The following is a 72,089-nucleotide window of genomic DNA, read 5'->3' as shown; positions in this document are numbered from 1 at the left end:
AATACTACCTTCCTTAAAAGGAAGTGTGTAGATAGTTTTGAGAACTTACATATTATTGACCTATTCTTAGGATAGATCATCAATATCAAATCAGTGGGGATCTCACACCTCCAAGGATCAGCTGTTTGTAGCTCCCATTGCAGCATGGTCTACAGCATCATGTATGATTCCATCCACTGTGTAGTTCCCTATTTTGGGTGCTTCACTACACAGAGCACTCCATCGATGTACACTATGTAATCGAATAACCTGCACCAGTTCCTTCAGCTTTTTTTTTAAAAAAAATTGGAAATTATACAAATTTTTTTCTTTTACTATAGACAATGGCCTGAAATCTATATTTTTATTTTTTTTATATAAAATTAGGACTTTGATTACCCTAAAATACAGCCATTGAACTCAAATTTGAGGAATATGAATACATATGCAATAAGCTCCCCCTAGTGGTGACTATAAGCCTTGGTCCAGAAGAGAAGGCAAATGCGATGTATCATCAATTGTTTGGGTGGGTTATTCATTCAGGGGTTTTTTTAATTGTACCTCCTAATAAATTTAGCCCACATTACTTCAGGGGTATTTGGCTTCCAGACTGGCAAATGAAACACCAATCTTGATAAATTCACCCTCTCACGTACTTATATACTTTGACGATGATGCCCATAGTATGAATTCTGATTCCATTTTTTGACTCAGTGTTGAATGGAAAATTAAAGAAGTGAAAGTACTGGAAGCGATTAAATCTTGTGAAACATTTTCTTTGGAATTGTCCTTCGCTTTTATAATTTTCAACAGAATATTTATTTTTTGGCTGTGTATTGTGATTTTTATTGTATTCTGAACTACTCCTTGCATTTATTGATTTAGGTGTTTATGTTTTCAATGTCTGTAAACATAATTTAGTAGAATAAAATGAGATGTGGTTTCTTCCTTAGTATACCATGCTACAAAACTAACCCTGAATAGAATAGGGACAAGCCACGTCTGCTGATCTGTAGTGTAGAACCATTTGCTGTTGGGCAGGATTTGTACACGTGGCTCTATCATGTGCATGTGACCTTAGGGAAATTTTCATTTTATAAATGGGTTTTTCTTAAATTATTAAATGATTAAGACTTTATCAGTCTGTATTTATTCATAACTTTGAGGAAACAAGGTACTTTCCAAAGAGGTGCTTCTTTATTGTAGCAAAGCATCAACAAAAACAGAACTTTGTTTCTCTTATATGTTCTGTAGAGGATTATGTTTATCGGAACGTATTAATCAAAACTGCAATATAGTAAAACTGTTATAAAGATTGTGGGTATCAATATTCCATCATGAAAATGTCATGTACATAGGCATCTTCCAACAATTCTATGCATAGCCATTTGATCATGAGCATTACAGCCTTAATTGAGATAAATAGAATACAAAAAAAAAAGCCACAGATATGTAGTGGCATAACGCTAATAGTCCATAACTGTGGTGAAGGGACTATGGAGGCTATGATTATGTGTAAGGCCATCATACAGTGTAAAGGGGCTTTAGCAACGATCATTCAATGTGTGTGGCTGTGGGAGCTATAATATAATGTGGGGAAACTGTGGGGGTATTATACTGTGTGTAAGAGACTGTGGGGACTGTCAAGGAATTATACTGTGTGAGTGTTGTGGGGGAATCATACTAAGTGGGCAGGCAGTGGGGACTATCATACTGTGTGGAGAGCATTGGAGGCCATCATATTGTGTATGAGGCTGTGAGGGCCATCATACTATGTGGTGGAGCTGCGGCAGAATCATACAGTGTGTGGGGAGGGAACTGTGGGGGCCATAATACTGTGTGATGGGGAATCTTACTGTGTTAACTGGTGTTGAGGCCACCATACTGTGTAAGAGATAAGGGGACATCATATAGTACTGTTTAAGTGACTGTGGGGTTTATCATACTGTGTAGTGGGCTGTGGGGACCATCATATTGTATAGGGTTTTTTTGGGGCCATGCTAGAGTATGGGGGAGGGGGAACATTATATTGTGTCTGGAGGCTGGGGAGCCATGTTACAGTGTGGAGGTGCATCATACTGTGTTGGGGCCATTATACTTTGTGGGGTCCAATGAAGGTCATGATATTATGTTGGAGGGCTGTGGGAGCTATCATACACTGTGTGGGAATTGTGCGGGCATCATATTGTGTGGTGGGGACTGTGGGGACCATCATACAGTATGAGGGTCTTCATAATGTGTGGGGGGATAACATACTGTGTGGGAGTTGTGAGGGCCTCATACTGTGTGAAGGGCTTTGACAGCCATCATACTGTGTAGGAGACATCATATTTGGGAGAGATTATACTGTGTGGAGAGTAGTAAAGAAATTTTACTGTGAGGGTATGCTACATTCTATGTGTGGGGGGGGATCATACTATGTGGGTGCTCTGGAGCCATCATACTGTGTGGTGGGGTTTATACTGTATGTGAGGGGGCTACAGGCCATCATACCATGTGTAGGTCTGTGGGGATAATGTATGTGTGTGAGAGGGCATAATACTGTCTGATGGGGACTGTAGAGGCATTAGTACTATGGAGGAGCAGCATATTGTGTGTGGGAGCAATGCAGGGCATGGTACAGTGTGGTTGGCTATTGTGGGGGGCATCATACTGCGTGGGGCGGGACTGTGGAGGCTATCATGATTTGTGGGGCCATCATACCGAGTAAGGGGCTGTGGTAACCATCATACTTGTGTAAGGGGGTTAAGGGGCCATCATATAGTGTGTGGCGACATAATACTGTGAGGGGTGGCTCTCAGGGACATCATACTGTGCCGGTGGCTGTGGGGTTCATCATACTGTGTAGGCGGGATTGTGGGGGCCATTATACTGCATCTTAGGCTCTAGCGCCAACATAGAGTGTGAGAACATCATATTTTGTTGGAAGGCTGTGGGGACCATCATTCTGTGTGAGGGACTGTGGATGCAACATACTTTATTGGTGGTCACTGTGGGGACCTCATGATGTGTGTGGGGAAACAGTTGGGAAATCATTCTATAGAGGGCCACTAAGGGGGCCTCAAGTTTGTGTGGGGGACATTGTGGAGGGCCATTATACTGTGGAGACATACTATGTAGTGGCATCATACTGTGTTGGGACACTGTGGGGACATCATATTGTTTTGGGTATACTGTAGCAGCCTCATACTGTGTTAGGGAAACTGTGGGGTCATCTTACGCCATCATACTATGTGGTGGGGCTGTGAGGGCATCATAATGTGTGGTGTGGGACTATAAGGAGCTTCATACTGTCTGGGGGGCTGTATAAGCTATTATACTGTATAAGGAGGCTATGGGGCCATCACATAGTGTGACAGGACATAATACCGTGAGGGTCGGCTGTGTGGGCCATCATACCATGTGGGGATTTTCATACTGTGTGGGCGGGATTGTGGGGACATCATACTGTGTGGGGGAGCGTTGGGGGCATAGAATCATAGAATATTAGAGTTGGAAGGGACCTCCAGGGTCATCATGTCTAACCCACCGCTCAATGCAGGATTCACTAAACCTTCTCACACAGATATCTAACATGGCAGCCTGTCCCACTCAGTGATCACCCACACTGTCAAAAAGTTTTTTCTTTTTTCTACATCTAATTTGTATATTCATTCTTTCAGTTTCATTCCATTGCTTCTTGTGTTTCCATATGCAAACGGGAATAAGGATGATCCCTCTATACTGTGACATCCTTTCAGATATTTGTAGAAGGCTATTAAGTCCCCTCTCAGCCTTCTTTTTTGCAAGCTAAACATTCCCAGATCCTTTAACCATTCCTCATAGTTGCCTTTGGATAGGACGAGTCGGTGTTTGTTCAGTAGAGCTTTCAGTAACATTACCATCTACCCCACATACACCTCAAACACCAAGCTTATTCCCCCTTCCACCACGACCTTTTTCCCACTCATGTTGGATGTACCCTTCCCCTCTTTTAACCAGCTGTTTCACAACCCTAGGCTCAGACCTGTCATTCACCTGTCACTAAATTAACAATCACACAATTGGCACAAAGTATTTAGATGCTGAAATGTGGACTGGTGTCTGGACCACACAATTAGTACAAAGAACCACCTCTGAGGACTGTACTGTGTGTGATTTTAAGGTGGAGGAAGAGGAGGAGAGGTCATTTGATGCAGTGCTTGCCATCCACTGGAGCACATGCTCTTTCTGGCCCTCATCTACAAGGTGTACTGCTGTGTGGCTGCCAAAGAAAGGGAGTCGAGTAGCCCGTCCAGTAACAAAAGTTGTCAGTTGTCTTTGGATAGGACAATTATCACCTACCCCACATACACCTTAAATACTAAGCCTATTCCCCCTTCCACCAGGACCTAATTTTTTCCCACTCATGTTGGATGTACCCTTCCGCTCTTTTAACCAGCTGTTTCACAACCCTAGGCTCAGACCTGTCAGTCACCTGTCACTAAATTAACAAACAGTATTTACTTGCTGAGATAGTGTGGCTGGACCACACAATTAGCACAAAAGATTTAGACACAGAGTGATGCAACCATGACAAGCACTGCATCCTCAGCCATAATTCTGGCTGTGGCCAGCAGCAGTCGCAGGTCTGCAGTTCGCAGAGGCAGCAAGGGTTGCCTAGCCTGGGCCTTTTTTGAGACCGCAAAGGATGAGCCAACTCACTTTATCTGCCAACTTTGTAAAAAGTGACTCTGTAGAGGAAAAAATTCCAATAATTTGACTACTACATGCATTAACCAGCACATGCGCGATCAACATGCGTTAGTCTGGGAATCTCACTGCGCTAAAATGCAGACTATTAGTCCTCTCCAACCACCAGTCGCCCCATCAACCGCATCTGCTTCTTCCTCCTCCGTTACCATGGCAAGTGTTCTCACGCAGGTCTCCGGCCGCAGAACCTACACTTGTTTACCTGCAACAGTCGGGGTGAGTGAGAGCCCATTAGCTGTTATGGAAGTGGACATACCTGCTGTTTTTGACCGATCTCAGACACTCAGAACACCATATCTTTCTCAATCCACCATAACATCTCTGACTGCACCTTAGTCACAGTCCAGCAGTTTGTCGTGTTCACCCTACTCCACCCTCTGTCAGCATAGCAGACAGCCCTCAGTCCCTCAGTTGTGGTCATGTAAAAAATTGTTTCCTCCTACACATGCCAAAGCTAAGAGCTTGAATTTCACCATCTCCAATCAGCTGGCCACAGAAATGCTGCCTCTCTGCCTGGTGGATACATACGGTTTCCGAAAGCTGATGGCCATCGTAGTCCCCCAGTACCAGTTGCCCATTCGCCATTACTTCTGTAAGAAAGCTGTGCCTGCACTACACCAGCATATCGCAGACAACATCACCCATTCCTTTAAAAAAAATCTATGTCTGACTGGGTGCATTTCACCACTGACACCTGGACAAATAAGCATGACCAGGGGCATTACATCTCGCTGACTGGGCACTGGGTGACTCTGGTGGTTGTAGGGGCAGGGGGGAAAGGAGCTGCTCCCAAGTCTTAGAATTCCCAAAGCTTGCGGGACAAACCTCTATATCTAACACTTCTTCCACTGCTTCTGCCTCCCCCACCGCCTCCACCTGTGCCCTCAACCTCTCCCCTTAATGAAACACATGTTCCAACAGTGCAGAGAGAATTCCCCCCACCTCCATACTGCACAGCCAGGGCTCACAGCAATCAGGCAGTGTTTAAATTAATATGCCTTGGATATTGCAGTCACACAACTCAAGAGTTGTGGACAGCTATCCAGGTCGAGTTTGAGCAATGGCTGTCTCCACTGAACCTGGAGCCAGGGAAAGCCGTGTGTGATAACGGTGCAAACCTGGTGGGGGCTCTACGTCAGGGCAACCTCACACATGTGCCTTGCATGGATCATGTCCTCAACCTGTTGGTACAGCAATTTCTCCAGCACTATTCCGGCCTGGATGAGCTTCTGCAGAACGCACGGTCGCTGTGTGCTCACTTCCGCCGTTCACACCTCGCGGCCAACATGGTGGAATTCCACTCTGCACATGTTGCAGTGACTGTGGCAGCAGCAACTAGCCCTGCTGCAATATGTCATTTTGCATAGCCTGGGCCAATGCAGTATGGATGTGGTGCAAATCACGCTTGCTCAGTGGGCACAGATGAAGGACCTCTGCACAGTTTCGAAATAGCTACTAAGATGGTTAGCGCTGACGATACCATCATCAGCATCACTATTCCAGTCATCTACATGCTGGAGCACACATTGAATAGTCTGCGGGTGTAGGTGGTGGTCCCAGAGGAAGCAGAGGAGGATGCGGAAGGGATAACAATATCTGTAAGCTACAGACTGTCGTAGCACAGGCTGGTGCCATGGAAGGGTGGATTACAGCGATCAAGGGGGGCTCATGGTACCAGACAAACTGATAGTGAAGGTGCAGGAGCCAAGGAAAAAATAGAGGAGGACTAGGAGGAAGAGGTGATGGGAGCACAACAGTCAGGAGATGAAGAGGATAATGATTCCCTCTCTGTTGTCTGTGGTTGGCGGGAGGGGACAGAGGAAGCAAACTTGAGTGTTATCCCACCACCAACACACCATGGACTTGGACCTCAATCTAAGCACCAGACACATGAGCGCCTTCTGGCTGCACTATCTGCAACATGATGCCTGTATTGTTAGGATTAGAAATACTGGGTTGTCATTCTGTTAGATACACGGTACAAGAGTAAATTTTGCCAGATGCTTTCCACCTGGAAAGGGACACGTGCATACTGGAGTATCGAAACACGCTTGTAGACAATCTTAAGAGTTGTTTTCCCCAAGACAGCAGTGAGGCACACATCGCAGTTCTAGACTTCCAACCCCGGGAACGTTGAGTCATCAACGCAAAAACATTACCAGCAGTAGCAGTGTAAGTGGCAGAAGCAATTTCTGTGAGTTGTTTCAAACATTTTTAGACCAGCCCGTGCATCAGCAGAACAGAGGACAAGTATGACACCTAGTGAATGACTGGAGAGGATGGTGCAGGAGTATCTCAAGCTCAATATCAATGCCATAAAGGGGTTTGGCCGTGTTTGCATTTTGGTCTTCAAAAATGGAAGGGTGGCCTGAGCTTGCCTGTCACGCCTTGGAGGTTTTGGCATGCCCTGCAGCAAGTATTCTCTCAGAATGCGTCTTCAGTGATCCTGGTGGTGTCCTGATGAATAAGTGCATCCGGCTGTGCCCTGAAAGTATAGACCGCCTAACTTTCATCAAGATGAACCAGTCATGGATCTCCAATGACTTTTCCACCCTAGTCGCAGACTGGGTAGACTAGGCGACAGGCCTGGAGTCAGCACCTGGCGCACCCGGGCAAGTGCCGGGGCCCTGAGCAGGCGGGGGGGGGGACCACTCACCGTCGGGCAACCCGCCGTGCTATGGGACCCGTGAGCAATACTTACCTCTCCCCGTGCCTCCGCAGCAGGTCCGGTCTCTTTTGCGGCTGCTGCACTGTGACTTCTCAGGTCAGAGGGTGTGGTGAAGTCTTCCTGAGCCGTCACAGCACAGAGTGGGGAGACGCCAGTGACGCAGGAATCCAAAGCAGCGGCAGCAGGTGAGAAGTGAGGTGAGTGTTTGATTTATTTTTTTATGTATGGAGGCATGAGGCATTATATGGGAGGGGGAAACAAGTGATATCCTGCATGGGGCATTATATGGTGGGGGGAGAGGTGATATCCTGCATGGGGGGAGAGGTGACATCATGCATGGAGCATTATATTGGGGGGGAGAGAGGTGACATGCTGCATGGGGCATTATATGGGGGGTGGGAGGGGGGAGAGGTGACATCCTTCATGGCACATTATATGGGGGGGGAGTGACATCCTGCATGGGGCATTATATGGGGAGAAGTGACATCCTGCCTGGGGCATTATATGGAGGGGGAAGTGACATCCTGCATGGGGCATTATGTGGGGGCCAGTATCCTGTATGGAGCGTTATATGGGGACCAGTATCCTGCATGGAGCGTTACATGGGGTCCATTATTCCGTATGGAGCAATATATGGGGCCCATAATACTGCATGGAGGACTATGTGGTGCCCATAATACTGTATGGAGGACTCTACTGTCCGGTCTGCACTGTGCGCTGCGAGGATTCGCTGGTTTCTGAGCTTTTGTAGAATTTACAATAGATATCCCTCATGTAATGTAAGAAGTGAAATCTTCGGCATTGTATTATATATATATATATATATATACAGTACAGACCAAAAGTTTGGACACACCTTCTCATTTAAAGATTTTTCTGTATTTTCATGACTATGAAAATTGATCATTCACACTGAAGGCATCAAAACTATGAATTAACACATGTGGAATTATATACTTAACAAAAAAGTGTGAAATAACTAAAAATATGTCTTATATTCTAGGTTCTTCAAAGTAGCCACCTTTTGCTTGATGACTGCTTTGCACACTCTTGGCATTCTCTTGATGAGCTTCAAGAGGTAGTCACCGGAAATGGTTTTTACTTCACAGGTGTGCCCTGTCAGGTTTAATAAGTGGGATTTCTTGCCTTACAAATGGGGTTGGGACCATCAGTTGTGTTGTGCAGAACTCTGGTGGATACACAGCTGATAATCCTACAAAATAGGCTGTTAAAATTTGTATTATGGCAAGAAAAAAGCAGCTAAGTAAAGAAAAACGAGTGGCCATCATTAATTTAAGAAATGAAGGTCAGTCAGTCCGAAAAAATTGGGAAAACTTTGAAAGTGTCCCCAAGTGCAGTTGCAAAAACCATCAATCGCTGCAAAGAAACTGGCTCACATGAGGACCGCCCCAGGAAAGCAAGACCAAGAGTCATCTCTGCTTCTGAGGATAAGTTTATCTGAGTCAGCAGCCTCAGAAATCGCAGGTTAACAGCAGCTCAGATTAGAGACCAGGTCAATGCCACACAGAGTTCTATCAGCAGACACATCTCTACAACAACTGTTAAGAGGAGACTTTGTGCAGCAGGCCTTCATGGTAAAATAGCTGCTAGGAAACCACTGCTAAGGACAGGGAACAAGCAGAAGAGACTTGTTTGGGCTAAAGAACACAAGGAATGGACATTAGACAAGTGGAAATCTGTGCTTTGGTCTGATGAGTCCAAATTTGAGATCTTTGGTTCCAACCACCGTGTCTTTGTGCGACGCAGAAAAGGTGAACGGATGGACTCTACATGCCTGGTTCCCACCGTGAAGCATGGAGGAGGAGGTGTGATGGTGTGGAGGTGCTTTGCTGGTGACACTGTTGGGGATCTATTCAAAATTGAAGGCATACTGAACCAGCATGGCTACCACAGCATCTTGCAGCGGCATGCTATTCCATCCAGTTTGCGTTTAGTTGGACCATCATTTATTTTTCAACAGGACAATGACCCCAAACACACCTCCAGGCTGTGTAAGGGCTATTTGACCAAGAAGGAGAGTGATGGGGTGCTACGCCATATGACCTGGCCTCCACAGTCACCAGACCTGAACCCAATCGAGATGGTTTGGGGTGAACTGGACCGTAGAGTGAAGGCAAAAGGGCCAACAAGTGCTAAGCATCTCTGGGAACTCCTTCAAGATTGTTGGAAGACCATTTCCGGTGACTACCTCTTGAAGCTCATCAAGAGAATGCCAAGAGTGTGCAAAGCAGTCATCAAAGCAAAAGGTGGCTACTTTGAAGAACCTATAATATAACACATATTTTCAGTTGTTTCACACTTTTCTGTTAAGTATATAATTCCACATGTGTTAATTCATAGTTTTGATGCCTTCAGTGTGAATGTACAATTTTCAAAGTCATGAAAATGCAGAAAAATCTTTAAATGAGAAGGTGTGTCCAAACTTTTGGTCTGTACTGTATGTGAGGGGAGATACGTTTCATTGCGGCTACTAGCTTCAGTGAACTAAACCTACAAATTTTCCTCCAGCATGTTATGTGTTGGGGGTTAAACCACCATTTTAAAAGGGAGTGTTTTTTTGTGAATGACTTTGAGAAGGGGGGAGGTCATTCACCATGTCTCCACCTTAGGATGTGGCTGGGCAAATTAAATGCTCAGTCCCTTTTGCTGATTATGGTGTTATCGCCACTAACCATCTTGGTTGATTCCTCAAAGTTTTGTAGAACCTCACATATGTCAGATATCCATGCCCACTCGTTGGTTGTTGTGCGCAGGCTGACCGGGATACCAACAGTCATGTTGTAGCTGGTCTTCAACTACTGCTTTCTGCTTCTCACAAAGCCTAGCCAACATTTGTAATATGGAGTTCCAGCACGTGGTCACGTCGCACACTAGGTGGTGAGCTGGCACTTGCAAGCGCTGCTGCAGCACTGCTAGACCGGCAGCAGCTGTAGCTGACTTGCAGAAATGGGCACAGACACAGCGTACCTTCCACAAGTAGCTCAGGCAAATCTGGGTAGATTTTCAGACACTGCTGAACCATTAAGATGAGCACGTGGGTAAGGCATGGTATGAGTGCGAGCTTACCAAGCTTCAGAGCCACCCTCAGGTTACGGCCATTATCACACATGACCATGCCTGGTTGTAGGTTCAGCGGCGAGAGCCACAGATCGGTCTGGTGTGTTATACTTTTCCCCAACTCTGCTGCGGTGTGCTGTTTGTCACCTAAACAAATTAATTTCAGCAGACTTTGTTGCCACGTATTGCTTCCAGCTTGCGACTGGACGACGTGCTCCAAGATGACAATTCAGAGATGGAAGATGAGAAGGAGGAGGGGGTTCAGGAATAGGTGTGGGAGTTGGAGGAAACTCTGATGGAACTAGGGCCCATAATCCTCGGTGTCGGTAGCACATATTCTGTCCCACGGTGTGATTCAGTCCCAGCCTCCACAAGGTTCACCCAGTGTGCTGTCAGGGAAATGTAGCGTCCCTGGCCACAAAAACTCTTGTCCACGTGTCAGTCATTAAGTGAATTTTCCCAGTACCTGCATTAGTCAGGGCATGGGTGATGTTATGGGACACGTACTTGTGTAAGGCGGGGACAGCACACCGGGAAAAATAGTGGTGGTTGGGGACCGAGTACCGAGAGACCGCCGCCGCCATGAGATTGCGGAAAGCCTCAGGGTCCTCAAGCCTAAACTACTAAATTTTCAGGGCAAGCAATCTGGAAATGAAGATGGTAGATACGGCCTCGTGAAGGAGAAGAGCCTGTAAGGAGATCTATAGGGCAATTGTACGGCCTATGTGGTGGAAGCGTTTCCGTCTCCTTTTTATTGAAAAGTCCAATAAGCGGGAGGCAAGCCAGGTAAATTTGATGGAGTAACCGGAGGTCACGCAGGACGAATGGGGACAAGACATCTCTCTTGACAGGATTGGTCCCAACGGAGTACTTCTCCGGATCTCCAATCCAAGACAGGCTTGTGTTTTCGTAGCCATGGCAAGCCCAGGAGCAGAGGATGGGACAAACCTGATAGTACATAAAGAGGGATCCTCTCTTTGTGCAACGTTCCCACCCGAAGTTCCACAGGTTCAGAAACCAAAAGGACGGTCTCAGATAGAAGTTCCCCATCTACAGACAACACCACCAATGGATCCTGTAGACTTTGGATGGGAATCTGATACCGCTCCACAACGGCCCGTTGAATTAAATTTCCGGCAGAGCCAGAGTCCAGATAGGCCAATTCAACACAATAAATGTTGCCACAGGAAACAGATACCAACAGAGTCAGTGGTGGAGAGGAATAGTGCTCGCCCAGGGTAGCCTCTCCAACAGACCCTGGACTTTCCCATTGTTTTAGGACAGGAGTGGATTAAATGTTCCAAACTGCCACAATAGAAACACCTTCCCTCGGCACCATGGGCCTCCTGGCAATGCTGGGCCATCTTCACCCAGTCGATTTGATTGGATTAAGGGGAGCGTGTCGAAGCAGAAATCCATGGCATGATCGGCCTTTGGAAGGTAGGAGACGAGGGCATAGATCTTCTCTCACGAGTTACTTATTTGGAGCGCTCCTGAAACCTGATGTCAATCCAGATGTCTAGGGACGCCAGGTCATCCAAAGAGGTAGGAATATCACGACCGGCCTCTCATCCTTAATTATCCCGCAAAGCCCCTCCCAGAAGGTGGCCACCATAGCCTCATTGTTCCAGGTGAGTTCATCAGACAGGGTACAGATTCTCAGACGGTGTACTGGCCCACTGTGAGATTTCCCTGGTGCAATCTGAGGAGTGAGGATGCTGCGGAGGAAACGCTGCCAGGCTCATCAAAGACCTTGCAAAAGGTTTCTAAAAAAGTCTGGAGGTTGAAGACAAGGGGATCCCCTCTTTCCCATAGTAGATTGAGCCACGCCAGAATATTGAGAGCCAGCGGATTCCATGGCCTGAGAAAACTGTAACGTTCATGGTAGTGAAACCACTGTGCCATGGCCCAAAGAGAACCTGGAGGGGCGTGACTAGGCGAACACCTGTCTCTTTGCTGGAGTCCCTGATGGTGGGGTTAAATTGGCTCCAGAGGGACGCCAGGTGCTACTCCAAGACAGACCTCGGACACACGTCAGCTGACCCTCAAAGAGGCAGGTAGATGGAAAGGGCAAGAATGGATGGACTTGACAAGTATAGGCAGGCACGGCAGGCATACAGTCAGGCACGGCAGGCATACTGAAAGACAGGGTAGGTGTGGACAGTTATGGCTGAGATGCAGACTGGCACGGCAGGTACAGGCAGGTATGGCTGGTATACAGACTGGCACGGCAGGTGCAGGCTGGTACGGCTCATATGCAGACTGGAATGGCAGCTGCAGGCAGGTACAGCTGGTATACAGACTGGCACGGCAGGTGCAGGCAGGTACGTCTGGTATGCAGACTTGCACTGGAGGTACAGGCAGGTACAGCTGGTAAACAGACTGGCACGGCAGATGCAGGCAGGTACGGCTGGTATACAGATTGACACGGCAGATGCAGGCAGGTACAGCTGGTAAAGAGACTGATACAGCCGCTGGAGGCAGGTACGGATGGTATACAGACAGGCTCGGCAGGCGCAGGCAGGTGCAACTGGTACGCAGACTGGCACAGCAGGTGCTGGCAGGTATGCTGGAAGGCACAAGCAGGGACAGGCAGGAATGAGCTAGAGCAAGCTGGTACTGTTAGGTACAGGCAGGCGCTAGTGGGAATTAGCAGGTACTGGCAGGTACACACAGGCAGGGGACCTGAAACTAGCAAGCGTGCAGACTAACTGACAAAACACATTGCTCAGGCACCTCCCAACAGGTGGAGGTGCCTTAAATAATAAGTGTCTCCAAGACATTAGTTGGAACACTTTGGGACAGTGCGCTCCCTAAGCATAGTGCCCGGGGATCTGTGAGCCGTGCACAGACCCCGGGCAGTAGCAGGAGGAGGAGGAAGTGCAGGACGGAACCCGCGGAGGTGAGTGAGTCGCGTCCCAGGCGGTGGAGGGAGGAATGGGAAGCGTGCAGGGACGCTGACGCTACATCCTTAATGACAATATGCCTGTTTACTGACCTGAGATATAAGAGCGTCACATCCCCCAAAGGGGGAAAATGCCGCAGCTGTCAGCTGTACACTATAGCTGACAACCTGCTGCATCACTCACCTGGTGTTGGCACCAACCATGGCTGTTTAACCCCTAGATGCTGCTGTCAATAGTGTCAGCGGCATTTAGATAGTTAACAGAGCGCGGAGGCTCCCTCTTTAACCCCTTCGATCCCCTGAGATCGCGATTGTGTTGTCCTGGTGGTTGCCATTGCAAGTAATGATCTTAGAGTCTGCCAGCTACAGTGACTTCTTCAGAGGTTAGCAATATTTTAGTGGCAAAAAGGTAATTTTGCTTTCCTGTCATTCCACTTTGCCACATAAGTTACATGTCACATTTGGAAAATTTGGCTTAGTTACTAAGGGGTTAATAAAATAAAGACTAGGGAATTGTTTACCAACACTTGGGTCCTATGTACATTGCTACAAGGTCAGGGAGGTTACATTGTATATATGTCTGGAACCCCTTTAAGCCATAGTGTTACCAGGTATAAGAAAAGCACAGGTGGCAAAGGATATACAGGAATTAGGAAGCAAGTCACAAAGCCGGCCTGAAAACAAAGGGAGTCAGGAGTGCTCTAAAGTTTATGCTTGCTTGAGAAAATTCTATCCAACTGCCAGTGACATCATCAATGCATGCCAGTTGTCATAGCGACATTAAGTGGTCTAAAAGGCAGTACTGTGGAGTCAGTAAGCCAAGGCACGAAATCAGTAGGAGCTGATCTGCAGTATCCAAAAGCAGCCACAAAAAAGAACGGTGGAGGGGTGGTGTTCAGCTCCATACACTGTTTACATTAGGTCTCTGCTGGCGCTGCAAACAGCTGAGCTGTGGTAGTACCAGGTGTTGAAGTCCCACTGATCTGATTGACTAAAGTGGTGGAAAACCCCTTTAGCATTTCTAAACTTTTTAAAATGCCTATAAAAATTATTAATTAAATGATTAATTAATTTTACAATGTTAACAATGGATATTAATTTTTGGAGTTGTAACATTTTTACCGACTACAATTCCACCCAAAACTCGCCATGACTTCACGGTCCTGCCAAAAGGAGAAGCTCTTGGATAGGAGTGAAAGTTACAAAAAGAAAACGATTACATAGTATTTTTATTAAGTAAAATTAAATATTTTTCCTATATCTTTTTATTTTCTAATTGTAGATTTTTTTTTCTTTTACAGTGATAGCCATCCTGCCTGAGTTTGTGTTAACAGCACTTAGACATATGCTTTATAGTAGTCGCATGGACCATAGAAAGCAATAGACAGGTCCTGACTCATTGATGTCTACAATGGCTCATGCACATGATTGTATTATCAGTCTGAGTCCGATTCAACAAAACATCGGATCACACCCGCACCAATGTTGTGATATGCCCAAGTTTAATTCTGTATTCGGATCACACTCGGCCATGCAAGTCAATGAGTGCGTGGAAAACATCAGACTGCACTCAGGGTTTGATCAGAGTGTCAGTTGCATAATTGGCCCGAGTCTCTGGAATGAGAGAATCTATGGTTTGTGCCACTGCCCTTAGAGAGATTTCTGGTCATGCTCTGATTTGGGCAAAAATTATACAGGAAGGGGGAAGTCACTATCATCTATTATAAATGGTGGCTCCTGTGTTATCTTCTGTATACAAAAGTATGATCTCTGACATTTTTTCTGTGATGATAATGAGTTGACTACTGAAAAGTTAACAAGGAGGAATTATGAGCCTAATATTAGGCTATGAGTGGCAAGTATGAAAATTGCAAAGTTTCTGGATTTTTTGTAATAAAGAGTATGTTAGAGTAAAGAAGGAGTATATGTCTTCTGACCTACCAAAGTCTCTTAGGGTGTGGTAATGCTCACGAGAACTCACTGAAACTGCTCAGGGGTGTGACTCAGCTGGGCAGATGCAGGGAGTGTCTTTACTTATTACACAGCTAGGTATTCTGCTATTTACCATCATGTAAGAAATGCCTACTTTTATGCATGGAATGCTCCAAATTCTTAACAGTATAAATAAACGTGATCTTCATTCCTTGAGTGGAGTATCTTGGAAATCACACATCTGTGCATTTTCTTGGTCCTCACCGGCCGTAAAATGAATCCCAGAAACTTTTAAATTAGAGTTAGAACTGCTCCAATAAGTGGTTTGGAAAACAAGAAAAAAATATCAAAGTAAGAAAAAATAAATATAACATGAAATCTTGACAGGTCATTCTCTGATGACACATTCCATTTAAACAGGAATATGAAAACCATCCAATGAACCTTAACCAGTAGAGCCACTAATTCTTGTCATGTCATGCATAAAATAGGCTTACAGGGTATTGATCAAACTGTAATATATCTGGCAAAGTACAGAGTGAAGATTTAATATATTTACCTGTGACTTAAAATAAAGTGGCCTTAACACATGGCTATGCAGAATGGAGATGATTTTTGGAAGCCTATTCACTGAAGTTGCTATGTTGATGCATTTGTTTCACAGTTCAATAAACCACAACCCGGGCAAAGCACAAATGTCTTTGTATGCGTGGCACTTTCTGAGCAAACATTGGCAGGGCCCTGACATCCATCCATCAATGACATATTTTGAGACTGCGCTTTTTATATCTCAGTGAGACACAACACCGAGATGTATTTCACTTATTGTGTTGCCATAAAGACAGCAATTAAATTTTCCTCGGAACTTGACAGTAAGTATAGTTTTATTTCTCAATTTTTACAAATAAAACCAGTATAAAGAATAAATAGATGTGACTGAAATTGCCTCTAGGATAGATATAGGATAGATACAACCAATCTTTATTGTTACAAACCTGCACTCAGAGCTGAGAGATTGCTGCCCCTCATATAAAGATTGTAATATGGGTAACCAATTATATTTAGTTATGCCAATAATTACTTTTGTATTTGAAAATGTGCTTTTTTAATAATTCAAAGGTCTTTGATTGAAGCTATAGCTCATGTAATTGAACTATTATGTAGTACTTTATATTATAATTGAAATACCAAGTGCTGATTTCAAGGACCAGGACTTGGATTTTTTTTTACTTAAGTTATGTTTATATAAACTTATACATACAAATAGGCAAATGTAAATGAGAGTAGTTTCCAAATTAAAACTGACAGCCTCTTAGGGACTGAACCAAAATTAAAGTATATTGCAGATTTGTAATTCTATATGTTAAACATGTTAAAATTTAGCAAACATTTTAAAACGTTTTTAAAGCTATGGTGTCCTCTAGACAAATGTAGTCCATATACAGTGGAGTGGAAGATCCTGGTCAGGACCCTTCTCTATAACTCACAGTGGAAAGTTACTAAGCAAGAGCAGTCTTTGCTCTGGTGGATGCAGACTGCATTAGCCGTATGATCAAATGATGTTTCCCTGAGCGATAACAGTTGTCCATCAGGGATTTCATGAACAATATCCATGGCAAACTGCTGGTAGTCGGGACGGGACAGACAGTTGTTTGTAAACTGCCAGGCACAATGGTTTCATAGTCTATAAGGCTGAAGGTAAACACAAATCCATAGAGTTCAACTGATTGCCAAACATGTTGATATATATACTTCCAGCATATACAATTTCTGCTGCCGACCAAGTTATTTTGCAGGTATTTTCATGTACTTCAAACAGCTGCCTTTAAAGAGTGTTTACAGGGGACATTTTGGCACAATTAGGTTTGGCATTTGCACCTTAAAGGGAATCTGTCCCCCCCTGCGACTTACCTGACTTACTAATATGGGCATACAGGTGATAGAAATGTAGAATCATAGAATCATAGAATGGTAGAGTTGGAGGGGACCTTCTGGGTCATCTGGTCCAACCCCCTGCTCAAAGCAGGATTCACTAAATCATCTCAGACAGATATCTGTCCAGCCTCTGTTTGAAGACGTCCATTGAAGGGGAACTCACCACCTCTCGCGGCAGCCTGTTCCACTCATTGATCACCCTAACTGTCAAAAAGTTTTTTCTAATATCTAATCTGTGTCTCCTCCCATTCAGTTTCATCCCATTGCTTCTAGTCTTTCCTTGTGCAAATGAGAATAAAGATGATCCTTCTACAATGTGACAGCCCTTGAGATATTTGTAGACAGCTATTAAGTCTCCTCTCAGTCTTCTTTTTTTGCAAGCTAAACATTCCCAAATCCTGTAACCGTTCCTCATAAGACATGGTATGCAGACCGGTCACCATTCTGGTCGCTCTTCTCTGAACTTGCTCCAGTTTTTCAATGTCTTTTTTAAAATGTGGTGCCCAAAACTGGACACAGTAGTCCAGATGAGGTCTGACCAGAGGAGTAAAGTCCGATAATGTCGTCACGTGATGACTTCACTTGTAAATCTATTCCTACCTGTATGCCTCATATTAGAGGTCTTGTTGGTGTGAAATTTTGGTTTCTTCATACAAGTTTCTGATGGCTTGCCGGCCCTGGGCCCAGAAGAAATCCCTGCCTCCTGTGTATATTATAATGTTTCCCCCCTCCCCTGCACATCACAGTGCCCTGTGACATGCATTTGCGGTGGCCAAATCCCGCACTTCACTTTTTACAGAAGGAGCACTTTTTCCTCCTATATTTGGTCATTGTACTGCAGGGATCTTGTCCGTAGGCGCCGGCGAGTCACTGTGACTTCCTGGCACCTCTGCGAAAGATCCCTGCTCTACAATGAATATAAACGGGAGGAAGAAGTGCACCTTGCGCAAAAAGTGAAGTGCGCAGGTGCAGGATTTGGCCGCCACAACTACACGTCACAAGGCACTGTGATGTGCAGGGGAGGAGGGAAACATTATAACTCACACAGGAGGCGGGAATTTCGTCGGGGCACCGAGACTGGAACACATCAGAAACCTGAATGAATAAAAATAAATTTCACAGCAACAAGACCTCTAATATGAGGCATACAGGTATGAATAGATTTACATTTCTATCACCTGTATGCCCATATTAGGAGGTCAGATAAGTCCCAGGGGGTGACAGATTCCCTTTAAGTATGTCAGTGACTGATATGTGCACATTCTGGCCTAGGAACCTTCAGTGTTGACATGGCAAATAGGGATTCATCATATACTTTGGATAGCATGTTGGAAAAAGAACAGGAAACGCTTTGTTCAACTACTGAAGATGAAGATGGTACAGTTCAAAGTGGAAAAGATGAAGTGGTGGAAGAGTGGCCTGTTTTAGAACCTCATGTTCTACATCTACAAAAGTGAGTAAATGTAAAACTCACAAACCTTGTCAATGTACCATACCGAAAAAGCTGATTTTGAAGTAAAAGCTGTGTTAACCCCCCCACACACACACCCCGAGGGTGGTTTGCACGTTAATGACCAGGCCAATTTTTACAATTCTGACCACTGTCACTTTATGAGGTTATAACTCTGGAACGCTTCAACAGATCCCACTGATTCTGAGACTGTTTTTTTTGTGACGTATTGTACTTCATGATAGTGGTAAAATTTCTTCAATATGACTTGTGTTTATTTGTGAAATAATCATAAATTTGGCAAAAAAATTCGCAATTTTCAAAATTTGAATTTTCATGCCCTTAAATCAGAGAGATATGTCACACAAAAGAGTAAATAAATAACATTTCCCACATGTCTACTTTACATCAGCACAATTTTGGAACCAAAATTTTATTTTGTTAGGAAGTTAGAAGGGTTAAAAGTTGACCAGCGATTTCTCATTTTTCCAACAAAATTTACAAAACCATTATCTTAGGGACCACATCACATTTGAAGTGACTTTGATGGGCCTTTATGACAGAAAATACCCAAAAGTGACACCATTATAAAAACTGCACCTCTCAAGGTGCTAAAAACCACATTCAAGAAGTTTATTAACCCTTCAAGTGCTTCACAGGAATTTTTGGAATGTGGAAGAAAAAAATGAACATTTAACTTTTTTCACAAAAATGTTACTTTAGACCCCAATTTTTTATTTTCGCAAGGGTATCAGGAAAAAATGGACCCAAACATTTGTTGTGCAATTCCTCCTGAATATGCCGATACCCCATATGTGAGGGAAAACCACTGTTTGGGCGCACGGCAGGGTTTGGAAGGGAAGGAGTGCCATTTGACTTTTTGAATGTAAAATTTGCTTGAATAATTAGTGGACGCCATGTTGCATTTGGGGAGCCCCAGATGTGCCTAAACAGTGAAACCCCCCCCCCAAGTGACCCCATTTTAGAAACTACACCCCTCAAGGATGTTATCTAGGGGTATAGTGAACATTTTGAACCCAGAGGTATGACACAGAATTTGATAACATTAGGCCATTGAATAAGTTGTCATTAGTCTTGAGCGCAAGTGCTTGCTGCTTGAGTTTGCATCAGGTTCTCGGGTATGCTCCAAGTATCACGGGTGACATGCTCGAGTGCCCGCCCCGCCTCTTTCACGGTTATTAGACACCCAAATAAAAACATGCGGTGATTGCTAGTGCATGGCAGGCAATCCCCGCGAGGTTTTTTTGGCTGTATAACAGCTGCAAAACATATGGGGCAGAGATTCAAGCATGTCACTTGAGCACCCACGATACTCGGTGCATACCCGAGCTCCCGATGCAAACTCAAGTAACGAGCACTTGTGCTCAACACTAGTCGCCATATCGTCATTTTTTTTTTTACTTTTGAAAAAATCCCAACCCAACACAATCTTATCCCCAACCCTAACCCTAGCCCAACCCTAACCCTAGCACAACCCTAACACAACCCTAACCCCAGCCCTAGTCCAACCCTAACTCTAGCAAAACCCTAAATCGAGCCCAACCCTAACCCTAGCACAACCCTATCACAACCCTAACCCTAGCACAACCCTAGCACAAGCCTAACCCTAGCACAAGCCTAACCCTAGCACAAGCCTAACCCTAGCACAAGCCTAACCCTAGCACAACCCTAACCCTAGCACAACCCTAACACTAGCTCAACCCTAACCGTAACCCTAGCACAACCATAACCCTAGTCTAACCCTAGCCCTAACCCTAGAGTTTTCTTTACGCCGTTCCTCGTGCGGTATAAGTGATTAGACGACTTTATTCTTTGGGTAGGTGCGATTACAGCGATATCAGATTCATATCAGGTTTTTATGATTGACAGCTATCACACACTAAAAAAAACATTCTTTTTGCAAAGATTAGCTTTTGCATCGCCACATTTTGAGAGCTATAATTTTTTCATATTTCGGCCTACAGAGTCATGTGATAGCTTGTTTTTTGTGGGACAAGATGACGTTTTTATTAGTACCATTTTCAGGCACGTGACATTTTTTGATCACTTTCTATTCCAATTTTTGGGAGGCAGAATAAACAAAAAACAGCAATTCTGGAATTTTTTTTTAATTTATTTTTATGCTTTATTCTTCGGGTCAATACGTTTACAGCGGTACCACATTTATATCTTTTTTATGTTTTGGTGCTTTTAAACAATAAAAATTATTTTATAGAAAAAATTATTTTTTTATATCGCTTTATTCTGAGAGCTATAGCTTTTTTATTTTTTGGCTGATGGAGCTGTACGGCAGCCTGATCACGTTTTATTCCATTTTTTGTTTGGCAGTATGATGATTAAGCATTGTTTTTTGCTTAGTTTTTTATTTCTTTTTTTACCATGTTCGCTAAAGGGGTTAACTAGTGGGACAGTTTTATAGGTCAGGTCGTTCCGGACGCGGCGATACCAAATATGTGTACTTTTATTGCTTTTGTTTTTTTTTCATAATAATATTTATGTATGGGTACAGTATACTGTATATATTTTTTGGGGGGATTATTTTTTCATTTTTTTAAAATATTTTTACAATTTTTTTTTTTCACGTTCTGAATTTTTTTTTACTTTTACACTTTGTCCCACTATGGGACTTTCACTTTTTAACCCAGATCGCTTGCATAGCATAGACATGCTGCAGCGGCATCTCTATGCTATGCAGGCTGCAGCGTTGCACACACAAGTTAGTTAGACCGTACACTGAGCACGATCTAGCTAATTTCCTGCTGTCTGGTGACCCAGATGTCGTCATGACGACATCGGGTCGCCATGACAACCACCGGGACCCGGCACAGATATCGCGGGATGCCGGAGAAGAGGTAAGTAAGCAGACCTTACCTCCCCTTGCTCCGGGAATGCTGCGATCGACTTTGATCGCAGCATTTTGGGGGTTAATGTGCTGGAAGCGGTGCAGGACTGCTCCTGGCACATAGCACTGGGTGTCAGCTGTGACAATCAGCTGACACCCAGCGGCGATCCCCCCGCACCGCTTGTGTGCGGGCGCGATCCCGTGATGCATAATAGTGCGTACCTGGTCTAATAGGCCCAGGCCAGTGCGATGTACTATTGCTGATCACATCAGAAAGGGGTTAACATTATAACTGTTTGGGCCCGATTCATCAAAGCTTTCAAGCAAGAATTCTGAAGTAAAAGCTTTGAAAAGTCACAAAATTTAGGCGCAACTTGGAGTTGCACCTAAATTTTGCTAGTTTTGGTATTTTTGCTCCAGTGTCTCCCAGCTCTGCCGAAATGGAATTCATGACGAGCTGTAGCATTCCCTATGCCAGACTGGAGTAAGATTTCTGACGGAGGCACACACCATTTGTCAGACGCAGCAGATTCAGGAAGAGGCAGCAGCACTCCCCCTCATTACGACCAGCGTGAACAATTCTGGTTTCAATGAATCAGGCCCTATAAGTGTTATCTCTGAGGATGTAATGATCTGAGCACCACATGTTAATGCAAATAGTCATTCAAATACATGACTACATTTTGAACATTTTCTTTCAATACTACTTATTTCTTGATGCCTTCTGCAAAATAGAATCATCAATTAATAGTGAATTCGATTTTTGTAGTGGTTATATATCCGTCCAAGCTAATGTGATTTATAAGATGCCTTGTCTAAGTTTTTTCCCATCCTAACACTTCGTCATTTTAAAAGCCAATTAATGGCAATAGAATTTATAGTTCCATAAAAGTTTATGTCGGTATCACAGCCGTTAGATGAGGAACAATCTATTCTTATTATTTCCCTGACATTGATGCTACTTTCGTTGTAACTGCCAGTGATCCAGATCAAATGAAAGATCTTTCTCCTGCTTAACCTCGTAATTATTTAACTCTTGCTCCTTGATTATGTGTATTTTATGGATACAGACTACTATACGGTTTCTCACCCGATTTACTACTGCTAATACTACAACTCTTCTACTGCAATATAGTTTATCAGTATAATTTTTGGAAGATCACTTTGGGGATTAGTGACATCGCAGTGAAAATCAAACATTATTATGGCTACATCTAAACTTTATTTCAATTACAAACAAGACTTGCTCGTCAGAAAGATGACATGAAAACGGTATTCAATGAGGAATCCCATATGGGAGGAGATATCCCGGGAGATGGTTTAGGAATGGATGATCTCCTAAAGAAATTTAGGGGCATGCAAATTAAACATATGCAAGCAATCTGGACAAAATCTAGTCTTGAACAGTATTTAGAACAAGGACTAATCTCAAGAGGCTTACGGGTCTCCATTTTTCCTTCATATGACCTTAGTAGACCCAATATAAAAGAGAAATGGGAGGTCACCCTAACTGAGTGCTCAAGGAAATTAATGAGGATTTTGGCTGAGGATGAAACATATGTGATAGAAAAATTAGAGAGAGAACTTGAAGATGTAACCCCCAAGATAGAGGCAATAGAGGGTAAATCAGGATTTGAAGAGGGCCTTAAACAAACTCTTCAATATATTGATAAAGTAGAGGTCAAAATTAAAACACAAAAAAGGAGAAAATATCTGAGAGATAAGTTGGATAATTCTAAGGGTCAGATTTATAGTTGGAATAAAAATCTGTCACAACAGATTAAAAAGCCCCCTACTAGAAGACAGGAAGGATATAGACAAGATTTTTCCGGAACTGATGCGGAGAGCAGCAATGTCTCGGAATCTGACTCCGAACAGCCTTCCTAGAGAGAGAGGCGAACTGATGTTGAGGACAATAACATCAATCCCTCATTTCCTTTTTTACGGAACAGAGGCCGATGGGAATTCAGGGGGTCGAACAAACACAGGGGCAGAAAGAAATGATAAGGCAAGATGCAAATGAGACTCATTCATTGAGGATCATCAATCTCTCCCAACATGTAATGACTGGTGCCCAGACTAATATTCTCAAAAAGGGTTTCAATTTTTTTTTTTACAACACGTTTAAATAAATTCAATGTTATTAAAGACTTGCATCTGTTTGGACGGAAGCTTATCTTTAGAAAGATTTTTTCAGGACAGAATAAATACTGATTTAAACAAAATAAAGGAGACCTCTTGAATCCATCAAGTCAAGAATCCCGAGCAATGCAAATTTTAGAAGAACTGAATGATGACATCCCGGAAGAGGGGATAGATACGGGTGATAAAAGTAGGATGAAATAGAGAAAGAAAATTTTGAAACCTAAGTCAACTAATATGCCCCCCCCCTACATACTAGCCCTGCTGTTAAGACATTTGTTGATATGGTCACGAAAGATGTTTTACCCCTACCTGAGAAAATAATGAGACCACACACTGAATAAGAGGAAAGGCAGACCATCAATATCATGAAGCAGTGGGATGATGTAATTTTTAAATCTAGTGACAAGTGGGGCAATATTGTGATTTGGCCAAAGGAGAAATACTTAGCAGAATCAAAGAAGCAACTTATCAATAGGGAGTGCTACAGACCCCTCTAGAGTGATCCCACAACTCAATTTTTGGATGAATATAAAGAGCTTGTCCTTCAGGGATTTGAGAGAGGAGCCATAACCAAGAGAGAAAAAGATTTTTTGATGATCAAAAGTCCGAGGGTGGCGACCTTATACATGCTCCCGAAGGTCCATAAGAATTTTGAGAATCCACCTGGGAAACCAATTGTCTCTGGTATAGGAAATCTTACGGAAAAGGCCAATCAGTGGCTAGACCAAGAATTAAGAGGATATGTTTATGATCTCCCTCCTATACCAGAGACACTATGCAGGTGTTAAAGGAGTTACAAGGATACAAACTAGACCAGCAGGAATTACTTGTGACCTGTGATGTAGAAAGTCTCAACACCAGCATAGATCAGGAGAGGGGTTGTAAGGCGGTAGAATTTTTTCTTAATAAAAATGACATTTACAGTCTGCCACATAAGGAATTTATCCTAAATCTCCTCAAATTAATTTTAAAGAGGAATTATTTCCTCTTTGACGGCCGCTTCTACCTTCAAACGTGTGGGACAGCGATGGGGGCGGCCATCGCGCCCACCTTTGCAAATTTATATTCGGGATGGTGGGAGGAGGAGATAGTTTTTGCTGAGGACATGTCATCATTTATTGATTGCATTGTAACGTGGAAACGTTACATAGATGACGTGCTATTGATTTGGAAAGGCACTTAGAAAGATCTCGTGGATTTCATTGACACTGTTAACAATAACCATCTTAATTTGATGCTAACCCTCTGCTATAATAGGGACTGTATACCATTTTTGGATATCATAATATTTAGGGATGCAGAGAATATGATACAGACGGACTTATATCGGAAGGATACAGCGACTAATAGCATTCTTGACGCTGAAAGTGCCCATTCTATCACAACAATTAGGGCCATCCCTAAAGTAGAATTTCTACAATTACATCGGAATTGCTCCACGTTTGAGAGTTTCAAGGTGAGAGCACAGGAGCTCAAATTGAGACTCCCGGAGAGACACTATTCTGAAAGGACAATCAAAAGAGCCTATAACATAGCTATGAGGACTGACAGAAATGAATTATTAGTCCCCAAAAAACGGGACAAGAATTTGAGTGACAAAATCAGATACATTACGGACTATCATGAGGACTGGCAGGAGATGCTGACTATTTTAAATAGACACTGGGATGTTCTCAGATCGTACAGTGATCTTGAAAAATGTCTAACATCACAAGCCTCGTCCGGCTATAGGAAGACAATATCGATGTCCAATCTCCTGGTGTCCAGTCACTTTAAACGTACGGAAACATCACTAGTAACAAAAGATCCCGGATTTTTTCCTCGCAAAATGTGTAGGGCATGTCAGATTTTGATTCCAAAAAAATCATTTACTGAAGCCTTTGGAGAAATCTTCTGCCTTTATCAACATCTCAATTGCAATTCGATGGGGGTTGTATACTGTCTGGAATGCACATGTGCATTAAGATATGTAGGGAAGACAATGCGGGATTTAAAAACCCGCATAAGAGAGCACATCAGAAGTATTATTAATTTTGACAAAGACGAACAGACCAGTCGTGAATGGAATAAAACATTTGCTCCCACTCTGATTGCGAGACCTTTCAAGGACAAGCACGGAATGCGTTGGAGAGAACTTCGAAGATGGGCAATGTGCCAAATCAAACTGAACATTAGGGGAGGGGATCTAGACCTTGCACTCCTAAGGAAGGAGAGGGAATGGATCTTTAGGAATAATAGTGTTAGTCCCCATGGCCTAAACGAGAATTTATACTTTGGCTATTTCCTATAAAATCCTAGGGTATAATTATAGAGTATTTGCTGAAAACGTGGAATTCATGCTAGTCATAAGTTATATTCTGGGTGATGGAATGTGTACGTATATACATTGTAGGTGCACAACTTGCCCATAATAAGTAATAATGGATGGATTGTGATGGCATGAGTTTCTATATTTGAATATAATGTGGACTGGAATTTTGGTCAAAATCTGTTATAATGTGCCCTCTGTCATAAACTTTCAGCAATAGGAAACCATTATTCGGAGGACATGATGGAGAAAAGACTATTTATTTCTGAATCCCCAAAAAAGTATTTTTGAAAAATATATAATGTGATTGGTTGATCCACCTGTCAGTCATGACAGGGTGTATAAATATCCTGCAGATTGGGCCGACCTTGCCCTTAGAAAAAGCCTGTATTCCGGCGATACGCGCGTCAGGGACATTAGTTAGATGGTGATCAATACAAACAATTAATAAATATGGGAATCTAATGCAGCTGATGCAACAAATATACGCTGTATGACCTTATGAGTAAGCTAGCTCTGCTCTAGTACTGACAGCCTTTGATTTATAGGCTGGATCAGCTGGCGACACCACGGAGCTTGAATTGCTGCCCGCTCGCAGGCATAGTGCGAGCAGTACCTTGCTGCACGTGGTGGGTCTTTCTTAGCCGGCTTGGACACTTGGGTGGCCTCTGTGGGGGTCCGCACTGATACTGATCGTGCGGATTGCCTAATTGTGTGCCCAGCATAGAAACACCTAGGGTGGCAGACTTTAACTTTCACTTGCGATCCTAACAGCACAACTGCATGTAGGATTGTCAATGTGAACCGCACCTACTGTTTGTCATCGGCTGGACACATGTAATGAAGTGGAGCTGCTCTCTTACAAAAAATGGTCTATTTTACAGCATGCAGGTTAACATCAAGCTATTAATTACTTATGATCACATCAAACAGGACTATATAAATTGACATAAGATACTTTATGACTGCATGAGTTTGAGTTTTGGCTGCTAAATTCAATATATAGATACAGTATCCTATACTTCTGGATGAAATATATCCATAAGGATCTGTATGTCAGTCATACACTGTATCAACTAACTTTTAAGGAGTCATAAAAGTTATTAAATAGTGACTCCCAATGTGATCAGCTCCATGGCTTTCCATATATGAAAATAAAATACCTGACCTACAATTTATAAGGGACAAGAGTCAGGTTTCTTTTGATTGATAAATTATTTTGGATCTCATCTAAATTTATTGGATCACAGTCCTTTATACATTGACTTTAGCATCTGTGATCTTACATACATCCGCAAAGGATGTATTTGTATGAGGAATATTTTAATTATCAATTTTAATAATTTTCTAATTAAAAATTTATATTAGACACACTCTTTTCCTTTCTTATTCCCTTCCTTTTAAATTCTAATACTACAAGAGTCGGTATAATTGAAGTGGCAATTCCAATCTGGATTGGTAGAGCTGGACCTTAACTTTATTATGAAAGATATTTTCTTAATGGCTTTCTAACATTTTGGGGTGAAAAAATACTTTTAAAATATAAAAAAATATTTTTGAACCACTCTATCTTTAATCTAATGTGTATCAATTAATATGTACTTCTATCTTATTTAAATTTCTTTGCCAGTGTTAAATATATATTCCCAAAGCTTCCGAATCATTCATCATCCTAACTTTAGGAAGTAAGGCGCCTTTTGGAAAGTGGTTATCTACAAATAGAGTTGTGTGGATAAAGTAAACGCTATAAGTTTACTCACTTATTGTTTTGTTGATATCAGAGAGATAAGAGGTTAGTCTGGTACGTCTGAAAAAAAATTTGAAAAGTTATTAGAAATATTAATCAATTATTGAGCTATTTCTTGTAATAGATAACTTTTTATATTTTGCAGTAAGCTGGCAAAAAACATGCAAATATACTGATATATATTCTGCAAACAGAGGTTTTGTGTTACATGTATAGTACTGTGCCAAAGTTTTAGGCAGGTATGGAACAAATGCAGCAAAATAAGAATGCTTTAAAAAAATAGAAGTGTTAAAAGTTTATTTTTACCAATTATCAGAATGCAAAGTAAATGAACAAAAGAGAAATCTACATCAAATCCATATGTAGTGTAACCCATCTTTGCCTTCAAAGCAGCATCAATTCTTTCCGATACATTTGCACAAAGTCAAAGATTTTGTAGGATTTTACTCAAATATATGAGTAACTAGTAATAGCCAATAGGCGATAATGATCATCATTTTCATAAGTAGGTTGAAACACAGCAATTAACTGAAACAGACACTGCTGTGAAGGAGGCTTAAAGAAGTTGTCCACTACTCAGACAACCCCTTCTCAATCTGTATGTTTGCCACTGTAAAAACACATACTCACCTACTGTGGAGGCACAATTACTGGTGCCATCAGTCAGGGCTCAAGTCACATTGTAATGTCACATGATCCCTGCGCCCAATCAGCACTGGCTTAACTGTCTTCGCCTTCGGATAGATCAAACAACAAGAGGATGTCAGAGAGCAGCCGCAGCCCTGACTTCCCGCTGACGCTTGAAAAGTCTGAAGAAGGGGCCAGTGAAGCCGGTGGTGACTGGGCACAGTGCTCACTTGACGCAACAACCTCACGTGAACCCCGGGAATGCGAGTGCCGACACCTCAGATTGAGAAGGAGTTGTCCTAGTGGTAGACAACTCCTTTAAAACTGGGTAAGAAAAAAACATTGCTACAAAAGGTGAGGTTTTTGAAGACAGTTTAATGTCACAGGTTATTACACCATAGAAAGATTGAGCTCAGCAACAAGCCACAAGGTAGTTATACTACATACACAATGTCTCTCCAAAGCAAAAATTTAAAGTCAGACTGAGGTTTCAAGATGTGCTGTACAAACTCTTTTGAAGAAGCACTGAGAAATGGACAATGTTTAGGGCCGTAGAGACAGCGGTGTGCCAAAGAAATTAGTGCTGAAAATGAAAGACACATCATACTTACTTTCAAAATTGGAAGATGCCCTGCAGTTTCATTAGCCCAGAACAGGCAGCAACCTCTGGGACTCAGTTACATTCGTCTACTGTTTGGAGAAGAATGTCAAGAAGTGCTCTTCATGGAAGAATTGCTACCAAAAGTCATACCTTCGATATGGAAACATGGGCCATTGACTCAACTATACACAAAAACATGACACCTGGGGTGTAGAAAAATGGCAGCAGATGCTATGGACGTATGAGTCAAAGTGTGAAATATTTGTTTGTAAAATAAGGCAGTTTGTTCTGTGAAGGGCTGAGAGTGGTCCAAAATTGAGTGACTGCAGGCAACAGTGAAGAATGATGGAGATTCAGTTTGGGGATGCAAATGGAATATGGAATGTGGTCAGAATTAATGGTTTCATCAATGCTGAGAAAAAAACAAGCAGAAACAAATCCATCATGCAATACCATCAGCCAATGTTATTAAGAACTATCTTCATCGTGAAGAAGAACAAGGAGTCCTGTAGGTGATTATGTGATTCCAATTTAGCCCTGATCTCAACATTATCAAGTCTGTTTGGAAATACCCTGGTAGGCCCCCAAGCCAGAACATAACAAATGAGGCCGCAGATGGTGAAAATTACCCGGGGTGGAGGTGAGCCGGTCACAGACAGTTACAGTTTTTGGAGTTTTTCATTAATTTTTTATAATTTTCATGTAAAGAACACCATATCAGAGGAACATTATACTATATAAAGGCTAAAGAGGAGGATATTATACAGTATGGGGGACAAAGAGTGGGACATCATACAGTAACGGGGCCAAATAGGAAAACACTATACTGTATGGGGGCCAGAGAGGACATTATACTATAAGCTACCTGTATTTTACAGTCGACATTCAACTTTAATGGAGCGAACACATAACAGTTAGTTTGGGCCCTAGGCACCAAAGTACAAGACTATGTGTGATATTACTTGTAGAAATATAAGGAATTACACAAACCTACATCCACAGAAGATTAAAAAATTAGTTCTCCAAAATGTTTGAATAACCTTCCTATCGTGTTCTTTCAAAAAATGTGTGCAAGTATACATAGAAGAATTGATACTGTTTTGAAGGCAAAGGGTGGGCACACCAAATTTGATTTAGATTTCTCTATTTTATTCATTCACTTTGCAGTTTGTAAATTGACAAAAAAACAACTATTAACACTTCTATTATGATCACATTCTTACTATGTGGCATTTTTTTTCAGGCCTGTCTAAAAGTTTTGCATGCTATTGTATTTTTTTTTACATTTCGGCAAAGTTTTTTTCTATATCACAATATATTACATTACTAAAATTCAAAATGAGTAATCTTGCAATTTTCACACTAGCCGTTGGCGATTTTTTAGACTCTTACTTCCTGTCCTTTCAGGAATTTTTCAGCAGATTCCTTATCATCAAAGCCAAGATTCACTGCATTCCAAATTGTTACGCAAATACTATTTTTCTCTGATTTTACTAAATGGTTAATACAAATGAGTAAGTATAATATTCAACTCATCAATCGTTAGAGTAGAAATCAAATTTTATTGGACAAACCTCCCAATGATAACAATATTTTTTTCACAACTAAAAAAACTCTAAATATTCCAAATTATTATGTGCAAAAGAGATGCCAAAATTTTTTTAGGTTGTAAAGAACTGAAAATCGTTATTTGTTGAATTTGCTGCTTTAACTGGTCACATTTACTGAAATCAAAAGATTTTTCAATCAAGTTACATCTTAACGTAAGAGCCCTTCTTTCATGTCACCTTCACAATTCTTGCTTCCATTTAACTTGTGAGTTTTTGGATAGTTTCTGCTTGAATTTCATGGAAGGATGTCAGAATAGCCTCTCAGAGGTGCTGTTTTCATGTGAACTGCCTCTCACCCTTATAGATCTTTTTCTTCAGGATACTCCAAAGATTCTCAATTGGGTTGAGATCAGGGGAGGATGGTGGCCAAGCATGAGTTTCTCTCCTTTTATGCCCATAGCAGCCAATGACTCAGAGGTATCGTTAGCAGCATGAGGTGGTGCATTGTCATGGATGAAGATGATTTTTCTACGTCTGGCATGGATGTTCTTTTTGTACCATGGAAGAAAGTGGTCAGTCGGAAACTCTATATACTTTGCCGAGGTAATTTTCACACCTTCAGGGACCCTAAGGGGGCCTACCAGCTCTCTCCCTATGATTCCACCACCTCCTTGCCAATGTCGCACCCTTGATGGGACATGGTGGGACTGCTCAATCCATCTGGACCATCTAGGGTTGCACGGCACTCATCAATAAACAAAAGTGTTTTAAAATTAGCCTTCATGTGTGTCCAGGCCCACTGCAACTGTTTTTGCTTGTGAGCACTGTTTAGCATTGGCTGAATAGTAGGTTTATGTGTTTTTATGTCTTTGGAGAGTGGGAGGAAACCAGAGAACCCGGAAGAAACCCATGTAAACACTGGGAGAACATACAAACTCCTTATAGATGTTTTCCTTGATGGGATTTGAACCCAGCGCTACAAAGCAACAGTGCTAACCACTGAGCTACCGTGATGCCAACCTTGGGGTTCGTGGAACTCGAGAGGCACCAACAGCTTCAAATACCTGTTAACTGCTTTGGAATGGTATTTTAGCAGCTGCTCTCTTAATCCAAAGAATTTGTCCGGCAGAAACTTTTCTCATTATGCCTTTTTCTGCACAAACCCAATAACAATAGATAATATCACTAACCCTGCTCCCCTCCCTTCACAATAACCTTTGCATACGGTCATATGATGCTTCAGTACAGAAGATATTGTCTAAATTTGTTCATTTCTGCTAATATCCATGTGAATTTCTTAAACAGCTGGAACTTAAGAGTCCTACTGTGAAAATTGCAAGATTTTCCTTTTAAAAAAAGTTTGAAAAAAAATCCAAAACAAAACATTGCCATTTAAAACTATTTTTTTGTGTTAAATGTATTTAAATAAATGATTTTCTGATGACATTCCCTTCAAACAAAACTAAAATGGAATATATCAGACAAAACATGTGCTCTACAGTAACCTAATTCTTTCCAGGTTTCTCGGTGAACAATTGGCTCAACAATTTCTTGACTCTTCTTATGAAGTTACAGTAAAGTCAGGGCAACCTTTGCTTGTTAGGAAGCCTGGTAAGAACAATTATCTTTATTTCCATTGTAAGCTTACAAAAAGCAAATAACTGGTTCCAGAAACAATTAATAAGAAAACCAAAGATTTTTCTGTAAAAAAAAAAAATCTGGAATACAATAATAGACTAGTATAAATGTGGCCTAGTTTGGCTTTGCAGTTGGGTGCATTTTCCAGTTGAGAACATCCATTCATGACAGAAAACAAATAGTTTAAAAATTCAGTGTTCAAACAATAAAGTCACATTGTATATTTCAAGGTCAAAGTGCAAAAGATTACTGGAGACTTCTTCGAGAGCATTCTGAAGCACAACTGCAAAAAATGACCATTTCACAAAGTACACTAAAGGTAATGGTTATTTTGTGGAAAATCAGACTTTTTATGTGTTATGTTATTTTGGAGCTAGTAGCAAATACGCTGCTTTTTTCTGTGTCCACATTAGGCTATGTACTTAAAAAAAATCATACTTGTTTTTCTCCTTTCGTTCCAGACTGAACTAAAAACATATAATACAAACATATTGTATAAAGAGTAAAGACATATTCCCACAAGTTTGGATATTCCTGATATTTTTTTTATACATTAACATATATAGGTTTTCATGGTGCTTCAGCAAACTATATACCAATATATTATGTATATACCGTATATACACATGTGTATCGTCAGATAGCTTTAACATTATAAAAGGTAATTCTGGCAATATACAGCCAAAGCTCTGCTCACCCCAAGGGCCAGCTGCTGCACAATTTTGTTTCACAGTCATGCGGCTATTGACCACACCATCTGGCTGTGCTCTTGAGCCCCCATTCTCATTAGACTACTGTTGGCCAATAGTCTAATGAACAATTTGTCAGATGAAATATCGATTCGGCATGTTCAATTTTGGACTGTCGATCGTATCGTCTCATAGTGAACACAAGAGCTTGGCCAAATGAGAGTTCGTGTGTATGGGAGTGACAGCAGAGATCACTACCGACAGAATGATCAGCCAAACCATCATTCTGCCGACAGCCATCTAATGTTTATGGAGGCTTTCAGGCTCATACAACCCCTGGCAAAAATTATGGAATCACCGGGCTCGGAGGATGTTCATTCAGTTGTTTAATGTTGTTGAGAAAAAGCAGATCACAGACATGGCACAAAACTTAAGTAATTTCAAATGGCAACTTTAGGGCTTTAAGAAACACTAAAAGAAATCAAGATTAAAAAGGTGGTACTCAGTAAGGGTAATTTTTTTCAGACCAAGCAGAGGGAAAAAATTATGGAATCACTCAATTCTGAGGAAAAAATTATGGAATCATGAAAAACAAACACACAAAAGAACACTCCAATACATCACTAGTATTTTGTTGCACCACCTCTGGCTTTAATAACAGCTTGCAGTCTCTGAGGCATGGACTTAATGAGTGACAAATAGTACTCTTCATCAATCTGGCTCCAACATTCTCTGATTGCTGTTGCCAGTTCAGCTTTGCAGGTTGGAGCCTTGTCATGGACCATTTTCTTCAACTCCCAGCAAAGATTTTCAATTGGATTGAGATCCGGACTATTTGCAGGCCATGACATTAACTTTATGTGTCTTCTTTCAAGGAATGTTTTCACAGTTTTTGCTCTATGGCAGGATGCATTATCATCTTGAAAAATCATGTAATCATCCCCAAACATCCTTTCAATTGATGGGATAAGAAAACTGTCCAAAATATCAATGTAAACTTGGGCATTTATTGAAGATGTAATGACAGCCGTCTCCCCAGTGCCTTTACCTGACATGCAGCCCCATATCATCAATGACTGTGGAAATTTGCATATTCTCTTCATGCAGTCATCTTTATAAATCTCATTGGAAGGGCATCAAACAAAAGTTCCAGCATCATCAGCTTGCCCAATGCAGATTTTGCGATTCATCACTGAATATGACTTTCATCCAGTCATCCACAGTCCACGATTGCTTTTCCTTAGACCATTGTAACCTTGTTTTTTTCTGTTTAAGTGTTAATGATGGCTTATGTTTAGCTTTTCTGTATGTAAATCCCATTTCCTTTAGGCGGTTTCTTACAGTTCGGTCACAGACATTGACTCCAGTTTCCTCCCATTCGTTCCTCATTTGTTTTGTTGTGCATTTCCTGTTTTGGAGACATATTGCTTTAAGTCTTCCTTGGTCTACCAGTATGTTTGCCTTTAACAACCTTCCAATGTTGTTTGTATTTGGTCCAGATTTTAGACACAGCTGACTGTGAACAACCAACATCTTTTGCAACATTGCATGATGATTTACCTTCTTTTAAGAGTTTGATAATGCTCTCCTTTGTTTCAATTGACATCTCTCGTGTTGGAGCCATGATTCATGTCAGTCCGCTTGGTGCAACAGCTCTCCAAGGTGTGATCACTCCTTTTTAGATGCAGACTAACGAGCAGATCTAATTTGATGCAGGTGTTAGTTTTGGAAATAAAAATTTACAGGGTGATTCCATAATTTTTTCCTCTGAATTGAGTGATTCCATAATTTTTTCCCTCTGCTTGGTCTGAAAAAAATTACCCTTACTGAGTACCACATTTTTAATCTTGATTTCTTTTAGTGTTTCTTAAAGCCCTAAAGTTGCCATTTGAAATGACTTTAGTTTTGTGCCATGATTGTGATCTGCTTTTTTTCAACAACATTAAACAACTGAATGAACATCCTCAGAGCCCGGTGATTCCATAATTTTTGCCAGGGGTTGTATATTCATCATAGATTTCATTATAGAAAGAAACCACAACTCTGACGGATTGAAACACCACCAGCGCCTTTCATACCCGATTGAGCTTTCAAACCAGATGTACTTGTAATTATATAATTTTTTATTTATCATAGTGCTCATTGTTTGCTAAGATACCAACTTCAAAATTTCTGGATCAGATTCAAGATTTCAGGAGAACACTGGAGATAATGTACAGAGCATCTAAGATAAATCAGAACAAAGCTGTACTTATCATGAGCAACAACCCTCTAACTGACTTTATTGAATGGCAAGAGAATGAGTCACCCATGCAGTACTTCTGCAAAGAAGTCATCCAAAACCAGGTATGAACTAGCTCTAAAACCAATCTCACTTCTGCTCACTCTTATTGCCTTTTGGAAAGTCCGCTTCAAGCTAGTAGATCTGTTTTAAAGGGGTTATCCAGTACTATAATATTGATATTGGCAAAGGTTATGAATATCAGATTAGTGAGGTCTAGTACCCAACTGATCCACTGTTAGCAGGCTCAAGGCAACCGGAAACACATGGTGTATAGAGCCTGAACTCCATAACTCCATTGTGTAGATGCCATTCTTTGGTACTGCAGTACTGTGACTGGTGAAATGAATGGAGTGAAGGAAGAGGCAAAGAATCATAGTAAACCAATGTAAAACCGGTCCTACTATGTAGGAAGGCGGTTAGCTTCACATTACATTTAGTCACATAAATGCTGTAGATCTGAACTAGTCCATGAAGCATTTTTTAACCATAATAGCATTTTATTCCTTTTTAAACTCGTATATAAACATTTTTTTGTATCTTTTTTTTGCAGTGCAGCGATAAGAAGGACATTAACGCATTCAGAGTACAATTGACAGAAGCTGGGAAGAAAAGTTACAGGTTGGAGTATGTATTAAAGTCTATTTTAAGCCATCTCCGGCTACCAGGTCCCGGTATACCGGTAGCTATGTGTGATCTCCCCAATTAAGTGACGACTTATGCCATGCTGTATTTGTATTTATACATTCAGTACCTGATGTGGTCTCTTAAGGAATATCCCTACAAGTGGTGTTAAGCATGTGTAGCACCTTTATTATATGCACAGACACTTTACTTTATTATATTGAACGTATCATAGGCTTTGTGCAGCTCCAATAATGTTTGTTTTGGGAATATACACTTGACAGCAGAACATTCATAATTTTTGGCATAGTCACTATATTATCTATATCTTGTTTCTAAGTCACCATATTGTATAGGATTTTGGATTCTCTGTCTCCCTTGCATCTGTGTTAGGGGTTGTAGTGTACAGGACTCCTTAGGGTTTACTAGGGTAAGATGACGGTGAACGGGGGCGCTATAACTTGCGTGCTTTATCTAGGGTGCTAACCTTCGTGGTCAAGTAGGGTGATGAATAGGGTATAATGTCCAGGGTAAGCATATTAGTTGGTCTTCTCCCTTTTTGCCCCCCTCCCCCGATCCCTGAACCCCTGTCTCTTTACATGGCACAATGGTAGATCATTTATTTGTGTATGCCACTATATGTACTTGTTATCTGGCCTGGGAAAGTTTCTATGATAAATTCCTTTTTAATGGTATTAATAAAGGTTCATTTTTACTGGGTGAGGAATTGTTTATATCAGACATTTGTTATACTCTCCATATTATCAATAACACTGTCAGTCCATTTGTCCTGTATCTCTTTGCTTATGTTTCTAGAGAACCGGTTACAAAAAAAAATACAACTTATATAGTTTAGTGCATTTAACTGCACAGTAGACGAATAGTAATTATAATCAGGAGTGAAAGGAAAATGCTAATAATTGTGTCCGTTTCCCAGATTTGTTACTGAAGATACATGTAAGAAACTTAAAGGAGAATTTTCTAACCGCTGCAGAATAAGAAAAAGTCAAGTCTTGGAAGGTACTGACTATCCCAGTAGATGCATCCAGCTGCCCAGTAAAGATGGTAATGAACATAATAAATAAATACTAGTTTACCAGTTCCACTGTTTTTGTTCTTTCTTACTTAAATAAAACCTCTCAAACTAACCGATAAGGGATGATAAGTGAAAATGGAAGCCAAAAGTTTGGTTCACCAAGTCTTCAACTCTTTATATGGTGGATACATTTAAGACTTATGCTGCAACAAAGTGGATCATGCTTTTCCAAGACAGCTCGGAGAGCATCAGCAATAAAAAAAAATCATAGAAACATAAAAGGCTGCTCCTCATTATATCCACCATTTTACCTTTTAGCATGCACAGAACTTCCTAAATATGACATAGTAATTAAGATAGAAAAACAAAGTACAACCTAATATCAAGTGGACCTGTCACAAGGTAAAAAGAGGCCACTTTCTGCTCCCCTGAGTTTTCTTTATTTTTTTTAACCTACCTTATGGTTCTAGAGATATGGGCCTCTTAATTTTGTACTAATTTTATGGTCTTTACAAGGTACAAGTGTAAGACATTCCCATGGAAAATCCTGTAAGCAACGGTCTTTTGGCCAAGACCATAAAAATTAGCACTAAATAAAAGATCATATATCCAGATCCAAAATGGTGAATTTAAACAAAAAAAAAAAAACAAAACACTGGAATGCCAAGAGAAGCAGCAGGAATTAAATTGACTAATTTTGACCTGGTGACAGGTTCTCTAACATAAAAATCCAGTGCATTTGTCTTAAAAAGGAGCCAGAATTCTGCCATATGTGACATACGTATCAATTAAATGTTTAAGGCTGTGTGCCCACTATGCGTTTTTTAAGCGTTTCCGCAGCGGCAATTCCACTGCAGAAACGTTGAAAAAATGCTTGGTAGAAGGTCTGCCATGTTCCCCAATGATAATCCGCATGTGCTGTGCACATGCTGCGGAAATTTCAGCTGCGGATTATCATTGTGGAAAAATCCGCAGCACTACCAATCATTTTGCGGAAGCTCTGCGTTTTCGCCGCCATTGACTTGCATTGGAACACATGGAATCAGCATCACTGCATCTGTACATGCGGATTCCATGCGTTTCAATGTGCGGATGGTACCTGGGTGTGGAGAAGAGGAGACTATCCTCCGGACCCGGGTACCATAGTACCTGTAAAAAAAAGAATAAAATAAAAAATAAATATTATACTTACCTTCTGATGGCCCCCGGTGTGCTTGTCTCGGCTTGCCGGCAGCTTGCGGTGGACTCAAGGACCTGCGGTGACGTTATTTAGTCATGGGATGGGTCACGCGACCGCTGACGTCGACAGGTCCTTTAGTCTACCGCGAGCTGCCAGCAAGCCGAGACAAGGACACCGGGGGCCATCAGAAGGTAAGTATAATATTTATTTTTTACCATTCTTTTGGTCACACTAAATCCGGTTGCATGGATTTATATACTGTGACCAAGTTGTCAAGCACTTTCCAAGTGAAGCCAATAAAGATGCTCCAGATTTATCAAATTACATGATCCACTAATAAATTTGGTGCAATTTAAGATTTGCTCGTAAAACATGGTATATACAGTACAGACCAAAAGTTTGGACACACCTTCTCATTTAAAGATTTTTATGTATTTTCGCGACTTTGAAATTTGTACATTCACACTGAAGGCATCAAAACTATGAATTAACACGTGGAATTATATACTTAACAAAAAAGTGTGAAATAACTGAAAATATGTCTTATATTTTAGGTTCTTCAAAGTAGCCACCTTTTGCTTTGATGACTGCTTTGCACACTCTTGGCATTCTCTTGATGAGCTTCAAGAGGTAGTCACTGGAAATGGTTTTCACTTCACAGGTGTGCCCTGTCAGGTTTAATAAGTGGGATTTCTTGCCTTATAAATGGGGTTGGGACCATCAGTTGTGTTGTGCAGAAGTCAGGTGGATACACAGCTGATAGTCCTACTGAATAGACTGTTAGAATTTGTATTATGGAAAGAAAAAAGCAGCTAAGTAAAGAAAAACGAGTGGCCATCATTACTTTAAGAAATTAAGGTCAGTCAGTCCGAAAAATTGGGCAAACTTTGAAAGTGTCCCCAAGTGCAGTTGCAAAAACCATCAAGCGCTACAAAGAAACTGGCTCACATGAGGACCGCCCCAGGAAAGAAAGACCAAGAGTCACCTCTGCTTCTGAGGATAAGTTTATCCGAGTCACCAGCCTCAGAAATCGCAGGTTAACAGCAGCTCAGATTAGAGACCAGGTCAATGCCACACAGAGTTCTATCAGCAGACACATCTCTACAACAACTGTTAAGAGGAGACTTTGTGCAGCAGGCCTTCATGGTAAAATAGCTGCTAGGAAACCACTGCTAAGGACAGGCAACAAGCAGAAGAGACTTGTTTGGGCTAAAGAACACAAGGAATGGACATTAGACCAGTGGAAATCTGTGCTTTGGTCTGATGAGTCCAAATTTGAGATCTTTGGTTCCAACCACTGTGTCTTTGTGCAACGCAGAAAAGGTGAACGGATGGACTCTACATGCCTGGTTCCCACCGTGAAGCATGGAGGAGGAGGTGTGATGCTGTGGGGGTGCTTTGCTCGTGACACTGTTGGGGATTTATTCAAAATTGAAGGCATACTGAACCAGCATGGCTACCACAGCATCTTGCAGCGGCATGCTATTCCATCCGGTTTGCGTTTAGTTGGACCATCATTTATTTTTCAACAGGACAATGACCCCAAACACACCTCCAGGCTATGTAAGAGCTATTTGACCAAAAGGAGAGTGTTGGAATGCTACGCCATATGACCTGGCCTCCGCAGTCACCATACCTGAACCCAATCAAGATGGTTTGGGGTGAGCTGGACCGCAGAGTGAAGGCAAAAGGGCCAACAAGTGCTAAGCATCTCTGGGAACTCCTTCAAGATTGTTGGAAGACCATTTCCGGTGACTACCTCTTGAAGCTCATCAAGAGAATGACAAGAGTGTGCAAAGCAGTCATCAAAGCAAAAGGTGGCTACTTTGAAGAACCTAGAATATAAGACATATTTTCGGTTGTTTCACACTTTTTTGTAAAGTATATAATTCGACATGTGTTAATTCATAGTTTTGATGCCTTCAGTGTGAATGTACAATTTTCAAAGTCATGAAAATACAGAAAAATCTTTAAATGAGAAGGTGTGTCCAAACTTTTGGTCTGTACTGTATATCCATAGATTTCTACAAGGTAAGTGTCAAGCACACCTGCATCGTAGAAGTCTAAGCACATGTTTTTTTGCCCAATAAAAGTAATGGCAGATATAAGCCACTGTGTTTTTTAGAGTTGAGTGTATGACTTTTTCTTAAAAAAATCCTAAGGGAACCTGTCATGTCCCCTAACGCAAATGAATTCTGTACCTGCAGGTTAGTGTTCCAATGTTGTCTGGCCACCTTACTGAAAGCATGGCTACTGGGAGGAACACAGTGAGTATCGGCTGTCGGCATGCCCAAGCACTTTGATAACTTGCTCTGCACAAATGCGCTGTGGAGCAAGCTGTTAAAGTGCCAGGCCATTCTAACAGCCGCTACTCAACTGTGTACTAAGAGGTGACTATATCCGCACCACTATGACTGAAAGCTGGGGCTCTCGGGAGAAATAAAGTACACTTCCTCCCGGTAGTCGGACAACATTGAACCGCTAAAGCTGCAGGTTAATAGCATTTGGGTACAGGACAGGCTCCCTTTAATATATTCAACACATTCCATGAAAGCCGCCTGAAAAAAAAAAGCAAAACAAAATAAAAAAAAAAACACTGGGTGGTGCCATAATAATTTTCTTATCTAATTCATACAACACAATTTCTTCCTCCTTGCCTCTTTAGCCATTACCTCAAGTTTTACATACTTTATTATGGACAAAAGTTTAGCACTTACACATAAAGCTGAGAAAGATCTGCATTTTCTGCAAAGAGAGTGGAGTGGGCTTGTGGCAAAAGCTAGGTTGCATTCACCCAGACAGATTGCATTTTGGGGGGGCAGATAATTATGCTGTCAGCCACTGTGAATGGTCATTTGCATAGCATTAATGACAATTGTGGACAAGATTTATTTCGTGATTTAAAACCGATCTGTCACTAAATTTTACAATTCATTCTGCGTGTATTAACCTCTTCCAGGAGCCACAAGTTTATTTTTCTGTCAACACAGCTGTGTAAGGGATTTTTTTTTTAGCGGGATATGTTACAATTCTCTGTACCAAATATAGTAGAAGGTGAAGTTAGTTCTTACTATTTATTTTACAGATGGAGCTACAATGGATTCTGTGTACAGTATATTGCTACAGCAAGACTTTGCTTTTGATGGGACCACAAAGACTCAGGTATTCAGTTTACGAGTAGAAAAAATTATTTATTTTTTTTTGCTTTGCAGAATCAGAAGCTGGTAGCAGCATTACAGAACCTACAACCACAGCTCACTCTTGGGAATCCCTAACTTACACAGCATTGATGGATTCCAGGCCTTCCATAACAGTGCCCGGAAGAGGAAACTTTAGGCATGGTCAACCAACAAAGTGGATTGTTAACAGTACCAATTATGCCAACAACATAGACTAACTTCTTATATAAATGTGTCGTCAACAAATACTGTAAACAGAAATAAAGAGTGAGAAGTATATAATTTTATTACTTCAGTAAAAGCTACTTGTAGTCTGTTATTGTACCGGGCAGGTAAAGTCAAATCCACATTATATTTTGTCCCAACATCAGATGTATGCATGCAGGAGTTTAGATACATAGACTGGACACACAAAGCCTATTCTTCTACATACAGTGAAGGAAATTATTTGATCCCTTGCTGTTTTTGTAAGTTTGCCCACTGACAAAGACATGAACAGTCTATAATTTTAAGGGTAGGTTAATTTTAACATTGAGAGATAGAATATCCAAAAATAAAAATCAAGAAAATCACATTGTATAAATTAGACAGATTTATTTGTATTTTGCAGTGAGAAATAAGTATTTGATTCCTCTGGCAAACAACACTTAATACTTGGTGGCAAAACCCTTGTTGGCAAGCACAGCAGTCAGACCTTTTTTGTAGCTGATGATGAGGGTTGCGCACATGTCAGGAGGAATTTTGGTCCACTCCTCTTTGCAGATCATCTCTAAATCGTTCAGATTTTGAGGCTGTCTCTTGGAAACTCGGAGCGTCAACTCCCTCCATAAGTTTTCTATGGGATTAAGGTCTGGAGACTGGCAAGGCCACTTCATGACCTTAATGTGCTTCTTTTTGAGCCACTCCTTTAATGACTTGGCTGTATGTTTTGGGTCATTGTCTTGCTGAAAGACCCAGCCATGACCCATTTTTTATGTCCTGGCGGAGGGAAGGAGGTTGTCACTCAGGATTTTACGGTCCATAGCTCCATCCGTTCTCCCATTGATGCGGTGAAGTAGTCCTGTGCCCTTAGCAGATAAACACCCCCAAAACATAATGTTTCCACCTCCATGCTTGACCCAAAGGTGTTCTTTGGGTCATAGGCAACATTTCTCTTCCTCCAAACACAGCGAGTTGAGTTAATGCCAAAGAGCTCAATTTTTGTCTCATCTGACCACAGCACCTTCTCCCAATAACTCATCCAGGTGTTCATTGGCAAACTTCATATGGGCCTGCACATGTGCCTTCTTGAGCAAGGGGACATTGCGGGCACTGCAGGATTTTAACCCTTTAAGGTGTAACGTGTTACCAATGGTTTTCTTGGTGACTGTGGTCCCAGCTGCCTTGAGATCATTAACAAGTCCCCCTCCCCTGTGTAGTTTTAGGCTGATCTCTCACCTTACTCATGATCAAGGATACCCCACGAGGTGAAATTGCATGGTGCCCCAGATTGATGTCGATTGACAATCATTTTGTATTTCTTCCATTTTCTTACTATTGCATCAACAGTTGTCTCCTTCTCACCCAGCGTCTTACTTATGGTTTTGTAGCCCATTCCAGCTTTGTGCAGGTCTATGATCTTGTCCTTGACATCCTTAGAAAGCTCTTTGGTCTTGCCCATGTTGTAGAGGTTAGAGTCTGACTGATTAATTGAGTCTGTGGACAGGAGTCTTTTATACTGGTGACTATGTAAGACCGCTGTCTTTAATGCAGGTAACAAGTTTATTAGGAGCGTCTAACTGATCTGTAGAAGCCAGAACTCATAATGGTTTGTAGGGGATCAAATACTTATTTCTCACTGCAAAATTCAAATAATTTATCTAATTTATACAATGTGATTTTCTCTATTTTTTTTTTTTTAATATTCTATCTCTCAATGTTAAAATGAACCTACCATAACAATTATAGTCAATATACATAAGGGGGCCTTCATTTTAAATGATCGTGGCAAAAACGCCAATTAAAGAATGCATGGCTAGTAATTACCACAAGCCTACTCAGCATTAAATATAATAATAGGAGAAACAGAGTACATATGGGCATAAAAACAGTATAGCTTTATTAGATATCAAATATAAAAAGGGCCACGACAGGTGGCGACATGAAGTAGTAATAGATTACAAAATGCAGCACATAGTCATATGAATACAGCATATATATACTTTGAGAAAAATTTCCTCAGGAAAAAAGAGGAAAAGAGGGCAAGCACAAAAGGATATAAGACACACCATGCAAATGCACCGCTCCATACAAGTGTACGGGTAAATATGCAGTGTCAATGTAAATATCAGATGTCGCTTACCAAACGCAATAATAGATAAAAGTAAGAGACAGGCCAAGGACCAGGAGAGACAGAGATACCAGGTGGCCCTAATTGGAGCCTGACGCGCGTTTCGCCCCTGGATAGAGGGCTTTCTCAAGAGGCATAACAATTATAGACTGTTCATGTCTTTCTCAGTGGGCAAACCTACAAAAACAGCAAGGGATCAAATAAATATTTCCTTCACAGTACATCTCTAATCCCTTAGTGACAGAGCCAATTTTGACCTTTATGACCAGGCCAAATTTTTTAAATCTGATCAGTGTCACTTTATGTGGTAATAACTCTGGAACACTTCAACGTATCTCAGTGATTCTGTGATTCGTGACACATTGTACGGTATGTTAGTGGTAAATTTAGGTTAATATTTTCACAAATAAATGCTAAACATATCAGACTTTAGTGAAAAAATGTAGAAAAATTAGCAATTTTCAAACTTTCCATTTTTATATCCTTAAACCAGTTAGTCATGCTAAACATAATAATTAATAAATAACATTTCCCATATGTCTACTTTACATCTGCATAATTTTTCAAATGTCATTTTATTTTGTTAGAAGGGTTAAAGTTTAGCAGCCACATAATGACGACATGCTGTTGTTGTGGGTAACTTCAAAGGCAATGATGAGAGGACATATCATCAGTAGTGATGGGCGAGCACTAAAATGCTCGGGTACTCGATGCTTGGGTTGAGCAAATTGGAATTTTTGCACATTGCTTTCAACCAAGACAAATGCATTCACTGGGAAATGTCATTTTAACATTTTACAACCTTATCTGGCCATGTGGTGTGTGACATATCATCAGACACATGCATACAGTGCTGAAAAGACATGGGAACAGCATGGGGAAGATCCCTGGAAGCATCTCTGACTGCCAGGTCCTGCCTAAAAGTGAGCCCATCATAAGTGATCCTTGGCGCATGCGAAGATGCCTCCCGCCATGCACCTGTCGTTGCAGACTTGCAACAATCACCGTCCACGTCCTTGTCCCAGTGCAGCGTCCAGTTGTCCCTACCCCATTCCTCGGAATGCAAGCGCAAGTATGCAGCCAGCCACCCACCCACAGGCTGCAATACTATACTGCCAAATTTTTGACAGCTGCCTGCACTTGAAATGTGTCCTTTTAGGCTCGTGGAGGCGGAAGCTGTCCACAATCTTATGGCGGCGGCGACTGGGTATCCATACTTGGTGCCCAGCCACCACTAATTGTCCCGGTGTCGTCTCCGCCTTCCACAAGCATGGGTCCTACAACATTACCCGTGCCCTCCCCAGTGAACTTACTGGGAAGGACCGCCTAACCACAAACACGTGGACAGGTGAATGTGGCCAGTGACGGTACGGAGCCAGTCTACAGCTTTTTTTACTGAGAGTTGTATTTCACCACAGCCATATTCTTTAGCTTGGTGAAAGAACTTGGGAAACCATATCTACTCCAGCTGTCATTTCTCCCAGAAAGTCCTCTAAAGCTGCTTTCACTTGAAATGTGGCCTTTTAGGCTCGTGGAGGCGGAAGCTTTTCACAACCTCATGCCGGCAGCGGCCGGGTGTCCATACTCGGTCCCCAGCCGCCACTATTTCTCCCTGTGTCATCTCTGTCTTACCCAAGCATGGGTCCTACAACATTACCCGTGCCCTCCCCAGTGAACTTACTGGGATGAACCACTTAACCACAAACACGTGGACAGGTGAATGTGGCCAGGGACGGTACGGAGCCAGTCCACAGCTTTTTTTGCTGAGAGTTGTATTTCACCACAGCCATATTCTTTAGCTTGGTGAAAGAACTTGGGAAACCATATCTACTCCAGCTGTCATTTCTCCCAGAAAGTCCTCTAAAGCTGCTTTCACTTGAAATGTGGCCTTTAGGCTCGTGGAGGCGGAAGCTTTTCACAACCTCATGCCGGCAGCGGCCGGGTGTCCATACTCGGTTCCCAGCCGCCACTATTTGTCCCGGTGTCGTCTCTGTCTTCCCCAAGCACGGGTCCTACAACATTACCCGTGCCCTCCCCAGTGAACTTACTGGGAAGGACCACTTAACCACAAACACGTGGACAGGTGAATGTGGCCAGGGATGGTATGGAGCCAGTCCACAGCTTTTTTTGCTGAGAGTTGTATTTCACCACAGCTATATTCTTTAGCTTGGTGAAAGAACTTGGGAAACCATATCTACTCCAGCTGTCATTTCTCCCAGAAAGTCCTCTAAAGCTGCTTTCACTTGAAATGTGGCCTTTTAGGCTCGTGGAGGCGGAAGCTTTTCACAACCTCATGCCGGCAGCGGCCGGGTGTCCATACTCGGTCCCCAGCCGCCACTATTTGTCCCGGTGTCATCTCTGTCTTCCCCAAGCACGGGTCCTACAACATTACCCGTGCCCTCCCCAGTGAACTTACTGGGAAGGACCGCCTAACCACAAACACGTGGACAGGTGAATGTGGCCAGGGACGGTACGGAGCCAGTCCACAGATTTTTTGCTGAGAGTTGTATTTCACCACAGCCATATTCTTTAGCTCGGTGAAAGGACTGGCATAGAGGGAAACCGTATCTACTCTGGGTGTCATTTCTCCCAGGAAGTCCTCTAATGCAGCTTGTTGCAGAAGCAATGGCAGCCCATCCAACATCAGCTCACACTTGTCGGTGGTGCTTCGACACAAACATCTTTCTTTGCGCCTTTAATTTCATGACTATAGAGTTGGGCAATGGCCTGATCTGTAATGCGTTTTGAGAAATAACATGAATAAGCACATCCAATCCACATTAAAAAAGCAGCCAAAGAGTGTCCTGGAACCTTCCCACACACTTTTCTTAGCCAGGGCTGCTTCTCGGCAGGGTTGGACGGACCCACCAGAGAATCGGACTCCTCCGGTGGGCCCTGGCTTCTCCTTCAGGAGAGTTCATAGTGCCGTGGTGAGGCCATGATGATGATAGAGGCCACTATCTGCTTAGTTTTCTGTTACTTGGAATGCAAGCGCAAATATGCAGCCAGCCACCCACCCGAGGCCGCAATACTAAACTGCCAGATTCCTGGGCAGCTGCCTGCACTTGAAATGTGGCCTTTTAGGCGGTGGCTGGGTGTCCATACTCGGTCCCCAGCCGCCACTATTTCTCCCTGTATTGTCTCCGCCTTCTACAAGCGTGGGTCCCTGAACATTACTGCTGGTACTTTTCTGTGGGAATCTACTTGCCTCCTACCTGCCTGGAATATTTCCAGTAAACTATAGTACGACGCCATGGTATTAGCACCACCCCCAGTACCAGTAGCGAAGCCATCCCCAATTTCCTCCTCAGGAATTTTATTTGGTAGACTGAGTGGCTGCCCAAATACATTTGTTTCTCACAAAGGAGCTGAAGATAGAGTGGCAGTAGGTGCAAGTTTCTCCAGCCTGTTAGATAACAGAAGGTGAACGGCAGCACATTGGATCAGTGGTTAGCACTGAAGCCTTGCAGTGCTGGGATCCTGGGTTCAAATCCCAGCAAGAACAACATCTGCTAGGATTTTGTATGTTCTCCCAGTGTTTGCGTGGGTTTCCACCTGTGTAAAAAAGCAGCCATAGAGTGTCTGGGAACCTTCCCACACACTTTTCTTAGCCAGGACTGCTTCTCAGCAGGGTTGGACGGTCCCACCAGAGAATCCTCTGGTGTGCCCTGGCTTCTACATCAGGAGAGTTCATGAAAGTGCTAATTTGCAGCTGCTATGGGGCTCTTGAGCGGGGGAGAATGGTGAGCCCTCAGAATCAAATCCTCTGGTGGGCCCAATGTTTTTCAATCTGAAACAGCTTTTCAGTGGGAGTTCTATTTCACCACAGCCATATTCTTTAGCTTGGTGAAAGAACTGGCATAGAGGGAAACCGAATCTACTCCAGCTGACATTTCTCCGTCACCAGGTTCCGCCCATTGTCACACACGACCATGCCTAGCTGTATGTTCAGCGGTGAGAGCCACAGATCAGGCTGCTGTGTTCCAGCTTTCAACAACTCTGCAGCGCTGGGCGGTTTGCCACCTAAGCATTAAGCATGCTATCTTCAGCACAGCCTGTTGCCGCTTGGCCAAGGCAGTGCTACAGTGCTTTCAGCTTGTGACTGATGTGGTCATTTAGGAGATGGAGGAGGAGATGCAGGAGCTGAACAATGTGATTACATTGAGGTTACATTGGCGACTCTGTTTTTTATACTAAAGAAAGATCGTTTTTTTTTTTTTATGCTATTTTTTAAGACAAATGCATTCACCGGGAAATGTCATTTTAACATTTTACAACCTTATCTGGCCATGTGGTGTGTGACACATAATCAGACACATCCTGTTTCATTTATGATGAAGGGACTCTGAAAGTCACAAAGCCTATTTTTATAGGGCCATCAGGGGCCCTTACTATTCTTAAAAGGCCAGCAGTCGGCCCTCGCTATTGTTAGAGAGCCATCAGCCGGCTATGCTTTGTTGTTCCCATTATTAACAAGTGGGTCTCCTGTACTGTTATTGCGTACGCAGTGACTGCAAGGGCTGCCAAAAATTTGGACGCAACCCAGTACCCCTTTGAAGAGACATAGAGGAGGGTCTCAGTAAAAAAAAATGTTCCCATTATAAAGGTCTCCTATAGTGGTAATGCCCATGCAGTGAGTCCAACGGCTGACCAAACTTAGGAAAAACCCCACTAACAATTTAAAGACACATAGAGCAAGGCCACAGTAACGAGTACGACATGTTCCCGTTAGAAAGGAGAGGGTCTGCTATACATTTATAGGGTATGCAGTGAGTCCAACGGCTGACCAAATTTAGGAAAAACCCCACTAACAATTTAAAAACACATGGAGCAGGGCCACAGTAACGAGTACGACATGTTCCCATTAGAAAGGAGAGGGTCTGCTATACAGTTATAGGGTATGCAGTGAGTCCAACGGCTGACCAAATTTAGGAAAAACCCCACTAACAATTTAAAGACACATAGAGCAGGGCCACAGTAAAGACAAAATTCCCATTAGAAAGTAGAGGGTCTCCCATACTGTTGGCCTATGCAGTGAATGCAAGGGCTGCCAAAAATTGGGAGGCACTCCAATTCCCCTTGGAAGAGACTTAGAGGGCCTCATAAAAAAATGTTCCCATTAGAAAGGAGCGGGTCTCCTATACTTGTAATGCTCCTGCACTAAGTGTATGGGCCGACAAACATTTACCCCTGGGGGGTATACATGAACCTACTGTATAAAATTTTTTTTTTACGGGCATCATAAACACCCTTTAAAAAAATGATGTGTTGCATCACGGACCACGGTCACCCTGGTGATATGGTGGTGGAGGACGAGGATGAGGAGAAGGAGGAGGACAAGAGCAAATAGCCAAAATCAGGAAGCATATACCCATGTGTAGGTGTGAAAAGGTGCATGGGAATACACCTCCCAAAATAAAGACACTGGATTTGAGTTTATGTTACGCTGCTATCATTCGGTGGTGTTGAGAAGTCTGGCCCAATCCAGCCCTTGTTCATTTTTATAAGAGTCAGCCTGTCAGCATTTTCAGTTGACGGGCGGATGAGCTTATCAGTTATAATTCCACCAGCGTCACTAAAAACCCGCTCTGATAAAACGCTAGCGGCAGGGCAGGCCAGGACCTCCAAGGTGTAGAGAGCCAGTTCATTCCACGTATCCACCTTGGATACCCAATAATTATAAGGCACAGAGGAATCACGGAGGATGTTGGTACGGTCGGCAAGGTACTCCCTCAGCATCTTCCAAAACTTTGCACTCCTTGTGAGAGTACTCTGCGCCTCAGGGCTTGTGTGATGGGAGGGGCTGAGAAAATTCTCCCAGAACTTTGACAGTGTTCCTCTGCCTCTGCTGGATTGAAGTTGTGCCTCTCTTACCTGTAGTCCTTGGTTGTCCAACGAACTATGACCTCTGTCGCCAGCATTTTCAGATGGGAATTTTTTTAATAGTTCCGCAACAAGGGCCTTCTGCTACTGCCCCATTTTTGTAGACCTGTCCGCCTCAGGAATAAGAGATATAAATTTCTCCTTGCAGCGTGGGTCTAGAAGTGTCACCAACCAGTAATGACTGTCACCCAAAATTTTGAGAACGCAAGGGTCATGGGAAAGGCAACGTAACATAAACTTAGCCATGCGTGCCAGACTGCTAACAGGCAAGACTTCCGTGTCTTCACCAAGAGGACGAGTGACCATGCTCTCCTCCTCCTCCTCTTTGTCCTCAGGCCATCCACGCTGAACAGACGGTATGACAGTTGTGCAGGTAGTACCATCTATAGCGCATGAAACTAGCTCCTGTTCTTCCTCCTCCTCCTCTTCCTCATTGTCACTCAATCCACGTTGGGATGAGATGAGGCTGGACTGTGTGTAATCACCCTGCATGGTTCCTTGCTCCATCTCATCGTGCTTCGCCTGCAATGCATTCTCTTTGATTGTGAGCAGAGAGCGTTTCAGAAGACAGAGAAGCGGGATGGTGATGCTAAATATGGCGTCATCGCTGCTCACCATCTTGGTGGAGTCCTCAAAGTTTTGGAGGATGGTACATATGTCTGACATCCATGTCCACTCCTGAGGTCTTATGTGTGGAGTCTGAACTGAATACCGACGGCCTTGTTGATGCTGGTACTCAACAACTGTCCTCTTTTGCTCACAAATCCTTCCCAACATCTGCAGTGTAGAGTTCCAACGCGTGGGGACATCACACACCAGTCTGTGAGCCAGAAGCTGCAAACGCTGCTGAAGTACGGCGGCGTACTTTGACAAGCAGCTCCGGGTAGGATTTGAGAAATCGCTGAACCACGAGGTTAAGCACATGGGCCAGGCGTGGTACGTGTGTGAGCTTGCCTCGCCTGAGAGCCACCCGCAAGTTCTGGCCACTGTCACACATGACCATGCCTGGCTGTAGGTTCAGCGGTGTGAGCCACAGATCTGCCTGCTCTTTCTGAGCTGTCCACAACTCTTCAGCATTGTGCGGTTTGTCACCTAAGCATATTAGCTTCAACACAGCCTGTTGCCGCCTGGCAGAGGCAGTGCTACAGTGCTTCCTGCTTGTGACTGATGTGGTCATTTCGGAGATGGAGGCTGAAGAGGAGGAGGCTGAGGAGGATGAGGTGCAGGAGCTGTAGACTGTGGGGGCAACCCTGATTGACCCAGGGCCTGCGATCCTTGGCGTCGGAAGGACGTGTTCCGTCCCAAGGTCCGACTGGGTCCCGGCTTCCACTATGTTAACCCAGTGTGCGGTCAGCAAGATGTACCGTCCCTGCCCACAAGCACTTGTCCACATGTCCATGGTTAGGTGGACTTTCCCAGTAACTGCGTTGTTGAGGGTACGGCTAATGTTTTGGGACATGTGCTTGTGTAATGCGGGGACGGCACACCCGAAGAAAAATTGTGGCGGCTGGGGACCGAGTACCGAGGAATGGCTGCCGCCATCAGGTTGCGGAATGCTTCCATATCCACGAGCCTAAAAGGCAGCATTTCTAGTGCAAGCAGTCACGAAATGTGGGAATTTAGTAGTGTGGCCTGTGGGGAGTTGGCGTTTTTGCGCTTGCATTCCAAGGATTGGGGTATGGACAACTGAACGCTGCGCTGGGACAAGGACGTTGACGTGCTTCCTGATGCTGCTACTTGAGAGTGTGCAATGACAGGTGCAGGGCAGGAGGCATCTTCGCATGCACCATGGACAGGGGATTGGCATGCATGCACAACAGCGGAAGAAGCAGTGGTGCCACCCGCAGTCACTGTTCCTGGATCCTGGGGTTTGGCCCACAAAGTCGGGTGCTTTGCTGCCATGGGCCTGATCATACTGGTGGTGGTCAAGCTGCTCTGTGTTCAATAGTGGTGTTCTGCGGATCCCTATTAATTGGGACAGGAAGGTTGAGTGAGAAGATGTGGGTGTTTGTTGTGGCACAATTTCAGCTTGCCCACGGCCTCAGCGTCGGCCTCGGCATGCACTATCACCATCACGTCCAGTTCCGCGTCCCTTGCCACGTGCCTTGCCCATTTTAAATGGAGGACAATATCTTCCACGCTCACTACAAATGACTGAAATTGGAGCTAACTTATATGTGATCTGTGTGACGGACAAACCACAGTTTTAAATACCTGGCCTGTATGTAACTATTTTGAACAGCAAACTGGTGTCAATAGCTTCACTGACACACTGAAACAAATTTTTAATGGAGGCCAGAAATGGCAGTATTTTCAGCGCAATTACATGTGATCCATGTGACAGACAAACCACAGTTTTAAATAGCTGGATAGCGCTGTAAAATGGAAAGGACCTGGCTGTATTCTGCAGTGCCCACAAGCAAATGGCGCAGAAAAACGGTGTTCTCTGGATTGCTTTTTAACAAATAATGAGGATTAAGATCCAAAAAAAAATTATTCCTGGCCCCTGAGACCTGGGCCTATTTCTAGAAATATCTAACAGCAGCAGCAGACAAAACTGGAATGGAGCCTCTTGTGCTATGTGCACTGCAGTCTGCCTATATGCACTGCCTGCCTGATATCTCTGCAGATGGTTTAGTCCTCAGAAGGACTGTTTGTTGAGATGGATATGTGTCTCTAATATAGTTTGGTACACCTACACTAACTAGAAACAAGCAAATCTCTCCCTAGCTCAGCAGCACCTCTCCCTACACTGTCCGATTCCGGAGTGACTGTGACGAGCATGGCGGCGCCAGGTCTGATATAGACCTGATGACGCTGTGCAGCCAGCCAATCACTGTAATGCCACAACCAACATGGCTGCGGCATTACAGTGAGTGGCAGACAATCCCTGCATGTTCTTTGGATCTGTAAAGAGTGCCAAACATGCAGGGAACTCCCGCCGAGCAACCTCTGAAATACTCAGCGAGCGCCGAGCATTTCGAGCAGTAAGATGCTCGGGCGAGCACCGAGCAGTAGCGAGCATGCTCGCTCATCACTAGTCATCAGCTATATGTCACAAAGATGTAAAATTCAAAAAGAAAAATTCAACACTACCTAAGACATTGATAAAAGCTCAAATTAAATTGACTAATAATCCTTCTCCAGAGGCACAAGAACAACATTCTATGACAAACAATTGATGGATGCATTTATTTATAGTCAAGAACACTGACAGATCAAATGTTCTGAAAATAAATTTCTTAGATGGGGAAATAAAATGGGAAAACTTTTGGCATCACTAACAAAACAAAAACAAACCTATAAACTTATTCTATTTTTAAGAGACACTTTACAGGGGACGATTACTAGCCAGTGTGACATCACTCGCATATTTAGAGAATGTTCCGAAGATTTATATAGGGCCACCCCTACAAACACAGAAAAAATAAATTCATTTTTAAACTCTATTAATTTACCTGTGTTCATGTGGCACCCAGCTGCGCTTGGTACCACAGATCCTAGAAGAGTGCATTGATGGAATCCTCCACAAGAGGCCCCCATAAACATTCACACATCTCCACCTTCCACCTCAGACCAGTAGAGGGAGCCCGTTAGGGATATAAATAGGGAAGGTGGAGCTAGGCAGAGCAGTTCCTCTGAAGAGTTCCTGCAGTAAAGAAACCTATGAGAGGTCAGTCTGCAGTGGAGCTCAGTCTAGTCTAGGGAACTCAGTTAATAGTTCAGCAATGGAGCACGAGGCTCCTGCTAGCTAGATTCAGGGAGCTCAGTTAGAGCTTAAGGTGTGCCGGCGCCATAAGATTGGTGAAGAGCGGCAAGCTGCCGTTAGTGTGAGTAGCCTAGTGAGGGCCCGAGTAGGCCAAAGGCAAGAAGTGGAAAGTGAGTAGCAATGGGGGCAGAGGAGCTTGCCCAGCTCACCCCGAAACGTTTACCGGACACCGGGTCCGAGCTTACCGGGATCTCTACAGGTCCCAGGATCACCAGAAAGCTGATACGTAATAGTGCCAGGAGACACATAGGCCCCGTAAGCTGGGAGTGTGCACTCCAAGAGAAGGCCCTACCACAAAGTCAGCAGGTGTAGAACAGAAACCAAGTTAGGCCTAGCTCCAGGCAGGTCAGAAAGTTACTACGCAGAGGAAAGAAACAGGAGGCCCTACACCCGCTCATTGGGTAGGATCCTCATATGCACCCTTTACCCTACAGTGCTCCGGGATGTGCCCTAATTATAACCAGTAAAAGGTACTGAAGTGACTATTGTGTCTGTCCCTGTTCTTGCTCTGACCCGGCTGGGTCTCACCTGTCCTGCATCCCCCTCTCCATATACTGCCCTGAGGCTTAACTCCACCTGTGGGGAGCTATACCATCGAGCTACCTTATCACCGGCCTCAGTGGACTGCCGTAGCCCTGGTGATTCTCACCAGAAACCACAGGTGGAGTCACGAACTTTCATATACTTAACAAACCACCCCTTTTAAAAGCTGACCACAGAGTACGGGCCCGGGAGCCAACCACCGCGACATCCCCATGGTCAGGCAAAAAGGCCCGGGTACCGAGTCATCCCCATCACCCTGGGCGAGTCATTCACAATAGACCAAAAACACATCACTCCACTCTGAGATTCTGGAGGAGGAGGTGCTACAGGTTATAGCCTCAGCTTCAAGTGGTAAAACACCTGGTCCGGATGGAATCCCAGCAGGATGTTATAAATTCTCATAATTGAAATGGTGCCCATCCTAACCAGACTCTATAATTCTATCTTCCAAAGAGGCGAAAATACTGATCAATACACTGAATATCACACGGTTCTCCTCCAGATGCCTCAAAGGGACCCCCTCAAATAGAGAATAATATCTCCCAACCTCACTACTTAATCATGACTATAAACTACTGGCAAAAAAATTAGCAAATAGATTGCATATACTGCTCTCCAGCCTACTGAGTGAACCTCAAACAGGATTTACTCAAGGTAGATGATGTGTTAAAAACATTACAACAGCCATAGCAGGAACCAACACAACCACTTACCATGTTAGTGAGCTTGGATGCAGAAAAAGCTTTTAATAAAGTATCCTAGTCCTACATATACGAGATATTGAATAGGGGACATTTTGGAGACGTTTTTCAACAATATATTCATAACAGTGCTACAACAAATATAACGGTAAATGAATACGTTTCACCACTGATACTTTTTTGGTGGGACCAAACAAGGGTGTCCCATTTCTCCTTCTTTTCAATTTATCTATTGACCCTCTCTTGTGTCATCTGCAACAGACCACCAGGTTCCAGGGCATCAAATTAAATAACATAGAATTAAAAGTGATGACCTTTGCAGACGATATATTCTATTGGTAGTCGGGAATCCCCAAAAAAACCCTGGCACTCCTTATTAAAGAATTAGAGGAACTGGAAGGTTTATCAGGTTACAACCTAAATACTGACAAAACTGAGACCTTATTATTGAGGGGCCCTTCAAAGCCACCATGGACAATGGTTCCGCTGGAAAGAAACGGCGCTAAAATACTTGGGTATATATATATATATATATATATATACACAGTACAGACCAAAAGTTTGGACACACCTTCTCACTTAAAGATTATTCTGTATTTTCATGACTATGAAAATTGTACATTCACACTGAAGGCATCAAAACTATGAATTAACACATATGGAATTATATACTTAACAAAAAAGTGTGAAACAACTGAAAATATGTCTTATATTCTAGGTTCTTCAAAGTAGCCACCTTTTGCTTTGATAACTGCTTTGCACACTCTTGGCATTCTCTTGATGAGCTTCAAGAGGTAGTCACCGGAAATGGTCTTCCAACAATCTTGAAGGAGTTCCCAGAGATACATAGCACTTGTTGGCCCTTTTGCCTTCACTCTGCGGTCCAGCTCACCCCAAACCATCTCGATTGGGTTCAGGTCTGGTGACTGTGGAGGCCAGGTCATCTGGCGTAGCACCCCATCACTCTCCTTCTTGGTCAAATAGCCCTTACACAGCCTGGAGGTGTGTTTGGGGTCATTGTCCTGTTGAAAACTAAATGATGGTCCAACTAAACGCAAACCGGATGGAATAGCATGCCACTGCAAGATGCTGTGGTAGCCATGCTGGTTCAGTATGCCTTTTCAATAAATCCCCAACAGTGTCACCAGCAAAGCGCCCTCACACCATCACACCTCCTCCTCCATGCTTCACAGTGGGAATCAGTCATGTAGAGTCCATCCGTTCACCTTTTCTGCGTCGCACAAAGACACGGTGGTTTGAACCAAAGATCTCAAATTTGGACTCATCAGACCAAAGCACAGATTTCCACTGGTCTAATGTCTATTCCTTGTGTTCTTTAGCCCAAACAAGTCTCTTCTGCTTGTTGCCTGTCCTTAGCAGTGGTTTCCTAGCAGCTATTTTACCATGAAGGCCTGCTGCACAAAGTCTCCTCTTAACAGTTGTTGTAGAGATGTGTCTGCTGCTAGAACTCTGTGTGGCATTGACCTGGTCTCTAATCTGAGCTGCTGTTAACCTGCGATTTCTGAGGCTGGTGACTCGGATAGACTTATCCTCAGAAGCAGAGGTGACTCTTGGTCTTCCTTTCCTGCAGTGGTCCTCATGTGAGCCAGTTTCTTTGTAGCGCTTGATGGTTTTTGCAACTGCACTTGGGGACACTTTCAAAGTTTTCCAAATTTTTCGCACTTCATTTCTTAAAGTAATGATGGCCACTCATTTTTCTTTACTTAGCTGCTTTTTTCTTGCCATAATACAAATTCTAAAAGTCTATTCAGTAGGACTATCAGCTGTGTATCCACAGACTTCTGCACAACACAACTGATGGTCCCAACCCCATTTATAAGGCAAGAAATCCCACTTATTAGACCTGACAGGGCACATCTGTGAAGTGAAAACCATTTACGGTGACTACCTCTTGAAGCTCATCAAGAGAATGCCAAGAGTGTGCAAAGCAGTCATCAAAGCAAAAGGTGGCTACTTTGAAGAACCTAGAATATAAGACATATTTTCAGTTGTTTCACACTTTTTTGTTAAGTATATAATTCCACATGTGTTAATTCATAGTTTTGATGCCTTCAGTGTGAATGTACAATTTTCATAGTCATGAAAATACAGAAAAAACTTTAAATGAGAAGGTGTGTCCAAACTTTTGGTCTGTACTGTATATATATATATATATATATATATATATATATATATATATAAAATAACCAAGTCTCCGGGTAATATCAATAAACATAACATTGAGCATTAGATTGCAAAACTAAAAACTACTATAAACATTTGGAAACACTCTGATTTGTCTTATATAGGCATTACAAACTTGCTCAAAATGACGGAATTCCCCCGTCTTCTTTATCTTCTACACTCTTTGCCAATATATAGGACACCGAAGAAGGAGAAAACAAATAACTACCCCTATCGCACATTTATATGGGAGAAAAAGCCGAGTATAGCATATCACCTTTTACAGCAACGAAGGAATAAACTTTCCCAATATAAGACAATACGAATTGACAGCCCTAAGCATAGTGATGTCTGACTAGATTCATGGGACCTCCAGCTATATATTCAGGGAACTGGAGGACGCTTTTTTTTTTTGTAGCTCTATAGTCAATCTCCTCCATTCTAGCTATGATAAACTATCATTGGAAACAAAAACGAATCCCTTATTAATTTCAACATGGAAGGCATGGAACAAAATTTTTCAATTACAAATCTCCCCTCATATACCAATCCTTCATATGTAACCCATATTTTCAAAATGGCATCAGAAATAACTTCAATTATTCATTTGATAAATATAAAAGAAAATAATTTATTTGATCAACGGAAATTATGATGAAATATCCAAATATTACTATTAAGCCCTTCATGACATGGCAATTGTCCGGGTTTTTTTGTTGACGTTTTTTAAAGTTTTTTCCTATCCTTCTTTCAAGAACCATAACTTTTTTATTTTTCCAACCCCATAGCCATTTGAGGGCTTCTTTTCTGTAGGATGAGTTGTAATTTTGCATAACACCATTCATTCTACCATATAGTGTTGGAAAATGGGAAACAAATTCCAAGTGTAATGAAAAAAAAAAGTGCAATTTCACAATTGTTTTTTGGATATTTTATTTACCATGTTCAGTATAAGGTAAAATGACCTGGCAATATGATTCTTCAGGTCAGCACGAGTACGCAGATACCAAACATGTAAATTTTTTTTTGTGTTTTTTTACAGTAAGTGGTGAAAAAAATTGGAAAATTGTAAAAAAAAAAATAATAATAATAATAATAATTTTTTTCTTTTATCTGCATTTTCCGAGACCCATAACGTTTAAATTTTTCAGTATATGGGGCTGTGTGAGGGCTTAGCTTACTTTTAGTTCACTTAGTTGATGTTTTTCTGATACCATTTTGCAGTAGATATGTTTTGATTGCCTCTTATTGAATTTTATTGAAATGTTGTGCCGGCCAAAAGAATATAATTCTGGAGTTTTGATTTCTTTTTCTTATTACGTTATTTATGATCGGATTCGTTTTATTTGATATTTTGATAGATCAGACTTTTACAAAGGCAGCGATATCAAATATGCATTCTTTTGTTTTATTTTTAATGGGGCAAAAGGAGGGTGATTTTAACTTGTGTTTTTTTATTTTTTTTCATATTTTTAAAACTTTTTCCCCCACTTTTTACTGTATTTAATAGTCCCCTTAGGGAACTTGAAGCTGCGATCATCTGATCACTTGTGCTATACTACATGTATATATAGGGAAAATCACAAATGTTCTATGAATGCAAGCAACAGGCTGGTTTTCACAGGAGGATCGTAATGACATCAACAGAACCCCAACTGTCACGACAACTCATCGGCACCCTGCAATCACATGATGGGCGCACCCGTAGCAGCATGGAACGTCGCGCTCTCCTGCTGACGCGGGTTAAATGCCGCTGTCAGAGATTGACAGCAGGATTTAACAGGTTAACAGCAGCAAACGGAGCTCTGCTTCATGCACGGCTGTTAAAAGCACATATTGGCTGATTAAAGACGCGGGCTTGGCGTGATTTGGGGGTCTCAGTTTTATTTTGTTAATTTTAGCAATGAAGGATGTGATATACCGTATTTTTCAGACTATAAGCTGCACTTTTTTCCTCCAAAATTTTGGAGGAAAGTGGGGAGTGCGTCTTATAGTCCGAATACTATATACAGTACTATGGCTGTGCGTGGTGGGGGTGTGGGGGAGCGAGAGCGGGGGGATCAGCGGGGCACCCAAGGCAGCAGCCGCTTGCTGCAGCCTACGCTGTGCCCGCTACTAAAGAAAATGAATATTCCCTGCTCCCCACACCCATGGGCGTGGAGAGCAATGAATATTCATTTTCCTTAACAGCCGGCACACTGTAGCCTCAGCGCGGCTCCTGCTGCGCTCTGCGGTCAGTGTGCCCGCTATTAAAGCTTATGAATATTCCCTACAACCCACTACCATGGATTGAAGTGAATATCCATGGTCTTTAACAGCGGGCACACAGACCGCAGAGCGGCAGCAGGAGCCGCGCTGTGGTACAGTGTGCCGGCTGTTGAAGAGACTGAATGGTCACTGCTCCCCACGCACACAGTCCCGGAGTGGGGAGCAGTGACTATTCCGGCACAGCACTTCACTGTGAGAGTGGCGGCAGCAGAGTGGGACAGCGCTGTAGGAGAGAGGAGGTGAGTATGATTGTTTATTTTTTTCAGGGGGGGCTCAAGGGGTGCCATGCATACCAGGATGGGGGCTCAAGAGGTGCCACTAATACCAGGATGGGGGCTCAAGGGGTGCCATGCATACCAGGATGGGGGCTCAAGGGGAGTCATGCATACCAGGATGGGGGCGCAAGGGGCGTCATGCATATCAGGATGATGGCTCAAGGGGTGCCATGCATACCAGGATGAGGGCTCGAGGGGTGCCATGCATGCCAGGATGGGGGCTCAAGGGGTGCCATGAATGCCAGGATGGGGGATCAAAGGGTGCAATGCATACCAGGATGGGGATGAGGGCCACGTATACCAGGAAGGAGGGGCCATACATACCAGGATGGAGGATATTAACAGAATTAGGGGATATTACCCCTATACCGGTGTCAGCAGCAGACCCCCTCCCCCATAACAGTACATCATGACCACATTTTTTGCTTACATTGTTTTTCCTATTTTCCTCCTCTAAAACCTTATGGTCCGGTGCGTCTTATAGTCCGAAAAATACGGTAATTGACTGTCTGCTTATAGTGAAAGGAGGTAACACCTTCATGACATATGATGTGAAGGGGTTAACTCCTTTCACTATAATCAGGCAGTTATGTCACATCTGTCATTGCTAAAATTAGTAAAATAAGACTGGGACTCCAAAAACATTAAATGGCATTCCAAATTGAATATAATGAAAGGACAAAATATTCTTGAATTATAGATTTCTTCATGCCCTATACACTATCCTAAAACACAAACTCCAAAGGCAAAATGGAATAAGGATCATTTAAATCTAACCTGGACTCTAATTCAAGCATACAAAAATCTTCCATAATCCAGGTATCTAGAAATGAGGCGAAAAGTTTGTCACAGGTCATACCTGACCCCTCAAAAGTATATAGAATGGGACTATACACAACAAACAAATGTTTTAACCCCTTAAGGACCAAGCCACTTTGTACATTAAAGACCAAGCCTCATTTTTAAAATCTGACATGCGTCAATTTATGTGGTAATAACTCTGGAATAATTCAACATCACAGCAATTCTGAATAGTTTTTTTGTGACACATGGTACTTCATGATAGTGGTAAATTTTGGTTGATATGATTTGCATTTATGAAAATATTGAAAATTTGATAAAAAAAATTAAACAATTTTGCAGTTTTCAAACTTTGAATTTTTGTGCTCTTAAATCAAGTAGTTATACCAAACAAAATAGTTAATAGATAACATTTACCACATGTCTATTTTACATGAGCATCATTTTTGGAACATTTTTGTTAGGAAGTTACCGCTCACTAGGCATCACGTGACCAGGCTGCAGCTGGCTCTGACATCCGCTGATGTCACGTCAAGTTCCGACTGCAGCCAGGCGTAACCCAGTGACGCGCTCCCCACTGATTGATGGGCTGTGGTCGGGGTTTCACCGCACGTCACAGCCCAGCATCCAGCATGTGCTTTCCCTCTCCTTTGCATTCATTGGAAAAGCACAAGCAGGACGTGCGGTGAAACCCCACCAATCAGGCGGGGGAGCGCATCACTGGGTCACACCTGGCTGCAGCCGGAACTTGACGTGACATCAGCGGATGTCAGAGCCAGCTGCAGTCGGGTCACGTGATGCCTGGTAAGCAGTCAGCAACAGCGCCGCTCACAGGCAAGAATCACAACATAAGGTACTTACAAAAAATCTTATTGCCACCTTTTAAATCAATGAGGTCATTTTCTAAAGTAGTGGACAACCTTCTTAATCAGCGATTTTACATTTTTCAAGCAAAATTTAGAAAACCTATTTTTTAGGGACCAGAGCACATTTGATGAGACTTTGAAGGGCTACATGATTGAGTTATTTTCTAAGTGACACCATTTTAAAAAACTGCGCCCCACAAAGTGCACAAAAACACATTCAAGAAGTTTATTAACCCTTTAGATTCATTACAGGAATTAAAACAATGTGGAAGGAAAAAGTCTTAGTTACTTACCGGCACCGTGATTTTTCGGAGCCCATGACAGCACCACGAGAGAGGGAATCCGCCCACCATGGACAGGAAACCTACAGGCTTAAAAGGGGGCGGTCCTCCCTCTTGCCTCAGTTTGGTTAACAGAGCATGAGAGAACCGCCAAGGTTAGTAAGAACAAAACATCATAAAATATACAGAACAAAACGACCCTTACTCTCCTTTTTTATCACTTATTTATTAAAAAAAAAAGAGAGGCAACAACCAAGTACATATATATCCATACAAACACCCACTCCAAAATACCTTATAAGAGTGAGTGAATATCCAACTAAAAGGGAGTGCTCCCACCAACGTGAAGGGAGAGAATATAAGGGTGCTGTCATGGGCTCCGAAAAATCACGTTACCGGTAAGTAACTAAGACTTTATTCGTTCCCCCATGACAGCACCACAAGAGAATTACAGAGAATGGAGAATCTAGGGGGGGACCACAGCCTGGAGCACCCTTCTCCCAAAGGTGAGGTCGGAAGAATCACCCATGTGCAACCTATAGTGTTTGAAAAAGGTATTTGGAAAGGACCAGGTAGCAGCCTTAGGGTATGTGCCCACGATGCAGAAGTGAAGCAGAAAGTTTCAGCAGCGTTTCTGCATGTTCCTGGTAGTAAAAAACGCTTGCGGATTTTACACGTGTTTTTGATGCGTTTTTACTTGCGGATTTGACTTGCGTTTTTCAAGTGCATTGGGACCTCAAATCCGCATGCAGAAACGCACAAATAATGGACATGCTGCGGATTTTTCCACAAGGAAAATCCGCTGCGGAAAATTCCGCAGCATGGGCACAGAACATGCAGATTTTCATTGGGGATCATGGGGCACTGATTACCAAGCGTTTTGTAAGCGTTTACGCTGCGGAAAATCCGCATCAAAAACGCTTGAAAAACGCATAGTGGGCACACAGCCTTACATATCTCCTCTATGGAGACGCCCATTTTCTCAGCCATGGCCCGAGTAGAATGGGCTCTCAGACCCTCTGGTACTTCTTTCCCATTTGATGAATAGGCCAGAGCAATAGCGCCCCTGAACCAACGAGCAATGGTGGGTTTCGAGGCCCTACAACCTTTTTTGATCCCCTGGTGACAAACAAAGAGGGATCTCTCCTTCCTAAAACCTTCAGTGACAGACAGGTATCTGATTATGTCCTAACATCTAGGGTGTGAAGCTTGTCCTCTACAGGATTTTGGGAGTTGGGACAAAAGGAAGGTAGAATAATTTCCTGGATTCTGTGGAAGCGGGTAGCTACCTTAGGTAGGTACACTGGATCTGGTTTGAAGACTACCCTATCCTACAGGATCTGAGTGTAGGGTGGAACCGAGGAGATACCCTGGATATTACTTACTCTCCTAGCTGAAGTCAGTGCTACCAGAAGAGCTGTCTTAAATGAAATGTCTCTTAGGGAGGCCGAATCTAAGGGCTCAAAGGGAGGGCCAGTTAATGCTGTTAAGACCAAATTTAGGTCCCAAGGCATCAAGTTGGAATTTGAGATGGGTCTAGACCTAAAAGATGCCCTAATAAACCGAGAAACCCACAAATTTTTCGCTAGCTCACAGCTAAATAAGGCTCCCAGTGCTGATACCTGTACCTTTAGGGTACTTGTAGACAAATCCAGCTCTAGCCCCTTCTGAAGAAATTCCAGAATCTGTCCCACAGGGGCCCCATCCTCCACCCTAGCCCGTGAGAAAGTTAAGAATTTTTTCCAGGTTCTCGCATAAATGCGCGTGGTGATAGCTTCCCTGCTACGTAAGAGGGGTGTCCACTAAATTTGATAAGAAACCCCTTCTCTTCAATAACGCCCTCTCAAATTCCATGCCATCAGGTGTAAATTCGGAGCGTGAGGATGGAAAACTGGCCCCTGCGAGAGGAGATCCGGAATCTCCGGAAAGACCCACGGATCTGAAACGGACATCTCCCTCAGGCAGGAGAACCAAGGCTTCTTGGGCCAGAAGGGGGCTATCCGTATCACTCTGGCTTTGTCGGCCCTGATTTTCCTGATGACAGCTGGAAGAAGGGATAGCGGAGGGAAGGCATAACCCAGGCTGAAGTCCCAGGGGATTAGGAGGGAGTCTACTACTAGCGGACCTTCCCTTGGGTTCAGGGAACAGAAAACTTCCAGTTTTCGATTCTGTTTTCTGGCGAACAAATCCACCACAGGGAGTCCCCAACTCTGATTAATCTGAAAAAAGACCCTTTGATTGAGAACCCATTCTCCTTCCTTTAGCGTGTTTCGACTCAGAAAGTCCGTCTTGGCATTCTCTTTTCCCTTTATATGCAAGGCGATGAGGGAGAGGAGATGTTTTTCTGCCAACTGTAGCAACCGGTCTGAAACTTTCAAAGTTTTTGATTTGGTGCCCCCTTGGTGGTTTAAGTACGCCACAGCAACCCAGTTGTCCAACAAAATCTTGACATCCTGACCCTGCAGGGACACAAGAAAGCCATTTACAACACGTTCCACAGCTAACAACTCTTTAACATTAGAGGAAAGATTTCTTTCCTCCCTTGACCAGACACCCTGGATTATCTCTTCCTCTAGATGGGCTCCCCAACCTGTGGGACTTGCATCTGTGGTGACTACACAAGATGGATATATCACCCTTGGGACACCTCTGGACAGGTTCCGAACATCCATCCACCACCGAAGAGATAAAACTGATTGGGGGGGACAAGGTCAAAATACCATCTAGATGCTCCTTGAGGATATACTCATTGTGCAGAACTTCCCACTGCAGGGTCGTGGAATGGTACTGTGCCCATAAAACTGCTGGGAAATATGGTTCAAGTTCCCAACAGGGACATTGCTCTTCTGAGACACTGAATAGCCGCCTCCACCGGGAGCTGTATCTTCCTAATCTCTGAGTCTGGAAGATGGGACTCCTGCAGTTCTGAGTCCAGCACGACACCCAAATACTGCTGGGTCTTCATGGGCTTAAGTCTAGATTTTTCTAAGTTTAGTAACCAACCAAGGTCTTTTAGAGCAACCATTACTTGCTCCAAAAGTGTACTACAATGAAGGAAGGAATTTCCCACCACCAGGAGATCGTCCAGGTAGGGAATGATAAGCACATCTTTCTCCCAAAGATGAGCCATAACCTCAGCCATGACCTTGGTAAAAATTCTAAGAGCAACCGCCAGACCAAAAGAAAGGGCCACGTACTGAAAGTGTCTTACCACCGACTGTAATCTAACTGCCACCCTGAGGTATTTCGGATATCCCTCATTAATGGGTATGTGATAATACGCATCCTTAAGGTCCAGGACCGCCATGTAACGCTCAGGAAATAGAAGTTTTATTGAGGAACTTAAAGACTCTATTTTAAACGAAGGCACTCTCAAATACTTTTTTAGGGCTTTCAAGTTTATAATCGTTCTGAAGGAACCATTGGGCTTTGGGATCAGAAAGAGAGGGGAGTAGAACCCTTTCTCCTTTTCTGGACCCAGAACCTCCCGCAAGACAGACTTCTGTATGAGTTCCTAGACTTCCGATTCCAGAGCTAATTGATGCAAGGGGGAGGAACGAGAGGGGGTTATCATAAATCTCTGTGGGGGTTTATATTGGAAATCCAACCTTAACCCCGATTTGACCAGACCTAGGATCCAACTGTTGTTGGAAATACATTTCCAGGCGGGAAGAAAGGATGACAGCCTTCCCCCCACCTGGGGAATGAGTCATTGTCCTTTCTTCTGGGGTCCCTGGGAGGAGGAACCAAATAATTTGCCCTCTACCTTTCCTGTGGGGCTCGTATCTATTCTGTTCTTTAGTTGATCTTCTCTGGTCGAACTTTTTCTTCCGGAAAGAATGCTTATACGATGGTATGGAAACTGATTGAAAGCCTTTTTTAGTGTCCCCAGCCTTCTCCGGTATCTCGTCCATGGATGAACCAAAAAGATAACCCCCCCTCACAAGGGATGGAGCAGAGTCTTGCTTTAGCCATAAGGCCCTGCAAGCTGCGTTGGACAAGGCCAATGACCTCACTGCATCTGCAGAGGCATCTGCCAAGAAGGCAGCTGCACCTTGGATTAATGGGAAATTAGATAGGATGTCCTTTCTAGAAACCTTAGACTTTAGGTGGGACTCCAGTTGCTGCAGCCAGACCATGAGAGATCTGGAGGTACATGTTGATGCTACCGCCGGCCTTACGGTTCCTGCTGCCATCTCCCAAGCCCCCTTGAGGAAGGCATCCGCCTTTCTCTCAAGTGGGTCCTTTAGAGCTCCTATGTCATAAAATGGTAAAGAGGATGACTTAGAGGCCTTGGCAATGACAGCGTCCAGCTTTGGGGCTTTATCCCATGAAGAGAAAGATGACGCATCTTTTAAGTGAAGGAGGAAGGGAACCATTTTTTTCTGGCCTTTTCCACTCCTTCTGCACTAACCCCTGGACCTTATCCACCAATGGAAAGCATCTCCTCTTTCTTTCATCCAGACCCCTAAACATCAGATCCTGCACCGATCTCTCCGCCCTTGTATCCACAATTCCCATTGTGGAGCGGACTGCTTTCACTAAGACGTCCACCTCATTTAGGAGAAAGCAATGGCGACTTGAGCCTTTGTCTGAAGAGGATGCTGACTCAGATGAGGCCCCTGAGCTAACTTCACCCTCCGAAGCCGGGGAACTGTCTGAAGGGGAATCCACCGGATTTTTCCTGCTTGCCAGGGCTTTGGAGATATGTTTAAACCAGGGATATTAACTCCGCTAAGAGGTTGGGGGTCTCTTCAGTCACCATTTCTCTAATACATGACTGACAGAGCCTCTTAGGGTAGGCGTCTGGTAATGGGGCGCTACATAAAACGCACCCACCAACAGGTTAGTACCGGGATGGACGAAGGATCTCTCACAGCCAAGGGTTCTTCCCTAGAGGCTGCCGAATCATCCAGTCTGCCGGCTGCCCCAGGCATGACTCCAGACTGGTCACTATGACTGCCAGAGCGAGGGTGACGGTTTTTAACCAGGGATTTTGCCAAGCCCTCATGGTGCTTCCCAGAAAGCAGCTCATGCCAAAGCTTCTCTTGTGGCTTGTGCTCCTGTTGCATGTGCTCTGCCTGCATATCAATCCTGGCAGACAAACTGGAAGCAATCTTCCAGTGAACCCAGCTCATACTTATACCAGGCACTGAAGATTTTTTCGGGTCACGGTCTTGTACCGGCTCTACCGCCAGCGTTCTTACTCTATATTTTTGTAGAGGCTCTACTGCCGGTGTTCTTACTCTATATTTTTGTAGCGGCTCTACCGCCGGCGTTTTTACTCTATACTTTTGTAGCGGCTCTACTGCCGGCGTTCTTACTCTATATTTTTGTAGCGGCTCGACCAACGGCGTTCTTATTCTATATTTTTGTAGAGGATCTACTGCCGGTGTTCTTACTCTATATTTTTGTAGCGGCTCTACCGCCGGCGTTCTTACTCTATACTTTTGTAGCGGCTCTACTGCCGGCGTTCATATATAAGGAGGAGGAGAATGAGGAAAAGGATGATGATGGGGGTCATATATAAGGAGGAGGAGAATGAGGATGAGGAGGATGATGATGATGATGGGGGTCATATAGAAGGAGGAGGAGGATGATGATGATGGGGGCCATATATTAGGAGGATGATGATGATGATGATGATGGGGGCCATATATAAGGAGGAGGAGTAGGATGATGAGGTCATATATGAGGAGGAAGATGATGATGACGAGGGCCATATATAAAGAGGAGGATTATGATGATGAGGGCCATATATAAGGAGGAGGATGAAGAGGAGGAGGATGATGATTGGGTCATTTATAAGGAGGAGGAGAATGAGGATGAGGAGGAGGATGATGAGGGCCCATATATAAGGAGGAGGATGAGCAGGATGATGAGGATGATGGGGGCCATATATAAGGAGGAGGAGGATGATGATGATGGGGGCCATATATAAGGAGGAGGAGGAGGATGATGAGGATGAGGGCCATAGATAAGGAGGAGGAGGATGATGATGATGATAGGGGTCATATATAAGGAGGAGGAGGATGAGGGCCATATATAAAGGAGGCGGATGATGAGGAATGCCATATATAAGGAGGAGGATGATGAGGAGGATGAAGAAGATGATGGGGGCCATATATAAGAAGGAGGAGGAGGATGAGGAGAAGGATGATAATGGGGTCATATGCCCCGCCCCTCCTCACCAGCATCCAGCCACCGCAGCACGTGAGGGCTCAGGAGGACGCAGACCCGGAAGTGCTTCAGCTGAGGCCACGCCCCCAGACCTGTGTCTCACGATACCAGCCTGTAACCATGCCCCCCACGTGGGGGAGGAGGGGGGGGGGGGTGTTTACAGATAGCATCAGCGAGCTCCAGGGCAGTAGGGGGGTTGCTGGGCTGCACCAGAGTTTCTCCTCTCAGGCAGTGAGAGCTGCTCCCAGGCACAGGCACACAGTGCAGACCCCCTTGAGTCCACCGTGGTACCAACGTCTGAGCCAGCCGGCGTGGAGAAGGCATCCCCACTAGTGATGAGCGAGTATGTTTTGTTAACCTTTTTGCCGAGTATACTCGGCCGAGTAGTTATAGCGTGCTCGGGCTTTAAGTTTCGTCGCGCCGTCCTGGAAAAACAGGCATTCCTCACATGTATTAAATCTGTCAAACAGTTGCAAATCATGTTCACGGAGCGACAAAAACTTAAAGCCCGAGCACGCTATAAATACTCGGTGCTCGGCCGAGTATACTCGGCGAAAGGGTTAACAAACCATACTCGCTCATCACTAATCCCCACTAAACCCTGGCCAGTCAGGCAAGGCATCTACAGGTAAGCCTGAAGGGTCCCATCAAGGACAGGAAACCAAACTGAGGCAAGAAGGAGGACTACCCCCTTTTAAGCCTGTAAGTTTCCTGTCCTTGGTGGGCGGATTCCCTCTCTTGTGGTGCTGTCATAAAATGAAATGTTTAATTTTTCCCCTCACAAAAATGTTGCTTTAGCCTCAAATGTTTCATTTTCACAAGGGTAACAGGAGAAAATTGACAGTATACGCCATCTGTGGTTGAAAATTACTGTTTGGGTACATGGCAGGGATCAGAAGGGAAAGAGCACCATTTGACTTTTGGAGCACAAATTGGCCTGGGATAGATAGTGGATGCCATATTGCGTTCGGAAAACCCCCATAAGTCACCCAATTTTGGAAACTACACCCCTCAAGGAATTTATCTAGAGGTGCAGTGAGCATCTTGAACCCACAGGTGCTTCATGAAATTTTAAAACAATGGACCGTGACAATTAAAAATTACATCTTCCCCCCAAATTTTTCATTTTTACAAGGGTAACAGGCAAAAAAAAAAAAAAAAAAATATGAACCACAATTTGTTGTGCAATTTTTCCTGACTACAGGGATACCCCCATATGTGGCCAGAAACTCTTGTTAGGGCTCATAAAAAGGTAAGGAGCACTATTTGACTTTTGGCGTGCAAGATTCTCTGGAATAAATTATGGACGCCATAACACAATTGGAGAGCTGCTGAGGTTCCAAAGCAGCAGAAATCTCCCAAAAGTGAAGTCAATTAATTTAGCTAGGGGTGTGGGGAAAATATATATTCTTGTACCATGTTAGCCAGCAGATATCAAAATATTTTTCTTTGAGAGTCAAGGAGTTTTAGAGGTGTGGTGAGCACCCCAAGCCCACTTTATGGAATTTTATAACATTGAGCTGTAGAAATTAAATTTTTTACCCAAATTCTTTATTTTCACAAGGGTATCTGGAGAAAATGAACCACATAATTTGTTGTGCAATTTCTCCTGACTACAGGGATGCCCCATATGTGGTTAGAAACTCTTGTTTGGGCACAAGGCAGGGATAGGAAAGGAAGGAGCGCCATTTGATTTTTTAGAAGGCAAAGTTGTCTGGGATAGATAGCAGATGCCATGTCACATTTGGGAAGCTGTTAAAGTTCCAAAACAGTAGAAAATGCCAACAATGACCCCCATTTTAGAAACACCTCTTGAATTTCTCTAGGGTGTGTAGTGAGCAAAACCCACAGGTAAAAGAAAAAAAAAAAAAAAAAGTGCAACACTGGGCTGTGAAAATGAAAAATTAAATTTTCCACCAAAATGTTTTCAGCCCAAAGTTTCAAAAGGGCTAATAGGAGAAATTGCGTAACTAATTTTGTGGTCCATTTCTCATGAGTACAGCAATACCCAATATGTGGTCAAAAACTACTTTTCAGACACAGTGCAAAGCTCAGAATGTAATGAGAATTATATGGGTGTGCAGATTCGCCTGGAATAGATTGTGGGTGCCATGTCACAGAGCCTCTGATTATAGGACAGCAGGACCCCCATAAGTGACCCCATTTTACAAACTACACCTCTTAACGAAATCATCTAGTGGTGCAGTGATCATATTGACATCACATGCTTCAAAGTTATACCATTGGACGATGAAGAAAAACAAAATTCCATTTTTACCACTAAAATAGTTTTAGCCCCAGATTTTACATTTTCACAAGAGAATGACTGCATAATTTGTTACACAATTTGTCGTGAACATGACAATACCCCATATGTGGCTGAACTTTTTAGCCACACTGATACTCGGGAGGGATGGAGCATTATTTGACTTTTAGAGCGCAGATTTCACTCGAATAGTTTGCAGGCTCCATTTGCAGAACCAAGTGCTAGAAGAGCAGAAGTTTCCCTCCATTTATCCCAATATAGAAATTACACCCTCAGGGAATGAATCTACAGGTATACTGATGATTGCAAATATACCATTGTAGTGCCCATACATTGTACTCAGCTCAAGCTTTTGGAGACCGCCTGTAAATTAAATGGGCTCTCCTTGCTACAGTCATGCTAAAACATGTGGACGCTAACCAGGGCCGGTTTTAGATAAAGTGAGGCCCTGGGCAAAAGTTTAAAGTGGGGCCCCAAATGCTCACATATTGCACATCTTTCGGTTGTATTTACATGCGCTGAGTTCAGGCCGCTAAACGAGTGTGATCAACAATATTGGAGTCATTCAATGCTTGTTTCTCAGCCTCTTCACAGTGGCTGAAGAACAAAGATGGGGACAGAACAAATTACTACCTACGTCTGAGTGTCTGCCTCCTGTGGGCGTACACTCCAGAAAAAAAAAAAAAAAATTATGCACGTTCTCTGCCCGACCCCATTGCGGTCTATGACCCTGTCAGAGAATACGTCCAGACCCCGTTTTGCGGGGAATGTTAGGACTTCTGCCCCGATGGGGCCATAGAACGCCATGTGAAAGCACATGGGAGGAATGTCTGCTTCTTACACATTCCTCACATGTATTAAAGCTGTCAAACAGTCACAAATCATGCACATGGAAGTGATTCAAACATATCACCGAATACGCTGAAGATACTTGGTACTTTCCCGAGTATACTCGGCGAAAGGGTTAACAAAATACTTGCTCATCACTAGTGAACAGCTGTATAAAGGTTTTTTTTTTTTTTTTCTTTTTTAGAATTTGCTACTTTCACACATCATTTTACAAAAGAAAGTTTTTTAAATCACATGGAGGTAATTTTTATTTTTATAATTTTTTTCACTGAATGAGCCATATTAGAGCTTTTTTTAATTATTTATATTAGATTGTGTGTCAGTATGAAGAAAAAAAAAAAAATTTGCTTTTTTTTAAGTGCTTTTTAGTGTTTGCCATACAGAACATGACAGTTTTATAGTTTGGGTCATTCCAGTTGTGCACTTTGTTTTAACACAAACTCTGCATTTTTGTGGTGAAATGGGTCTTTGGGCGCTTTTTAAAATTTCCCTTAGTCCCATTATGACACGTATGTACTGTAGTTCCTGAGATCTTTTAGTGTCTCACGGACTTGGCCTGTTGGGCCCCGCTTATAGCTGGATCTAACAGCCAACCCTACCCCAAGGTAATCAGATGACCTCTGGGTACCATGTCAAACATCAGCACCGGCAGTTATGGGTAGGGGAAAGTGTTAAATGAAGTCTTAACCCCCTTTCAACCATTTAGATGCCAGCTGTCACCCACACCATTTACCTATTCCTCATCGCAGTTTTAAGACTGATGGAGGAATAAGGCACCTTAACGGCCGTTTTAATGTGCATCGGCGGTTCTTAATGGGTTAAAAAATCAAAACAAGGATTGGAATACAGCTGATCACCCCTCTCCAATTCTGCTATGTTTTAGGCCAAGATACATTTCAAACACAGCATTTGTTACATACCCTCTAATATTTTCACAAGACAAGGAATCAGTATTAATTTTTTTATTAGCAACATTTTTATACCTTACATAAAGCTAGACACAGAATATAAGGCAAAATTGAGTTTAGAATTCTCCAATACTACTTTTCTGACTTTAAAAAAAATAATGAGATACCTAGCAAGCGAGGCAATTCCATGCACCTTATTCGCTAAACACAAGTTTTCAAAGCCTTTAAAGTGTTAGTATTCATCATCCTCCTCATCGCCATCATCTCTAGAATCTGTTCCCACTTCTTCATAATCCTTTTCCAGAGCAGCCATATCTTCTCTTGCTTCAGAGAACTCCCCTTCCTCCATCCCCTCTCCCACATACCAGTGTACAAAAGCCCTCTTGGAATACATGAGGTCAAATTTATTGTCCAATCTAGCCCAGGCTTCTGCAATTGCTGTAGTATTACTCAGCATACAGACAGCACGTTGCACTTTAGCCAAGTCTCCTCCTGGAACTACAGTGGGAGGTTGGTAATTAATTCCCACTTTAAAGCCAGTAGGACACCAGTCAACGAACTGGATTGATTTCCTTGTTTTAATAGCTGCAATGGCGGCATTTACATCCTTGGGCACCACATCACCCCTGTACAACAAGCAGCAAGCCATGTATTTACCACGGCGGGGGTCACATTTTACCATCTGATTTGAATATTCAAAGCACGCATTAGTAATCTCTGGCACAGACAGCTGTTCGTGGTAAGCCTTCTCTGCCGATATTATGGGGGAGTAAGTGACCAGCGGGAAATGTATTCTAGGATAAGGCACCAAGTTAGTCTGGAACTCCGTCAAGTCAACGT

At 43.0% G+C, this 72,089-nt stretch overlaps 2 protein-coding genes across 5 annotated transcripts in view; one reads left to right on the top strand and one right to left on the bottom strand.

The window, feature by feature from the left end:
* Positions 1–16,006: 16,006 nt before the first annotated feature.
* On the top strand, positions 16,007–41,537 carry TSGA13 (testis specific 13). Of its 4 annotated transcripts, none has more exons than XM_073650746.1 (8): positions 16,007–16,165; positions 18,501–18,681; positions 32,039–32,130; positions 32,388–32,476; positions 34,983–35,192; positions 35,681–35,748; positions 36,689–36,771; positions 41,180–41,537. In XM_073650746.1, the coding sequence occupies exons 1-8, from the start codon at positions 16,105–16,107 to the stop codon at positions 41,362–41,364; spliced, it is 969 nt and encodes a 322-aa protein (XP_073506847.1). In that variant the 5' UTR covers positions 16,007–16,104; the 3' UTR covers positions 41,365–41,537. The 4 variants fall into 4 exon arrangements, with proteins under 4 accessions (XP_073506847.1, XP_073506846.1, XP_073506845.1 ...); XM_073650745.1 differs by having other exon boundaries at positions 16,009–16,165; positions 35,681–35,754; positions 41,180–41,533; XM_073650744.1 differs by having other exon boundaries at positions 16,010–16,165; positions 36,689–36,816; positions 41,180–41,531.
* Positions 41,538–71,481: 29,944 nt separating this feature from the next.
* The window catches only part of LOC141165104 (tubulin alpha-4A chain-like), a 2,416-nt gene continuing 1,808 nt past the window's right edge, over positions 71,482–72,089 (bottom strand). The window contains exon 3 of the mRNA XM_073650740.1: positions 71,482–72,089. This exon is cut by the window's right edge and continues 370 nt beyond it. Within this exon, the coding sequence (XP_073506841.1) occupies positions 71,482–72,089 (608 nt within the window).

Source organism: Phyllobates terribilis, unplaced genomic scaffold (assembly GCF_046119375.1).
Source record: "Phyllobates terribilis strain yellow unplaced genomic scaffold, ASM4611937v1 Scaffold_11__3_contigs__length_659146591, whole genome shotgun sequence".
Taxonomy (NCBI): domain Eukaryota; kingdom Metazoa; phylum Chordata; class Amphibia; order Anura; family Dendrobatidae; genus Phyllobates; species Phyllobates terribilis.
The sequence above is the reverse complement of the archived record's forward strand: the minus strand, read 5'-3'. Positions and strand labels throughout refer to the sequence as shown.

What these genes read in the sequence shown, in the direction of transcription:
- TSGA13 (XM_073650741.1), top strand. Translation starts at nt 16,105, where the DNA reads ATGTATTTCACTTATTGTGTTGCCATAAAGACAGCAATTAAATTTTCC. An exon ending in TTTGCTTGTTAGGAAGCCTG is followed by an intron (nt 32,131 to 32,387) that starts GTAAGAACAATT and finishes GTATATTTCAAG; the next exon opens with GTCAAAGTGCAAAAGATTAC. An exon ending in AAGAAAAGTTACAGGTTGGA is followed by an intron (nt 35,755 to 36,688) that starts GTATGTATTAAA and finishes TCCGTTTCCCAG; the next exon opens with ATTTGTTACTGAAGATACAT.